Below are 72,089 nucleotides of genomic sequence, written 5' to 3'. Positions count from 1 at the left end.
GGGTTTGAACCCAACTTGGATGTCAGAAACGTATCCCTTGGGAAGTATTTCGCTTTGAAAATCCGAATGACAATCGCCTGAGGTTTATTGATAAACTTCCATCCTTGTTTGCCTAATAAAGAAATATTGAAATTTTGGAGATCTTTAAATCCCAGACCCCCATGCTGCTTCTTACTACACAAACGTTTCCAGCTGAACCAATGAATATTTTTTGCTCCATTTTCCTTCATACCCCACCAAAACGAGTTCATCATTTTTTGAAGCTCATCAGTAACCGAGCGAGGTAAAAGAAAGACACACATGCAAAAGGTTGGTAGAGCTTGTGCAACTGATCTAAGTAGAGTTTCCTTCCCTGTATTTGATAAAAACCGTACAGTCCAGCTACTGAATCTTTGCCTTAATCGCGATTTTAAGAACTCAAAAATTGCACATTTGGATTTTCCAACCAAAGAAGGTAATCCCAAATATTTACCCGTATCCAGGGCTTTATCAACATTAAGAAGGTTACAAATTACGGCCCAAACATCAGTTTTGACGTTTGAGCTGAAAAAAAATACCTGATTTGTTTAGGTTGATAGCCTGTCCAGATACATGTGCATACTCCTGTAGGATATTTCCCATCACTTGGCACTCCTTAATAGTTGCATCAAAGAATAGAAAGCTGTCATCAGCAAAAAGTAGATGAGTAATGCTAGGCGCTCCTCTACATATTCTGCAACCTGTGAGTTGACCCTCGACTTCCGCTTTCTGAATCAACTGTGAAAGGACCTCTGCACACAAAATGAAAAGGTAAGGTGAAAGAGGATCACCTTGTCTCAATCCCCTACCAGGTTGAAACGGACCCACAAGCGAGCCATTCACAGCCACTGAGTAAGAAACTGTAGATACACAGAGCATAATCCAGTCAATCCAACAATCATTGAAACCCATCCTACCCATCACAGCTTTTAGGAATCCCCAATCTACCCTGTCATAAGCTTTACTAATATCAATCTTCAGGGCGACATGACCCTTCTGGGCTCTATTTTTCCTTTTCATAAAATGTAATGTTTCAAAAGCAATGAGCACATTATCAATCAAAGATCGCCCAGGCACAAATGCAGATTGACTATCAGAGATCAAATTTGGGAGACAGACCTTTAATCGATTGGCTAAGACATTTGCAATAATTTTGTAGAGAACATTGCACAGGGCTATAGGTCGAAGCTCAGTCATACGGGTAGGATTCTCGCATTTTGGAATAAGAACAATGATTGTATCATTCAAGTTTGCTGGAAATTCCTTTCTGGTTAACCACCCTACACACGCCTCGAACACCTCCTCTCCAATATAGCACCAAAAATGTTGAAAAAATCCCGGGTTTAGTCCATCAGGTCCCGGCGATTTATTTGGATGCATCTGGAAAACAACAGATCTGAATTCTTCTAACGAAAACGGTGCAAGCAAATTCTCATTCATTTCAGAAGTGACCAGATTCGGAACACAGTTGACAAGGTCGTAGGAAGATACCTGAGCAAAACAAAAGAGGTCGTCAAAATAGGATTGTACAACCGAGCAAATCCCCTAGGAATCCACTATTTCTGCGTTGTTGCTGTTAAAAAGTTTCTCGATACGATTAGCCCTTTTCCTGCTGGTAACGCTGGCGTGAAAATATCTTGTGTTTCGATCACATTCCGAGAGCCAGAACTGTTTAGCCCGCTGTCGCCAATAAGTATCTTCCACTTCGAGCCAGTAATTCAATTGTTTTCTCGCCGCTTGATAGTGCTTTATTGATATGATGTCCTCCTTTTCTCGTAATTGTACCATTAGAGCCTTGCTTTGTCTAATTTTCCTTGCAAACCGATTTCTGAAGTTCCTACCCCATTGCTCCATAGACGCAGAGCAGGCAGCCAATTTTGATACAAGATTCAAATTTCTAACCCCTGCCCGGCTCTCTTTTACTCTTTCCACAAAATCAGCTTCCTTAAGCCAAGCCATTAATGAAATGGTTCATTAATTGTACTATCTTCCTAAAAACCCTTAAAAGAAAATTTCTTCTTCATTCCACTTTTTGCTATTCTTCTACTATGCGTGATTTTTTTTTGAAAATAAATCTATAATATTTTATGATAAAAATGTGAATATATTGGATACCCAGCTTCAGGGCATATAACTGGGTCCACCTCCTTTATATGGAGATTCATTCTATACTTTCAAAAACTTCTTTCTTCTTGAATTTGGAGACCTTATTCTTTCATATTTAGAAGTCGTTAGTACGCATAGATAGCACTACTTTGTTTGCATTTTTTAGAGTTCATTCCTTAATATTCAGAGTTAATTATTTCTAATTAGACTATGAGTCTCCACTCTTATATAAAGGGTGTAAACTCTCTTCGCATGGATACATAATCTTACACATTGTTACTCTGTTACTTTCTCTTTTCATATTTCATATAGACCAGAACTGACTTGAAAGTCAGAGAATCCCCCGTCGGAATCCGACCAAGCTTTGTTTTGCAGGTTTAGATGAGTCGTGTCACTCGCACTCGCAGATGTTCGTTCATCATTTACATCTCCTCCAATTATGTTGAGAAAACACTTGGCTTGCACATAAATGCTTTAATCTTTACAACACATTATTACATTGTGAAAAGGGCAGTGGTGGACACTGACAACTTTGTTAACCTAATCACTAGGGATGTGGTACACCGATTACAGTTAGGATCAACCCTGTGTAAGTAACCATGGTAAGTTTGAGCGAGCGCATTATTCTGGTGAGCGGATGTATCGTCATGAACTGTGAGTTCGAAGTCATAAAGCACAGATGGCGGGCGGATTGTGAATTCGTTATAACAAACATTAATTTTGTTGGGCTTTACCCATGATTAAAATGATGTAGAATTAAAACTTTAATCATCAAACTCGATCCCTAAGATCACATGCATCTAAGAAATGGATAGAAATCGATATTATCTTACACCTTAGATTGAGAGATGTTGTTCAAACGATTCCCTTCACATCATAACGAGATTAGGAATCACAACTACTGGTCCCCTCTATTATTACACACTCAAGAACAAGAGTCGGAATCCATGTGCTAGCACGAAGAATGAACTCAACTTCCTCGTCATATAGTCTAGGTCGAAATTCCATAGTAAGGGGAGGCTAGGGTTCTTGCTTTTGATTCACAATGTATTATGATTTGGGTTAGGAAAATAAATCTTATTCTTTTCCTTATATACTTAGGGTTAAATAAAATAAGTAAACATTGCTCTTTTGGAAGATGTGTTCAATCCATGCTCATCGCACTAATGATGTCGTGTAATATGTATGATCTTCTAGAACCTCATTCCTTTACCTGAAATGAGAACAATAGCTAGTGAGAAAGGGGGACGACGTTTGGTGAACCTGCTCCGATGCTTAAGTTATCAAAGGTTGAAGACAATAGAAATATTGTTAACTGTGTCATGTTTACATACCTCATGTGGCATACACACCTTATCTATTTATTGTGGCTACCAAGGGTAACTATCATAATATTGGGAATGTATCCTAATGACTCATCAGACATGTGCCAACCTTCAGTTGGTTCTGCAATCTTCATACTATAGTTGAAGGGAAATAGGCAAACACAGGCGCATCGGAAATATAAAATTTTTCACATATTTCCTTAAACCAAGATCCGTTAATCGTTATTTCATATAAAGAGGGATAAAACGAAATACCTTTATTGATGATCTATCTACAGTTGCAAACGAAGTGCCCACAACTCTTAGTCTCGGGTTCCATAAACACAAACAAAACAAACAATCAAACGATTAGAATCTCAACCAAAAGGACAGCAATCAATAAAGATTGCTTCTAATAAATCAATACAAGATCAAAGAGAAAAAGGAAGAGATAGAATTAATCGGATGGAAGCAAGCGGAGCAATTTCTTCCTCTACAGTAGGGTTCGAAATTCTCACTCTCTCCTGGATTAGAGTTGGCCGAATTTCACCTATGAGGGGGATATAAATAGCCTATTGTATCTAAACTCTAGTTAGATAGAATTAGGTTACTTCTTTAGAGTTTTATTCTAAATAAATACTCTATAAATATTATCTACAGTTATATCTAAATATAAAGATAACATTAAGTTGTTTGATAGAATAATATTTAGAAGCAATTTAACCACTTTAAACCTTCTAACTTAATTATCCCATAATTAATTTAACCACAATTATAATCTAATCATAATTGTCTAAAATAAATTAATTCCCACATGTATTTAATACATGTATTTCGCCCCCCTCATTATTTGGGCCTTAATGGACTATATTGGGCTTCCATCTATTAATTACTATCCATTCCTCTTTTTGGTTCTAAGTCTTATGTGTGACCCATTAGGTTCTTATTGCTACTAGCCGTATACAACCATTAAATTAATTTTCCAAAATTACATTTAATCTTTGTATAACGGAATGAGTGTGTGGACTGTGAATAGCAGAACCATAAACATTTCCCCAGAGCTATAAGAAGACAGATTGATTCCGTTGTTGACCTTTCCGTATTAGTTACAGTATAATTCGATCCTTTGTCAACTACATCCTTGAACTAAATCTTATGACTATGGATTATGTCAAGTCAGATATAGCGAGACGTTCGTTTTACTTATACAGGCCGAGTTAACTCCGAATAGATAGGTCCCCAATCCTAATGAACTCCTTCACTGGATTCATGTAACTGTCCAGATATCCACATATCTGAAGCTTGTGAGATCAGTTCTCTATCTCGACAGAAAACATTGTTACTTGCAAGTCTCTACAGTATTATGTCAATCCCTATTCAAAACATATTAATCGACTTGGGGTGGTTTTAAGTTTATTAGTTTATTATAATGTTTTGTCTCACTTCATGCTTGTATGAATACTTTATAATCACTTTAAATAAACTTAGGGATTTCCTTTTATTAGACTTATTTATTTCTTAAAAGTAATTGCCTTTATATAGTTGAAAACCATATCTTATTAAAACAAATGATATAAAAGAACAATTCATTTACAGCTGGTTTATATCCTAGAAAATTGACTATAGGAGACTAAACCCCAACAATAGTAACATTAGGTGGTGCATCCTATCACATAGCAAGCATGCTGCCAGGTGTCCTCATTTCATTGGGTCTAAGGCCTTCAGGCTGTTGTGGTGTTAGGTGACGTGCTTTGTCATGCACCTCACGTTCTTTGCGTAACCGTTTATCCTGATCCAAAGGTTTGCCTTTTCTAGACGTATGGCTACTAGGATGGACGGTAGATATTCATCCACATGGTCGGAGGGTAACATTTGTATCTTTAGGAAATATTCTTTTTTTCAGATCGGACAATTTTTATGAGTCTTCTTAATTTGACGAGTGACATTGATTCACGTGTAAAAAATGTTTCCATAAAATGTTCCTTAGAGTATCAGATACTAATGCAAATAAAAGAAAAATTAGTCTTGTGAATCGGGATGAGATATGGCAATCGCTTTCTTATGAAGGTTTTCTACTATTTGGTGTTGAAACACCTTTCCACATGATTTTGATTTGACAAAATTATTTAAAGTTGATCCATGATTAAGGGGCAATTAAATTTAAATGTTTTGATTTAATTGTACTAATGTGTTTGTTCAATGTTGAGTATAATTATAAGTGAACAGAAATAAAAAGTACGACAGAATGAAGTCAGCATAAGGCACAGAAGCTGAGTAGAAAAGAACTCAGCATTAAAGAAGAAACGTCATCTTCAGAACTAACGCTTGAAGATAAAGCTGACTAGAGAAGCTGAGTGGAACACAACTCAGCATCAAAGAAGAGAAGTCTTCCTCTAAAACTAAAGCTTACAGACGAAGCTGACCATGGAAGCTGAGTAGAATATGACTCAGCCTCTTTAGAGATAAAGAACAAAGGCAACGTCAATAAAGTCAAGCTAAGTGCTCGTCAGGACAACGCGAATGATCCGTTTGCAAAAAGACAAGATCCAACAACTGTCTGCACCAATAATAGAAGCTTTAGAATTACGCACGGAGACAGTTTCGAGATGCATGGGTCAACTGGTCGTTAGCTAAAAGACGAAACTGGTGCTAAAAGATGAACCTAGCGGAAGAAGACAGGCCTAACGCCTGCTAAGTTCAGAAGACAGGATTGGCCTGCTACATCTGTATGCTGACCAGTGAATGACGCAAGGAGCCGTTTGAATTCAACGGATACTTCCAGATTCAAATGATTGCCACACCAGCAATTCACTATAAAAAGGACAAGTGCTTCACTTGGATCCTTTGCCGAAATACAAAAAGGAAAGAGCATACATACAAAGCACATTCAAACAAGAAAAAGATCTTACACCAAATTTCTATCTCTGTGTAAAAGCTAGATTGAATTTGTATTCATCTAAAGTGTTCTTCATATAGAAAGAACAAGTTTGTATCAATTGTAAAAATTGAGAGAGTGGTGTTGAGTACTCGGTTTTAGTACTCAGCGGTAGAGAAAATTCTGAGTGTTTGGTTATAGCGCTCAGTAGGAGTTGAGTAGACGAATAGAGGAAGGTACTCTTGCATATTCAACTGCCTTGTAAATGGTTTGTGTTCTACCTTTAAAGAGCTCAATATTGGATTTAAAAAGCCCGGAAGGATTCTGGGGACTGGACGTAGGCGGTGAGGCCGAACCAGGATAAATCTGCTGAGTAATTTCTAACCCTTTCTCTCAATATATATATATGTATGTGTTGCTTGTTTAAATTACTCAGGATATAAATTATATAAGCTGACACTGAGTAATCAGAGTGCTGAGTTGGAAGCTGACCCAAGTGTTAATTCCCAACTCGCAAGTAAAACAGTTCTAGTCAGCGTCTGACTAAAGTTGTCTTACATCTCTCCCGGCCAGGCTGGCCAAAACTGAGTTAAGTAATTTAAAGAATTGATCAAGTCAGCATAATTAAACGAAAAAGTTACATTAGTTCCTAACCCCCCCCCCCTTGGAACTAATTACACGGGACCAACAAGTGGTATCAGAGCTCAGTAGCTCACTACTCAAAGGTAAAACTATCTTGAGCTGATCCCTATAAATGGCTGAGAACAGCACTCGCTTCCTTCCTGGAAACCAAACAACACAAATACTCCCTGAGGGATTGTCTATTAGTCGGCCTCCCTTGTTTTTCGGATCAAATTATACATTTTGGAAGAACATGATGAAAAACTTTATTCAAGCTACAAACATGAGTGCGTGGCTTGCAATAGTTCAAGGCCCATATGTGCCTTACAAAACAGTAGACAACGAGAAAGTTGTTAAGAATGAAACTGAGTGGTCAGAGGATGACCTTAGAAAACTCCAAAATAATGCTTCGGCTATCAATATGCTTCATTGTGCATTAGATGCTGCAGAGTACAATAAAATTTCAGGTTGTGAGTCAGCACAGGAAATATGGAAGAAGCTGGAAGTAACCTATGAATGCACCAGCAAGGTCAAAGAGTCAAAGGTGAACCAACATATGAGACTATACGAGTTGTTCGAGATGAATGACAATGAGGACATCTCTGAAATGAACGCTAGATTTACCAACATCATAAATGATCTGAAGAGACTCGGCAAGAACTTCACGGAAGAAGAGCAGGTGAAGAAAATCTTGAGAAGTCTACCCAAAAGCTGGCAAGCTAAGAAGACAGCTGTGGAAGAGGCTCAGGACTTGACCACATATAAATATGATGAGCTGATCGGATCTCTGCCGACCCATGAGATCTCAATGAAGAACTTTGAAGCTAAGGAGAAGTCAGAAGACAAGAAACAAAAATCGCTTGTCATGGAAGCTGACTCAACAGAAGCTGACTCATCAGATGATGAGGAGATGGCCATGTTCATAAGAAAGATGAAGAAGCTGTTCAGAAAGAACGACAAGAACAACAAGAGGTCTTTCGGAAGAAACGACAAATACAAAGCTGAGCCCAGCGATAGCAAATACAAGAAGGACAGCTCAAATCCTATCACATGCTTTGAATGTCATCAAACTGGGCATATTAAATCAAGCTGCCCAACACTAAAGAAAGATAAGAAAGGTAGCAGAAAAGCTATGGTGGCAACGTGGAGTGATAGTGATGAGTCAACCTTATCAGAAGCTGAGGCCACTGAGTCGGCGAACATCTGTTTCATGGCCGACGAAGCTGCTGACCTATGCCAATCTGAGCAAGCTGACCTCTCAGATGACACTGACCAAGAGGACCACTCCAATGAGGTAACATCTCTTTTTTTGCTCAGAAATGAAATGGTTAACGTCCTAAGTGATTTATATACACTGACCAAAAAGTGTAATAAGAAAATAAAGGCACTCAGCAGGCGATGTGATGAGATTGAGGAGGTCAAACTAAGTGATCTCCGACATCTACTTCAGGACAACACTAGACAGGATGAAAATTTGAAAATAATGCATAAATTTGTCTCTGAAGTCCAATCAGACTCTAAGAAGCTGAGAAAGAACATCACAACCATACAGAACCAGCTGAGTACATCGGCTAAGAAAAGGTTCTATCCCAATGCTGAGTATCAAGGTACTGGTCAGCATCGATAGTACACTCAACAGAACAGTCAGTGTGACTGTTGTGGAAAAGGGGACACACTATAAAGGTGTGTTGGTATGCCCAGCACAATTGTGCTGACCAAAAACAAAATCACCCTCAAAGGGTAGTCTATTGTGACTTCTGTGGTAAAGCTGGCCACACCATAAACATATGTCGTCACAAATTAAAATATGATGCCACACCTGTTCATGCTAACCAACGAGGACCCAAAAAGAATTGGGTACCTAAAGATGAATAGTCAGTCCAAGTATGCCAAAGAAATGTTAAAGAAATTCGATATGGAAGAATGTAAGCCCATATCTACCCCAATGGGTACTGACATTGTCCTTTGTGCTGACGAGAAAGGTAAGTCAGTAGACAGTAAGTTATATCGAGGTATGATTGGCTCTCTACTTTATCTTACTGCTAGTAGGCCTAACATTCAGTACTCAGTATGTTATTGTGCAAGATATCAAGCTGATCCCAAGGAATCTCACCTTATAGCTGTAAAAAGAATTTTTAAATATTTGTAAAGCTCAGTTAATGCAGGTTTATGGTATCCAAATACAAATGACTTCACACTCATTGGATACACTGACGCTGACTATGGACGAGATAAGCTAGAGCGTAAGAGTACTTCAGGAGGGTGTCAATTCCTTGGAAGCTGTCTAGTATCTTGGTTCGGAAAGAAGCAATCGACAGTGGCCCTGTCAACAACTAAAGCTGAGTACATTATTACTGGAAGCTGTGTGGCCCAGGTCCTATGGATTAAGCAATAGCTGGAGGATTACGGAGTACAAACTGATACAATTGAAGTCAAATGCGACAATAAGAGTGCCATTGACTTATCCAATAATCCAATCCAACACAGCAGGATGAAGCATGTCAGCATTCGGCATCACTTCATTAGAGATCATGTACTCAAATGGGAGATCAAGATGACATACGTACCAATAGATGAACAGCTTGCGGATATCTTTACGAAGCCTTTGGCTCGTGAGCAATTTAACATACTAAGGGAAGCTATCGGTATGTCCAATCCGCTTCAATAAAATTCTATGCTTAAATTGAATGTTGAGTGATTACCATGCTGAGTGAGTTGTGCTAAATTAGTAACTATTGCATGCTGAGCTAAATATGAATTATATCACCCTATGCTGAGTAGACATACATATTGAGTGATTATCTTAAGCTGAGTTACTAAGCACACAAATATTTCTTCTACGTAAAACTAAGCACTCAGAAAGACAAAAACGCTTGAGGTTCTAGACACTAAGTAAAACCAATAAATGCTAGCACGCGCATTGAATAAGCCACCTAGGATGACGTAAGTGCAATAATGAGAAAACACATGCGCCGAATGTGTCATAAATGCCAGGATTCCTATCGATTGATCATCTCGATGCCAAACCGCCATTCCGACCTATCAGATCAACTCGGCATTCCTATAAATAGTGGACGAATTCCCACCCATACCTCTTTACATTCGAAATTTCTGGCATTCAATCTCTCTCTCTTAAATCCCAAAACCTCTCAAAATTTCTCAAGGAATCATGTCTGACGATTCACAAAATATCTTCGGTGCCGATTACGATAACAATCGCTCCGATGAAAACCCTCATTCTCCTGCTCAGCAGGACTACGAAGAGACATCAATTGAGTCTCAAGGATATGGTCAGCATGACCAAACTAAGGGTTCCACTCCAAGCAAAAACCTTCATGCTGACTAAGCAACTCCATCAAAGAAACAGAAGAAGGAGAAGGTCTTCCTCCCCGTCTACAACAGCGTAAAAGGTTGCGAAGTACTCCGCTGTCGTTGGTTCTCAAAAGGGTTCGTAGAGGCTGAGAAACCCTTCTGTGAGTGGATCTCCAAAAACGGCTGGACCCAACTCTTCTCTATCCCCAGTAACACCTATCCACACCTGGTAAGGGAGTTTTACACAAACCTCAGAGTTAACAGGGACAATATTGACCACTTAGTGACCAGGGTCAAAGGCAAGAACATCACAATCACTCCATCCTATCTAGCAACCCTGTTAAAGCTGCCGGCCAAAGGTACAGAATTCAGGACCACGAACGACCACGCCAAACTTGACTACCCTGTTGAGTTCTGTAAGCCAAAGGGCCACAAAGGAGAAATAGCTAGCACGTGTATGGGTCAGCCTCAGAAAATGGCTCATTACATCCTAACCAACTGTTGGAAATTAGGCTAAGGTATAGCAGCGGAAATATAAAAATTTTAACATATTTTCGTAAACCACAAGATCTGTTAACCGTTATTTCATATAAAGAGGGATAAGAAGAATTACCTCTTGATGATCAATCTACTGTTGTTAATGAAGTGCCCACAACTTCAAAAGAGATAGAAAATGTCTACCAATCTGCCCCTATCCGAAACAGACATTCCAGACCTCCGAACGACAATCCCTTCGGTGGAAACGTGGAAGAATATGTCTAGAAGCTCAAGTCAGTTCTGAACTACCTCAACCTTTTGACAATACTTAGCCTCAGACTGATCCTGAGCAAGTAAACAATTCTGCTGATCCTCCTCTTCCAAATCCTTCAACGTAGAATGCTAAACTGTCAGCTCTTGTTGCTGACCTGAATAAAAGTCCAACTGCTGACCATGTTGGCACGTCTGTTTCTGGAGAGCACCAAACACCTCCTCCATCCGGTGCTACTCATATTCCGGCCTCTGAACCACAACATGATGAATCCTATGCTTACTTACATGCTACTGAGTCTGGACGAAGAATCATTGACTCAGCTCAAGCCTTACTTCAGGATATTCATCACACTAATGCCGATGCTGCTGGGTCTGTTAATGTTGAGCCAACTCAACTCTCTTCTGTCACTCAGCTTTTAACTGAGATCAAGGGTCTCAAGGACTTACTGAGTGTCATGACATCCTTTCAATCTCAACAACCCAAGCAAGAATCAATAGTGAAGCTGGCTGAACTCCAGCCGATGATGGTAAATCATATGAACGCCATCCAAGGTCAACTCAATGCCTTATCAGCTGCGAACTCAACTTATGCAACCTCTGCTGAGGTCAACCAATACTTCACCCAGCTGACCTCTGCGCTGACCGGAGCTCGTGAGCTTATCTCCTCCTCCTCCCAGTGTTCCATCGAACAGATTAGTGAAGCTGTTTGCCTCCTCAACCTGAATAAACAGGAAATGGACACTGACCTCGTGAAGACTAATGGGATTCTGCAGTGTACTCAATCTACCCTTAAGTAGGTTCGGCATACCAATGTTCAACGTCAAAATATGAGATTCTGCAGTGTACTCAATCTACCCTTAAGCAGGTTCGGCATACCAATGTTCAACATCAAAATTATGACACTGCCCTGCTCAGGATGTTTCATCAATCATATGCCAAACTGACAGAATCTATCACTTGGATCGTTAAATCTCAAAAGTATCTTTTAAGTATGCTTAGTGCCAACATTAAGATCCCCACTTCCACTATGGCCGATGGGATGGCAGTCTTCGACGGTCTTCGGGAAAGTACGAGTCATCTTCAAATGTACTCATCCAAATTGGCTCGTGCTGCTCAACAGGGAATCTTCTTTCCTCCTTCCAATCCCGATGCTGGCAAAACGGGGGAGAAAGAACGCGCTGATGGAACTCAGTAGAGACAAAGGGAGATAACTCAGTAGAAGCCTGGTCCATCTTCTGCTGACCCAAGAAATCCAAGTCAGCAATAAAGAACTGCCAAAGGCAAAGGCAAACTTCAAGTCAACATGAAAAGATAAATTAGGAATAGTCCTAGACTTGTAACTTTTGGCATGTTTATGCTGACTATCTATTATAAGCATCTTTTCTTTTTAAACTGACTTATCTATATACGATGCTTACCGATTATGATTCAATGTTGATCTGTCATACTTAAACTAAACATTGAACAAAGTAAAAATCTTTATGAACATAAGGAAAATACAAGTAAAATATACTCAGTATACATGAATCTTATACCCATAACTCTGATACTTATGAGCCACACTGAGTAATAACTATATGTTCCAAGTATTGACAATCTTTTGAAAGCTGACCTAGGCTCATCTGAATTAGATCTTGGAAGGTCTAGAATTGAACTAAGTCAGTATAAGAATGTCTTATTTTTACTCGATTAAATCTTAGAAGGTTTAGAGCTAATTTAAGTCAACAGATGCAACCCTTACGAGGGAGAAATTTCAAAAGTATAAAAGGTAAATCAATCATGAGGAATCTCGATGTTGAGTTCCGCAATTAAATATTTTTGCCAACATCAAAATGGGGGAGTTTGTTGAAACACCTTTCCACATGATTTTGATTTGACAAAATTATTTAAAGTTAATCCATGATTAAGGGGCAATTAAATTTAAGTGCTTTGATTTAATTGTACTAATGTGTTTGTTCAATGTTGAGTATAATTATAAGTGAACAGAAATAAAAAGTACAACAGAATGAAGTCAGCATAAGGCACAGAAGCTGAGTAGAAAAGAACTCAGCATTAAAGAAGAAACGTCATCTTCAGAACTAACGCTTGAAGATAAAGCTGACCAGAGAAGCTGAGTGGAACACAACTCAGCATCAAAGAAGAGAAGTCTTCCTCTAAAACTAAAGCTTGCAGACGAAGCTGACCATGGAAGCTGAGTAGAATATGACTCAGCCTCGCTAGAGATAAAGAACAAAGGCAACGTCAATAAAGTCAAGCTAAGTGCTCGTCAGGACAGCGCGAATGATCCGTTTGCAAAAAGACAAGATCCGACAACTGTCTGCACCAATAACAGAAGCTTTGGAATTACGCACGGAGACAGTTTCGATATGCATGGGTCAACTGGCCGTTAGCTAAAAGACGAAACTGGCGCTAGAAGACGAACCTGGCGGAAGAAGACAAGCCTGACGCCTACTAATTTCAGAAGACAGGATTGGCCTGCTACATCTGTATGCTGACCAGTGAATGACGCAAGGAGCCGTTTGAATTCAACGGATACTTCCAGATTCAAATGATTGCCACACCAGGAATTCACTATAAAAGGACAAGTGCTTCACTTGGATCCTTTGCCGAAATACAAAAAGAAAAGAGCATACATACAAAGCACATTCAAACAAGAAAAAGATCTTACACCAAATTTCTATCTCTGTGTAAAAGCTAGATTGAATTTGTATTCATCTAAAGTGTTCTTTATCTAGAAAGAACAAGTTTGTATCAATTGTAAAACTTGAGAGAGTGGTGCTGAGTACTCGGTTTTAGTACTCAGCGGTAGAGAAAATTCTGAGTGTTTGGTTATAGCGCTCAGTAGGAGTTGAGTAGACGAATAGAGGAAGGTACTCTTGCATATTCAACTGCCTTGTAAACGGTTTGTGCTCTACCTTTAAAGAGCTCAGTATTGGATTTAAAAAGCCCTGAAGGATTCTGGGGACTGGACATAGGCGGTGAGGCCGAACTAGGATAAATCTGCTGAGTAATTTCTAACCCTTTCTCTCAATATATATATGTATGTGTTGCTTGTTTAAATTGCTCAGGGTATAAATTATATAAGCTGACACTGAGTAATCAGAGTGCTGAGTTGGAAGCTGACCTAAGTGTTAATTCCCAACTCGCAAGTAAAATAGTTCTAGTCAGCGTCTGACTAAAGCTGTCTTATATCTCTCTCGGCCAGGTTGACCAAAACTGAGTTAAGTAATTTAAAGAATTGATCAAGTCAACATAATTAAACGAAAAAGTTACATTAGTTCCTAACCTCCCCTTGGAACTAATTACACAGGACCAATATTTGGTGTGTTCTAGTCAAGGTTATCTTGGAGTTAAACGGGTTGTAAGAGCAACTTTAGTGGTGTTTATAATTTTTTGGTGCCAAATAAGCACAAATAACACTCCAAAATAATACTCAATTAGAGTGTTTGTTACTTTCCGATTTTGAGGGAGTAAAAAAAATTAGTAATTAATAAAACTATAGTGAAATGAAATTTTCCATATAAAAATAGGTCTGAATGGAAAAAAAGATGTAACTGGGTCATGCTCTGTAAAGTTTTTTTTTTTTTTTTTTTTTTTTGTAACCTTGGGGATGGAGCTGGGCCACACGCGTGTGGCTTACACCAATGCCTCCGTGTGCCTCAATCTCCAATTGTTTTCCGATTTAACAAATCCAATAGATATAATTAATGTTTGTAATAACCAAAAGAAGTAAGAACCTATAATTAGTAACATACCTCATAGTGGTTGGTTATAAACAAATTTACTAAATATCAAAGAAGTTGGTTTCACTAGATGATGCCATTAACGTTAGATTGTGGAGCGACAATTGACTTAGAGATCTCGGTTCTTTAAATATTCATTTGCTCATTTTGACGAGTATAACCTTAATTTTAAGGTTGTGGATATGATCGATCTTAATGGCAATGTAGTTGGAACAAATTTCAAACATTTGCTTCCTACTTCAATTCTCCTCCAAATCACAATGACTCTTAATGAGCAATGTAGTTGAAACAAATTTCGAACTCTTCTTCCTAACTATAAGTGGAGATAACGGGATTCATAATGGTATAAAGTGCTCTGTTAATAAATATTGGAAATTGATCAATCTTTCAAACTTTAAAGATAAAATTGATCAAACTTATAAACGTTAGAAATATAATTGTGCCATTCATGATATTAGATATAATATTGATCTTGACAGTCAAAGTTCAGAATATTTTTATACCTTAACTTTCTAGCTTTTATTTAGTAACTTTTAACATATAAAAATTCATATTAACAAAAATAAAACAAATAATAATTTTTATTATAATATTATAAATAACTAAGGTTATACAAGATTTTAGGCGTTAGTCGGCCAGATATGGTCTTTAGGATTAATTGGAAATTAATTAAAAATTAATAATATTTATATTCTTTTATTTATGAATAACTAAATTATTATATAAATGTAATTAAAATACGTATAATATTATCTAAAAGATAATAATTTAAAATAATTTAATATAAAACATATGTATATTTGAAACAAGTAAAAAAATATTGTCTATAAATAATATAATTCATAAAAACTATAAATAATATCTTAAAGTCTTTTAACCATATAATACAAAGATATAAACCATGCAATTAAATAAAAATAATAAACATAATTCATCAGTAACTATATAATAATATTTAAAATTAAATTATAATAAAGTAAAAAAATTAAAATAACAATACTCAATTTTGAGCCAATAAATAAAGTGTTGGAGAGAATTTTTTCTTGGGTAAAGTTCAAATAAAACTCCTGTGGTTTCACTAATTTTCAGATAAAGGACTGTGGTTTACTTTTTGTCAAAACGAGGACTGAGGTTTTCAAATTTAGCAAAATAAGGATTTTTTCGATTGATACTATTAAAATCACCTTTGACGACTTCAAAAATGACATATTTTAAAAACTACTAATATTCTAAGCAACTTTAATTCTTCAACTTTTTTATTTCGAGATTATTTAGATGATATTTGGTAAAGAGAGAGAAAGTTAATGTTTAGAGAGAGAGTTCCAAAAAAGATGATTTTCTAAAATCGAAAATGTAGTTTCATAGAAAATATGGCATTGAACAACTTTAATTCTTGAAAATTTTCATTTTCAGGTCGTTAAAGATAATTTTAATAGCATTATTAAAAGTGTGAAACCTCAATCCTGGTCAGGGGCGGAGCCAGAGGGGGCGGGGAGGGTCGGTCGACCCTCCGGCTCCGCCGGAAAACCCCATAGAGGGGTTTTTCTATCTGGCTCTGCCAGGAGCCGCCATGGTTGGAGCCCCTCCGACCATGGCGTTGCTTCAATCGCAGAAGGTATCTTGTGTTTTTATTGTGATTAATTTTAATTTTTGGGTAAGGGAAATAAACAAAAAGAGAGAGTAAGTTTCAGAAGAAAAATGGTGGAGAAGAAAGATTAGGGAAGAAGAAGGAGGTTTTGATTTTCATTTAATTAATTTTGCCGTTCTACTTTAGTTGGAATTTGGAGCATATTTACTTTTTACCATATAAATACAATTTCCAAGAGTTAAAGGTTTACTGTTTTTTTTTATCTTTAACTTTTAATTTGTTTGAATATAAAAGTGTCCACTATCCTACTTATATATATAATTTATAAATCAATTACTTTGATGTTTAAATGAGTTATACACTATTTAGTTTTCAATACTAAAATAAAAATTATAGAGAAATTTATATAAAAATTAAGATTCAAAAAATTATTTACGTTAATTATAATTTAAATTATATCGAACTTAATAAATCATTCTTTTTAATATATTTTGGAATAAAATGTAAAAATACCATTAACGTTTACTGTCAGGAGCAATTTTACCTCTAACATCTAAAATGGTGTAATTTTACCCATAACTTTAGCAGTCAAGAGTAATTTTACCCATAATATTAACAAGTTGGGTCAATTTTAAACATTATTATAAAATAAAGATATTTTATTCCTTATTCTGCACCAATTGCATATCAGTTGGTTTAAAAAAAATTCATATTTTCTATGATTTAATAATTGAATTGAAGATTAATATTTATAAATTTGGCGATATATTTTGATTTTTTTGTCCAACTCGTACAATAAACAACATTTTCGGCCAATTTTTTTTCTTACATACATTAAAGCCCCTCTGAACATTCGGTGCTGGCTCCGCCACTGATCCTGATTTTGACAAAAAGTAAACCATAAATCACGTGGTTTTATTTCAACTTTACCCTTTTTTTTCTTTAACTAGACAAATAACACAAGTAACCAAAACGATTAACCTAGGATCACAAATAAATAAATAAATAAATACATAGAGAAAATTGCAAATTCAAGTTACAGGGCAGTGTAGTTTGTTCGTATGAATCCAAAACACAGAACTGCGCTGTCCATGGAATTTTATCCACCTGGTTCCAGGAAGTTGAAGCAATAGACAATGCGATCTTCCCCCTAAAAGAAAAACACAAGATAGAGAAGAAGAAACCAATGCAAAATCATGGGCAACAAGATCGCTCGTACAACTCAAGTCTCCGCTACAGAGTACTACCTCCACGATTTACCTTCCTCCTACAATTTGGTCCTCAAGGAGGTCCTCGGCCGTGGCCGCTTCTTTAAGTCTATTCTTTGCAAGCACGATGAAGGTTTGGTCCTCGTTAAGGTCTATTTCAAGCGAGGTGATCCTATCAATCTTAGAGAGTACGAACGACGCCTTGAGCTCATCAAGGATACCTTCCTTGCCCTTGACCATCCTCACGTCTGGCCCTTTCAGGTCTTAATTCCTTTCTTTTTTACTCATTTCAGATTGGGGGTTTTCAGTTTTTTCGTTTTCGCCACTGGGAAAAAGTAGACAATGAAGCGTAATTACCAATGTTTTGCAATTTAGATGAGTGTAGTGCGCTTGTATAATCTTTACTTGATGTCAATGTTCTTAATTGAGATTGAAGTAGCCGCGGCTTCTCTGGGGAAATCTTTGCTTTCTATGGAAGTTTTTCAAACCGTAATTTTAACTTTAACTTGCCATGCTTAATTTTTGAGAATTTGAGACTTGGATGTTGGGCAGGAAGTAATTTCTTCAATTGAATATAGATTAGTAGTCTTGGGAAGTTATAAAAAACGAAATTTGAGTGAAGTACAGGCTTTAGATTCAGATATCTGGTTTTGGGAAATTTTAGTAGGCTCAGTTAGATCAGTTGTAGTCTTGTAGTGTGTTTAGGAGCCAAGCAGTTTAAGATATTTTTATTGATCGTTTTTTTTTTTCTTGATCTGACTCTTCTTTTTATACTAATATGGAGTATTATAGGATAGACTTCTGATGGAAAAGATACTGCTTTAATTCCAGTTTTGGCAGGAAACAGATAAAGCAGCTTATCTTTTGAGGCAATATTTCTTCAATAATCTTCATGATCGATTAAGTACTCGGCCTTTCCTCAGTCTTGTGGAGAAAAAGTGGTTGGCTTTTCAGGTCTCTTTCTGTCAGTATATCTCCTCTTCATCGTTCTATTTGAATGCTAATTTTTCAGGTGTTTAATCTCTTACGCACTGTATTTTGATGTCTGTACAGTTACTTCTTGCCGTTAAGCAGTGTCATGAGAAGGGTATTTGTCATGGTGAGTGCAGTTTTACGGAAGAATACTACCTTTGAGCGTGTTATTCAAATGGCTGTCTTTTACTCATGTTCATGTGCCTTACCGTAGGTGATATTAAGTGTGAGAATGTGCTGGTAACTTCCTGGAATTGGCTTTATCTTGCTGACTTTGCATCTTTTAAACCAACTTACATTCCCTATGATGACCCCTCCGACTTCTCATTCTTCTTTGACACGGGAGGAAGAAGGCTTTGTTATCTTGCGCCTGAGGTAGGTTCTTATCACCTCAATTTTCCCTTTTCCCTCCATTTCTTCTGGTCGCAAAATTTGATTATAGTTCTTTATTTATCCATTAGAAAAAGTCTATTGATTCTTCAGTTAGAAGTTTGTATTTAAGTTAGTAATGCCTTCTTGCAGCTGAATGAATTATATAGATTGCAAATCTGTCATTAAACTTAATCACATGTCTCCATATATACAGTTCAGAGTTTTGATTGCTTTTGAAACACTAGTGCTTTTGGTTGAGGCTTTAAGTGTCAAAACTACTTATATATCCTTAGTAGTTTTAGCACGTTCAAGAACCATTTGCGATATTTTCTTTAAATGGTCGCCTGACCGGGGTTTACCTTGTTCGTCCAACGACAGATACATGCTTTATTAAATACTATATTCCTCTAGTTTTGTGCTTCTCTAGTATTCTATAGTTACATATCCTCAAATATTTTCAGAGATTCTATGAGCATGGTGGTGAGATGCAAGTTGCTCAAGATGCACCATTGAGGCCTTCCATGGACATCTTTGCTGTAGGGTGAGCATTTGTAGTTACTATAATTATATTGTGTTTGTTTGTGTGTGTGAAGGAGGAGTTGACACCTTTTTTTCTCAGTTTCTGCAATAAAGACATGGTGAGCAAAGCTCAATAAAATAGTGTTCTTTTAAAAAATATAAGCAGGTTTATTTTGATTTGTTCAAGTTTAATGTTTTTAATGAGAAACCTGAAGCAGAACTTACTGTTGTTTAATGAATCATGATTGCCAACTAGCCTGACTTGTAAAGTGTAATTGTGTTTGAGACTTTGGTTGAAACCTACCCTTGCTGAGAATGCTGGGATATTGGGTAATTGCAATTTCTCTCATTCACCTGAGTTTATTGAGCTGATTCTACTCCTTAACTTCATGCTTCATGATGGAGTTTTGTTCTGGGGTATCATATAGCATGAGGCTTTGAACAATGTTGGTTCGAGGGAGAGTAGGTTATGTGGTTTCCCATTATATGTTAAATTTGCTTTGGCGATTTGAACTCTTGGTCCCTAGGTCAGATCTGTTCAATCTTGCAATTGCGTGAGAGGTGTGTAATTTTAATGATGGTGAATTCTGTCTTGTAGAATCAAGAGAATTTAGAAGCTATTACTCAAGGGATCTTTTTAACATTGTCTAGAAAGTTCTAATATCAGTTAAATCATCTATTTTTGCATATGAAATGATAGTTAATTGTATACATATTGCTGTTATATAGGTGTGTAATTGCAGAGCTCTTCCTTGAGGGTCAGCAACTGTTTGAACTCTCCCAGCTTCTTGCCTATCGCAGAGGACAGTATGATCCTAGCCAACATCTTGAGAAGGTTCCGCGTTGGTCAATTTTTTTCACTTCTGTCTTAATTTATATGCTCTATTTTTTAGATCTTTGCTCAATTGAGATTCTTTTATAAGCAACCAAAGAAATATTAAAAGAAAAAAAAGGAGTGCTGGCTTGAGTTATTTGCATTCGGTTTTTATATGATTTGGGTGCTTTATTTTTTCTCTGCCAGTCCTGAAGACTTCAGCCTTCACTTTTCCTTATGTTGTCCTCCTCATGTATTGGTTCTTGCTCATGCTCGTTCTTTTGTCAATTTTTCTATCCTGTGGATGCAGATTCCAGATTGTGGAATCAGAAAGATGATTCTTCACATGATACAGTTAGAACCAGAGGCACGATTTTCTGCTGAAAGCTACCTACAGAACTATGCAGCTGTTGTGTTTCCAGCCTACTTCTCACCATTTCTACACAATTTCTACTGCTGCTGGAATCCCCTTCATTCTGATATGAGGGTGAGCTATTCATGTCTTATGGTACCTATAATTGGCTTAACCTGTAGTCTTTTTCATGTATTTTGCTGCTCTTTTAGGTTGCAATGTGCCAGAGTGTTTTCCATGAAATACTTAAGCAAATGATGAGCAATAGGACAAATGAGGAGACACTTATTGAACTGGGCCCATCCACACATGACATGAGCAGTAAACCTCTTGAAGAGATTGCTGAAGATCAAAACTTGGACGTGAGAAGAAATATGGAAAAGACAGATGAGGGTTTAGTCCGTGATCAGTACAAACTTCTTGGTGATATCAACACCCTTCTTGGGGATGTAAAACAAAGCAATGATTATTCTGGCATGAAGCTGATGCCTGAGAGTGCACCAAGTGCTGCATTTTCCCAGGAGATCCAGCCATCTGGCATGCAATCACCTGGCGAGCTTCTTCAGGCTATCTCCAATGCATTTAGGAAAAATGACCATCCCTTTATGAAAAAGATCACCCTGGATGATTTGAATTCCTTGATGTCCGAATATGATAGTCAATCAGACACCTTTGGGATACCTTTCTTGCCATTACCTGAAGATAGTATGAAGTGTGAAGGTATGGTCTTGATTGCATCTCTTGTATGTTCCTGCATACGAAGTGTCAAGTTGCCTCATTTGAGGAGGGGGGCTATATTTTTGCTAAAATCATCTTCACTATATATTGATGATGAAGATCGATTACAACGTGTACTACCATATGTTATTGCAATGCTTTCGGACCCTGCAGCAATAGTGCGTTCTGCTGCTCTAGAGACTTTGTGTGACATATTGCCTTTAGTTCGAGATTTTCCTCCAAGTGATGCAAAGATTTTCCCTGAATATATACTTCCGATGCTTTCTATGCTTCCTGATGATCCAGAAGAGAGTGTGAGAATATGCTATGCTAGCAATATAGCAAAGTTGGCATTAACTGCTTATGGTTTCTTGATTCACTCAATAAGCTTGCCTGAAGCTGGTGTTCTTGAAGCCTGTGAGACTTCTGGACGGCTGCAGACAGCAAAAAATAATTCACAGCTTGCACACTTGAGGAAATCTATTGCTGAGGTTGTTCAAGAACTTGTTATGGGCCCAAAACAAACTCCTAATATCAGGAGAGCGCTCCTTCAAGACATTGGAAACCTATGCTACTTCTTTGGTCAGAGACAGAGTAATGATTTTCTGTTGCCGATCCTTCCTGCTTTTCTCAATGATCGTGATGAACAGCTAAGGGCATTATTCTATGGCAAGATTGTATATGTCTGCTTCTTTGTGGGCCAAAGAAGTGTGGAGGAGTATCTTCTTCCTTACATTGAGCAGGCTTTGAGTGATCAAACGGAGGCTGCCATTGTTAATGCATTGGACTGTTTGGCAATCCTTTGTAAACGTGGCTTTTTAAGGAAACGAGTCCTGCTTGAAATGATTGAACATGCCTTTCCACTTGTGTGCTATCCAAGTCAATGGGTTAGAAGGTCGGCCGTTGCTTTCATTGCAGCAAGCAGTGAGAGCTTAGGTGCAGTGGATTCCTATGTTTTCCTTGCACCACTGATACGCCCTTTCCTTCGCAGACAACCAGCTTCCCTGGCTTCTGAAAAGTCTTTATTCTTGTGTTTGAAATCTCCTGTCTCGAGGCAGTTATTTTATCAAGTTCTAGAAAATGCTAGAAGTTCAGACATGTTGGAAAGACAGAGAAGGATATGGTACAATTCATCAGCACAGTCCAAACAATGGGAAGCTAGTTTTGAAAGAGAGGATGGAGAATTAAAATCAATAAAGAGTTGGTCTGACAAGAAATCAGGTCCTGAAACTCGAAAACATGAAGTTGATGCTTCGCAGCAGCCAGAGGATGGCGAGGCAAAGTTAAGAGCTATGGGATTTATAAGCAACTTTTCTAGTATGGTTGACATTCGCGATCCCCTAGGCTCAGAAAAGTTGCAATTCTCAGGCTACATGTCCCCACAAGTGGGTGGTGCGAATAGCTTCATGCATGATAAGTCATCAGAAGGCATACCTTTGTACTCATTTAGTATGGACAGGCGAGCAGTAAAAATTCCTCCCACGGCTTCTGATTCATCATTGAGAATGAATTCCCTTGGTATTGGCTCATCCTTCATGCCTTGGATGGATCCGTTAAATAAATCATTTAGCTTGGCCAGTTCTGTTCCTGCACCTAAGTTGGTTTCAGGTTCATTCAGCATCAGTAATGGTTCTAAACAGTTTCACAGAGTAGTGCATGAACCTGAAAGCAGGGACAATGAGCAAACAGCTTATGTTCATCATAAATTTCAAGAGATGGGATTATCTGGTGGAGCAAAGGGAGGTTCTTTTACTGTGGAAGATGCTTCTGCTCCGACTGATCTAACGGGATTGGCATCCTTTGCTCGGTCTGCATCGATTCCCGATTCAGGGTGGACGCCTCGTGGAGTCTTGGTTGCACATTTGCAGGAGCACCGTTCTGCTGTCAATGACATTGCAGTTTCAAATGATCATAGCCTTTTTGTGAGTGCATCTGATGATTCAACTGTGAAGGTCTGGGATTCAAGAAAATTGGAAAAGGATATCTCTTTTAGATCAAGGCTAACATATCACCTGGAAGGAAGCCGAGCACTTTGCACTGTGATGCTCCGTAACTCTCCTCAAGTTGTTGTTGGAGCATGCGATGGTCTGATGCATGTATTTTCTGTTGATCACATATCCAGGGGCCTTGGCAATGTCGTTGAGAAGTATTCAGGTATTGCTGATATAAAAAAGAAGGATATCAAGGAAGGTGCAATTCTTAGCCTTTTGAACTATACAACTGATAACAATGCTAGCCAGATTGTTATGTACAGTACTCAGAATTGTGGAATCCATCTCTGGGATATTAGAGCAAATGCAAATGCTTGGACATTAAATGCTCCTCCAGAGGAAGGCTATGTGTCCTCACTGGTGACAGGTCCATGTGGCAATTGGTTTGTTTCAGGGTCTTCTAGGGGTGTGCTTACAATTTGGGATCTAAGGTTCCTTATTCCAGTGCATTCATGGCAGTACTCTCTTGTATGCCCTATAGAGAAGATGTGCCTTTTTGTTCCACCTGCTAGTAGTGCGGTATGTAGTACCGCTCGACCCCTAGTCTATGTTGCTGCAGGCTGCAATGAAGTTTCTTTGTGGAATGCTGAGAATGGGAGCTGTCACCAGGTATATACATAATTTTGCTTTTATATAATACTGCATGTGTTACAAATTCAGCAGCAAAGATAATTAAATTTCAATGCTTAAAATTAAAGTCACATGGTTGGTTTGGGTTGGATTTGTTTCAATCTCACATGATCAAGTCTCAAAACCTTTTCTGTTTTTGCAGTTAATTTTGATAAGTCAATAAATTGTGACAGCTTATTCCTTAATTTGCAATCTCATCTTCTCTGTCTCTTTCTTGATTAATTGTTTCTTAACTAAGCAAACATAGTATCTTATTAGTTTATTGTATTGAGAGATAAAAGGATATATTGTTTGTTTTATGGTATATCTATAATGAACGAAAGACTTTCTGTTCTCTATTTTCTATTGTTTTGATTTTGTTTATCTTTGTTTAAGCAGATATTTTTGCATAACTCAATTTAACTTTTCCTTCCAGGTACTGAGGCTGCCAAATTATGAAAATGATGCTGAAATGTCTGATATGCCGTGGGCCTTGGGCAGGCCATCCAGCAAGGGAACTTTTAAACCAGATATGAGACGGAATGTGAATTCAAAGTATAGAGTTGATGAGCTGAAGGATTCTCCTCCTCGTCTTCCTGGTATCCGTTCATTGCTTCCCCTACCTGGGGGTGATCTGTTGACTGGTGGTACTGACTTGAGGATACGTCGATGGGACCATTCCAGGTTGGGGCTTGAGTTCCTTCTTTTTCATTATCTATTGTTTATCCTGTATTTGCTAATTGACAGTGGTCATTTGTTGTTGTAGCCCGGAACGAAGTTACTCTATTTGTGGGCCGACTTTGAACGGGGTTGGGAATGATGATTCATATGAAATAAAATCAAGTTTTGGAGTGCAAGTTGTGCAGGTATTTCAAATTTTTCTAGATTCATTTGAATTATTAATTCTTTGAACTTCAAGCTTCATTCTTTGTTTAGGAGTTGACTGTTAAGGCTACTTTCTTATTACTCCCTGTCCTACGAGTATAGGCACAAATTCACCTTTTTGACGAGGCGCAATTTCTCTTTTAACTACAAATAACTACTAATTTCCTACTATATCCATGTTTGTTTATGGTTGAAATTAATAATTTTAGAATAAATTAAATACTCTATTGACTAAATCACCTTCATTAGTTGAGGGTATATTAGGAACATATGGAGCACCGATACTTCTAAGAGGTTGACGTACGCCTATTGAATACTCCGGGGATACGGCAAAACAAGTATGCCCTTTTTTATTTTAATTATGGGGATACGTGGGGATACGTGGGGATACTTCTGGGATACGTTTCAGAGTTAATTAGTTAAAATATAGGGTTTTTTTATAAATAACTTTACAAAAAGAGGGGTTAATATATAACAAAATTAAATATAAATCCCTAATATAAATAATTAACTAAACCAGCCTGCACTCACCCTTTATTTGCAAAAAAATAAATAAAAAACTAAAAGCTAATCAATATTAAATGTTTGTAGATGAAGATCAGGAAAATGTCTTAGAATAGTCTTTAGACTTGGTAGTTTAAATAGTTTGAAGTATTAAATGTTTCTTTTTGATGAATTAATGACTTTTTAGTTATTATGAATGTTATTTGTGGTTTGTAATGACTTATGAATGTGATTTGTGGTTTTATATATTTATGTATATATATATATATAAATATAATTTGGCGTATCCCCGCGGTACCCGTATCTCATATTATTTTTAAAAATGCTGTTTGCGGTACCCGCACACATACCCGTATCGGTGCTTCATACCAATAATATTCAATGTTTTCTTGTTCTGTGTGAAATCATATTTGTGCTCATACTTTTGGGATTAAGGGAGTAGATCGTTTTTTTGCGCGTCTAGTTTCTGGATATTCATATTTCAAACAATTACATCATTGATGCAAATGATGTTGACTGACAACATCCTGAAGTTTTACATACGCGACACATAGATTTCTTCATATTTGTCATCATGTTAGGTGTGTAATGCTAAAATTACTTTTTATTTTTCATCAATAGGAGACAAAAAGACGGCATGTTCCTACCAAGCTAACAGCAAAGGCAGTTATTGCAGCAGCTGCTACTGATTCTGCTGGCTGTCACCGAGATTCAATCCTCTCTTTGGCTTCTGTCAAATTGAACCAGAGACTATTGATTTCAAGCAGTAGAGATGGGGCTATCAAGGTTTGGAAGTAAATAATGTAAGCCTACGTTGTACATAGATTGTAATTGTTAGTCATTGTGTATATATCAGATACTGAATTTTAGAGTCAACTAACCTAATACTAACACCCATTTCTTCTGAAAAAAGAGCCCCATTGGGATTTGTACATAGATTTATAAGTTATAAACTTTCAGATTTATTTAGTGAATGAGAAGTGTTTCAATATCTTAAACTTATTCCTCCCTTTGAATATTGTATACACTACATGCAGTCTCCAGGTTGTGCTTCGTAATTTGCTGTCTCTATGTTGTTCTTTTGAGGTATTATTGGCCACTGAGCCATTTGGGAAGGGTGGGCTTTTTGAGGCATTATTGGCCATTGGAGCCGTTTGGGAAGGGTAGGCTTGTAGGACATTCTCATAGCGCAGGCTCTTGTACGTCTCATGGATGGTAAAATTGAAGAAAATAACTCTTCTTATGAAGATATGCTTCGTAGTGCACAAATACTTTGGTTATTTGGAAATTTGTATATGAGAGGGGTTATGCTCATTGGTTGGATCACAAGTCACGAGTCTTGCTTTGGATTCGGCCTAAGTTTTACCAGACAACCCTTGATTCATGTGGGGCAAATAATTTCATTTCCTATCCCATGAAAACCCTCTCTGCTCTGCTATGTACTATCCCTCTTCAGAGGTTGTAGTACTTTTGATAGACTTCATGGATAAGAAGCCAAGGGTCTTTTTATTGATGATTATTAGCGAGATGATAAAGTTTTAGATTCATAGTTGATAGGGATTCCGTTGTTGGATCCAATTCTAGACCACACTAGAGCCTTTTTGCGTGAATTGAAGTGGACATGATCGCTGATCTGAAAAGAAATTTCGCTAGGTAGCTTGAAGTGGAATCTATAAAGTATTTCCAATGTTTCTCTTTTAATTCTCATATTTTGAATGACGTGTGTATGAACTACATATGAGATGATTGAGTTGTATGTATTCATGTTAGTTCACCATTGAGAACTCGTGAGACATGCCTCACAGCTCTAGAGACTCTCCAAACTTCGTGCTGTACATAGTGCCATGACTCTGAGGTGTTGAGACTCTTTGCTGTTTCAGTTGCATCATCTATTCCAGGAAAGGAATTGGATCCATAGTCATTATGCTTTGAGGGTGCATATATCTGCAGCACATAAAAATTGGTGAATTTCGATCTTCCTTACAAATTTGGCAGGCGACTCAACTACATACAAGGCTTAATCCATCAGGAGCTATCTGTACTTGGCCAAATAATCTGATTGCCCCTTGTACTTATTTAAAGTGATTTATTGGTCCCTGAACTTACTTAAAATGATATATTGATTTCCTAAACTTGCTTAAAGTGATCAATCGGCCCCACCTATTAGCTCCTTGAACTTGTTTTGAGTGACATATTGGCCTCTTGAACTTGCTTTAAGTGCTACACGCTTCAACTTGTCTAAATTTCCACTTTGCTCTGCCACGTAGGATTTAGGAGATTAATCATGTCACTTTAAGCAAATTCAGAGGCTAATGGGACATCTTCAAAGTTTTAGGGGCTAATGGAAAATAACTAATTAGGAATTCAGGAGTTATCATACCAAATGCTTATACCATGGCCTCCCAGAGAGCCCATCTTGGTCTGTGAATGCTCGTTCTGCCATCATTAGTCTGTCATTGAGTTCTCTCACTCTTACTTGGTCTTTCTTCCACATTGATGCCCAGCCCCAGCCTCTGTTTTTTCTTATTGCCTGCAGAATTATGCGTCTTAGAGTTGAGTCATTTCTGAACATTTTTTATTCAAATCTCGAGATGGAGACTGTTTAGCATACCCTTACTTCATTTTGTATTTTGGTAGCTGCTTTTGTTAGCTCCTCGATGGACTTGAATAGTGGTTCAAAATTTATTCCCTTATCTGATATCCCATCTTCCAAATTCTTTGCACATTTCTGTTATAATTAGTTTGGTTTTGAATCAAATTTCATAACCAGATGCACTTAGTAATCTGTACACAATATGTGTTGCTGTTTACCATTCAACAGACATACCTGGAGCTCATATGCATAGGATAGATAGTTAAAAGGCAATATTTCTTCATCAGCTAACCGAAGAGCTACCAAACCCCAAACACTAGCAGCTGTTCTTCAAAAACAAGAACATGGTTAAGAAAAACGAGAAATATATAGAAAACTTGATTAATGTGAATTTGATTGGAAGAGCCAAATCAATTTTAAACCTGCAATATGTCTTTGAAACATGGGGTCTCCGAAATTCTTCATCCAGACGAAATCGTCGTACATAGAGTGGTATACTGGGTATGCTGCAGTTGATCATTATCATTAGTCAAGCATGAGATGTCAAAGGCCATTCTTCCCTTTTCAAATGCTTAGTCATTACTATAATGGTAGACGCAAAAGCTTATTTATATAATTGATGATATAACTTTTAGTTACCTCCGCCATAGAAGAAATCAGCTGAAGCAACACCTATATGTTGCACAAAAGCTGCATAGTCTGATCCTGCGCCACCCAATCTCCCAATCTGTATGAAGTAAAATCGATGAGCTTGAAAGTTATTGATTTAGTTAACAGTCTTAAAATATATTTTATATGATATGATATAATATAATGTGTTCAAAATAGTTTGTATGAAAATGATATGATATGATGTGTTCAAAATAGTTTGCATAAAAGTTCATATTATCATGCTTACCTCCGGAGAGTTGCCGGAACCAGCCCATGATTCATAGATGGTCTGTGATGAGTTGTCTGGGTCTTGAACCTTTCAAAATGTGATAGAGCAGTGATGACTTGATAAAATGGTAACTTGTGAACGTTTATTGAGATACCTGTTGAGTAGCCTGTTTGAGTAATTCATCAAGTTGAGGAGTTGCAGAAGCATGAAATCCTGGTCCAGATACTGCACAGTCAACATTCAAGTAAGCTACAGCTCTTGAAGCTAGCAATTCTCTGTTGTCTTCTACCCACTCAGTTGATCCTATCTGCAAATTAAACCTGGCTTATGTTTCCTTCAACAAACACACACATAACGAAAGATAGGGGAAGTAGAAAGAGAGAGAGACCAGGCCATACTCCTCAGCATCCCAATTGCAGAAAACTATTGTTCGTCGAGGTTTCCACCCTTTTTTCTGTAGCTTTTCCATTCTTTGAGCAACCTAGAATGCATTTAAAATTTATATCACATATGTGCTTAATTTTCCTTTTCCTACTGCGAAGTTACTCGGAAAAAGTTTATTGTTGCAACCACTACCTCTAGCAGTGCAGCAGTGCCACTGTTTGGATCAACAGCTCCGAATGTCCATGCATCTCGATGATTACCGAGAATGACAAACCTACAACATTGGTAGAAGTGTGACTAGATTGTTAATATAGAGTTTTATCAGTTGTTAATTACCAATCTATGTTTTATTCTTTTCTTGCATCTGATGTATACTTGATTTGCTTAAATGCACATTTAGCTTGCAGGGTACAGATACAACAGTTCCAAATCTCACCGATCAGGTTCTTCTGATCCTTCTATTACAGCAATAACATTCTGAATTGTTGCTATAGTCTGCTTTCCCTGAAACACCCAAAACAAGTCAAGTTATATAGCTTGTTTAGCTTCAGCATTCAGGCTTGCTTGTTCTCCAATTTTCTGAAACTGAAACCATGTACTTACATTATAAGTGAGGTTTAGTACTCCTGGTCCTGGTCCAACCCTATAAATTGGACCATCTGTGCTTCCTTGCCAGTCTTCACTAGCCACTTGCCCGCCAATAGACTCAATGATTGTTTCACCATCAGTTGCAGACACTGGCAAGGACGGAATCATAGGAACGTAGCCGCCTTTTTCGACTTCATCATCCGAAAGTCTTTCACATCCTTCAACACTTGCCCATCCAGGGGTGGTAGGGTCACCCGTTCCATCATAAACAGACCCTACTTGAACCCCACTTGGCGGCATCCACTTAGAAGCCGGAAACCACCCTTCTCCGCCACTTCCACCACCGTAGTCTTTCCTATCGGTGTAAATAACAGCCCCTATAGCACCTGCCTCGAAAGCATTATGTGCAATATCACCTCTATAAATCTTCCCATACCTAGCCAATACAACAGTTCCTGATACATTCACCCCCATGTCTTCCAGTGTCTTGAAGTCTTCCACTCTTCCATAGTTCACATACACCACAGGTCCAGTTGCAGTTCCTGACTTTGCATATGCATGAAAGGTAGGTTGAACTTCATTTGCTACATCCGCATAAGGATCTCCATTGTAAATCTCCTGACGAAGATCGAACTTGATCAGTTCTTTTAGAGTTGTTAGAGTCAAAGAACGTGAGATAGGATAAGTGAGGGAGACATCATAGGAAACGATGTGAGATTTAATACTGTAGGAAGCAAGAGTAGATAGCACAAAGGCTGCAGCCTCCTCGTTGGCTTCTGTTCCGGCAACATGAGGGCGGCGGGTTAGCATGTAGAGGTTGTGTGATATTGAGGCATTGTTGGATAGGGAAGTGTATATGTAGAGTGAATGATAATAAGATTTTGGAGTTGGAAAGAATAAAGAGAAAGATGCTGCTACTGCTAGAAAAATAGCAGTTGCTGTGCTGATCATGATCATCATGGGATTCTATTTTTGGGTGTTTTTTCAGGCCATAACTATGTTCATTTTGAGGTTTTGTAGGATTTTTTCAGGCCATAAGTGCAGAGAAAACGAGATAACACGTCAGCAGTACTGTTGATGTGTCGTTTTTTGAGTGGTCTAGGATCGGCTAGTCCCGAACTACAGTAGAATTTTTGATAATTAGAGATGGAGAATGCTTGTCTTGTTATTGATCTTTTCATTTTCAAATGATTTTTGTTAAAAAATGTTTATATTCAGCTATCAAAAATGATTGTTATTTTGGTTTTTACGGGACATTAATTAGACGATGATGTGGTGTCACTAATCATTGCTTTTTGATTGATTTAATAGAGGGACCATTTTCCCACCATTAATACTTTATCCAACTGGAGAGCTTTCTAGTGGCAATGATCTGGATATTTTTCTATTAGTCATCTAATTATTAGTTTTCCTTTTCAATGAGTGGTATCTTATCTTCTGTTTTTATTTGATTCCATTAACTGTGATTATTTATACTACTATTAGTTAAGTTACCTAAAAAAACAAGATAATCTGCACTGATTACCATATGATTAGGGAAGGGCTAACCTTTTCACTAAGCAACAAAATTTTCATTCTAGTTTATTTATACACATCGTTGTTCTCTAGGAAAGGACCAACCTTTTACCAAGGGAAATTCTTGCAAAAACCCGGTGATTACAATACATTTATTGAGATTGTAACATGTGGTGTCACATGAAATTGTCCGCACAATAAAAGATTAATCCTAACATTTTAAGAGTAATGTAAATTTTAAACATTAAGATATGTGATAGTATAAATTTAAAGTAAAATCAATTTTAGCTATACGTTATCGAAAATTAGACTGAAGCTTAGTCGATCTCCTTTCTTTACTCTATTGAAGTAACCTTTCTTGACGATATTGAATATGATCCCCCATTCCAATTTTTTATTTTATTAGAATTAGAAAGAAAAGCTTTCGCATATATTTAATGTATTATTAACAAAATTACAAAAATTCTATTAAAATGTTAGAAATTAAATCTGTTACATATAAGTTAATCACAATTTTTTTTTATCAAATTGTCTAAAATATTTAGTGTGATATTAATATAGTTATAAAAAAATCAACAAAATTTTTACAAAAGTACTTCGATTTATTGACAAACCTATTTGGAAAGTGCGATGTGACGGTTAAATACATGTCAAACTATTATTTTCAAAATTTTAATGACGCTGGCTAAAATTGATCTTGCTTGAAAATGTTAGGATTAAATTTGCATAATTTCATGTTATGACTAAATCTACACTTTGTTTGAAACGTTAGGTTAAATTTGGCTCTTATCTGTATCAATACTACCGGCTTAGAAAAGTGGGTAAATAATTCATTAGTCCCCTCCTTTTTACCTAACACAATGTTTAGTCCTCATATTTTGAAAAACACATTATAAGATCACTATCTTTTGTCAATACTAACCCGTTGGTCCTTCTATCTATTTTTTTCTAGATTTTTAACCGTTATATTTGGCATAAACATAAGGACAGAAAATAGCAGAGTAACATGACCATTTTGTATTTACTATGACTGTCTTGAAAGCTAAGATCTAATCGATTAAAAATCTAAAAAAACTAGACAAAAGGACTAAATGGATAATATTGATAAAAGATAAGGACCTTATAATGTGTTCTTCAAAACAGGGGGACTAAACAATGTGTTAGATAAAAAGGAGAGGACTAATAAATTATTTACCTTAGAAAAGTCGAGAATCGGAAAAAGTTTATTTTATAGCTAGAAAATAAGGAAAAAAAATTCTAAAATTAGATTTTTTTATAACTACCACCATTCTAGGAGTTTTATAACATCGAGTGTTTTTGAAGTTTACGATCCGAAATCGTGGTGGTATGAGGTATTGGTAGTGCGCAGTCCGAAATTGTGAAAATTATTTGTGTGGGATCAAGCTTACGTAATTGATTTAAAGAGATAATCAAGTCATCATAACTCACATGTCTACATCAGTAAGCACTTTTGAAAAATTTAATGATAATGATTACAGTACTTGGAGTACTTGTATCAAGTTTTATCTGTTCGGTCAAGACTTATGAAGATTGTTGGAGACAATGACACAACACCTTCGATAAAACAAAATGACCTTAAAAAGTGAAAGGTTAAGTGTGGTTAAGCAATGTATGCTTTATCAATCTCGGTGGGGGGATGCTTTGGTGCAGTGTATCAAGGATACAAAACCCCCTAAAGAAGCATGAGACACTCTTACTGGATTATTTGCAAGAACAAACAATATCAAGCTCCAACAACTTGAGAGCGAGTTACTGTCAGTCTCGCAACAAGACATAACGAGGAGTGGATACTGTTGTAGCGTGAACTAAACAATTAATTTGTAAGATGGGAGATCAATCGTTGAACTTCTGAAGGAAGGCGGTCCTTCCAATCAGGATGATGACAGCCGATGTTCCTTGAGGATCGAACCTCCTGGATGAAGGTTGAGCGTCTGTGGACGAAGGTTGAACGTCCCCGGATGAAGGTTGAACGTCTGGATGAAGGTTGAACGTCCCTGACGAAGGTTGATCTTCCTTGAGGATTAAACCTGTTACAGTGTGGGAAGCGGTCTTCCCACAAACGCTCTGATGCTTAAGTTAGATACCATAAAATATAGTATCATTTTCTCTCTCTCAAAGCCAACCCCTTCCTCTTCAGCTTTCAACCTATTTATAGGAATAAAGGAGGAAGTTACATGTGAGCTATCGGTAAAAGATCGTGCTGAACATGGGTACAATTATCTAGGACGATAATGGAGTACATGGGTGTTGAATATACAATAGAGATATATTGTTTAATGAATAATTTCCCTCAATCAGGACTGATCATATAGCCTTGTATATATAGTAGATTACATGAGTTAGAGTTTAACTAGAATTGTCAATACGTAATATAGATAAAATAAACACTAGTTATTAGATAACTCTAAACAAACCTAATAGTTATCCGTTAGTATCTGATGATAGCTAAAGAGATAATTAACAATAATTATCTCCAACAGTGGGTAGTAGTTATATCAATTGCTCCCCACTGTTATTTTCGGATTATTTTCCAAAATAAGAGTGAGAAAGATAAATATCCATAACCGCTCGATAAATGATTTAAAAAGTGGCAGCACGAATCTCCCTGTTAGGATTACCAATCTTGTGAGATAAATTAGAATTATAACTAACATCAGAATCCTCTCCATCTGCGATTCTATAGGCTAATCTAAAGTATTAGTAGGAAGTAAAATCCCATTCTGTTTTGGATTAGGATACATAGTAATAAATATAAGAATCCTATTTTGTTTAGGATTAGGATAAATAATAATAATAATAAATATAAGAATCCTATTCTGTTTAGGATTAGGATAAATAATAATAATAAATATAAGAATCCTATTCCGTTTAGGATTTCATAAGACATCCCTAATATTTAAGGATGTTAGCATATGATTTCTTTTTTACCTCAAGTGCACCGATTTTCTCTCCTCTGTGCTTAGTCTTGGACTCCTTTAGCTTCGGAAAAAAACTCTATTTTCAGGTTAGCTTCTTCCTCGATTCCGAAGTTTTATATCTGTGGAATGCAAAATTATGTTATATCGGTTAAAGGAATAGGAGAAAAACGTTTAACCAATCTGTAACTTAGATAATTGACTGTGCGTTTTTTTCTTTTTTGCGACAAGACTCCGTTTTTGCGATTTTTCTATTTTGAATAAGTCTGAACCTATAACGTTTTTTCGACTTTTGTTTTTTCAAACAGTCGAATCTGCAAACGTTTTTTTGAAAAAAAAAAAAACGATTCTCAACGCTTTCGAATGAAAAATGAGCCTTTACCGCTTTTTCGTTTTGAATGAAAACGATCCTCAATGCTTCCAAACGAGACTCGGGCTTCTACCGCTTTTTCGTTTTGAAAAAAAATGATCCTTAATCGCTTTTTGCGATTTTAAACAGAACTCGAGCCTTCACCATTTTTTCGTTTTGGGATAAAAACGATCCTCAACCGCTTTTTCGTTTCAATTAAAAAACGATCCTCAACCGCTGTTTGCGATTTTAAACAGAACTCGAACCTCCACCGCTTTTTCGTTTCAATTAAAAAACGATTCTCAATTTTTTCAAACGACACTCGACTCTAACGTTTTCTCATTTTTTATAAAATTGATTCTCCACGTTTTTTGTGATTTAAAACAGAAACCGAACCTCTAATGGTTTTTCGTTTTTAACGAAATTGACCCTTCGCGATTTTAAACAGAAACCGAACCTCTAATGGTTTTTCGTTAAAATATAGTATCCTTTTCTCTCTCTCAAAGCCAACCCCTTCCTCTTCAGCTTTCAACCTATTTATAGGAATAAAGGAGGAAGTTACCTGTGAGTTATCGGTAAAAGATCGTGCTGAACGTGGTACAATTATCTAGGACGATAATGGAGTACGTGGATAGTGGTTATATCAGATACTTTATTAAGTTAAAACTTTATTTAATGAAATTTTAAAATTAGATCCTGAAAATGAAATTACCGAAATAAGAATGAGAAGAATCATATTCTTCCATGATTTGCCTTCCGAATTTAATGCACTTGTCACAGCAATCCGTGGATGGGCCAAAAAGTCAAATTTAAATGAGTTAGAAAATATCTTTGCTAATCAAAAGGTTCTAGACAAACAAACGTCTAAAGTCCCGAGCAATGATGAAGATGAAACTCTTTTTATTAAAAAGAGCAAGGGTCCAAATTTCTGCAAGATCGAGAAATGACGGAAGAAGGTTCAAACAAAAATGATGGCATAAAAGGCCATAATGAGTAGGACTGTAAATGAGCTGAGCCGCTCATGAGCGGCTCGGTGGTCGGCTCGATAAAAGCTCGGCTCGACTCAATTTGTAAATGAGCTGCTCGTGAGCACGATTTACTGGCTCGGTTCATAAATGAGCCGAGCTTGAGCAGGCCAAAACTCGGCTCGAAAGCTCGCGAGTAGGTAAGTTGGGCTAGGAGACGAGAGTTGTCAGAATTCTGTCATCCTATTATCCTAAATGCCATTTAGCCGCCTATTCCCATCCTATCCCTATCTTTCTCTTTGTTAATTGTAACCCTAGTTAGGGTGTTTAAGTCTTTTATGGCCCTGTTTGGTAAAGAGCGTTTTGGGATAAAAAGAGCGGTTTTGACCAATTTTAGAGGTTTGACCACTGAAACCGCTGATTGGAGTGTTTGGTGGAGAGAGGTTTGAGAGAGAGTTTTGGGATGAAAACGCCAATTTAGAAAAAGCTTTTAAAAGGAGCTTTTTCAATTAGCGTTTTGGAATATTAAAATTAATGGACTTCTTTAACCCTAATAGATAGACTCCCTCTTTTCCTGCGCCAAAATTAATGCCCTTATTCGCCTTTTTGCACAAACCGCTATTATCAATCAGCTAATTTTTACCAAACAGGTCTACACAAACAGCTAGTCAAATCAGCTAATGTAATCAGCTAACAGCTAACAGCTAATGTAATCAGCTAACAGCTAATTCCCAAACAGGGCCTATATTTATTTGGGGAGAGGTATTTAAACTTCTTTGTTTGTAAAAATGAATAACATTTAATGAATCAAATTAATATTCAAAACCTCCATTGGAGTAAGATTTCTTATCTTTTGGGATTAACTTCTTCAAGTTCAAGCTCGAGAATAAATTCTTCGTCGATTTACGATTAAAATCAATTTGTTCGTGATTAATTCGTATCAATTTTTTTTATTAATAATTTATTATTGAGGAGTCTATCTCCTCTCACTATTGGTAAATATAATAATAATTAATAATTTTAATGATAAAATAATAAATAAGGAGTGAATATGATAAACATTGTTGGAGATGATATGTATTTTTTTAATACTTTATTATTGATGAGTCTCTCCCTTCTTACTAGAGGTTGCAAGATAGCCAGAACAAAACAATCTAATTTCAAGCATCGTTAATGAAAGATGATTTTTTGTTTCATGTGCAATTTTATGTTTTGGCTATCCTGCAACCTCTAACATTCTGACTATCCAATAAGACTTTTCTGTTATCGAAAAAAACTCATCCTCCGTTAATGACATTGAAATAGTATTGTCTGACGAATCTTGATTTTAAAAGTATACTATTTTGTAAGTAGATACTGAATTTGCTTTCTCCTATAACCATATAGCTAAATTTGTAACGCATCCTTGTTAAAAGAAAAGTTGTAATATAAATTTTGAAGACCGTTGTTATATAATTGTTGTTAAGAGACAATGACTAACAAACAATGAGACAATTTGTATTATTGAAATTGATTTTGAATTTTATAAATAAAAAATTATTTTTTTTATCGGAGGCCCTATGCGGCCTCCAATGACATCAATATTCTCTAATATATTTCTTTCAATACATAAAATTGCTAAATCATTTAACTTTTCTTGAGACGTTGATGATCTCAAATATTTGGATAACAATTTACTACTTTAATAAACTAAAAAATTTCAAAATGCTGACATCGATGATTTTAACCAAAGCATTTGCAACACTTTCATTTCTAAAAAAAAAAAACATCATCTGCATCAACATATGAAAAATTATTATTACAAATTAGAGTCATAAATTTACATGTTGTGACTGTTTAGCTTATGAATTTTAAGATTTTAATTTATATAATTTTTTATAAAAAAATTATTTTCGGATCCTTCCTCTATTATTCTAGATGTGTGCTGGGAATTATTTGGATCTAAGATTATTTCTGTAACTATTGTATCTCTTAAGATTTAATTTCTGTATTATTATTTCTTTTGAAAAAATATTATTTTTGGACACTTCCATTTCCATTCCTTGGGCCTAGAACAGACGCCCTTTCTAGGCATTGCCGAGGACGGCCCTGCTCTTTATATATATTATATATAACACGGGAATGGAATGGATTCCTACTTTTAGCTACAAAACATTCAAAAGAAAATGAAGTTTGAGAACTAATTAATTCAGAAAGGTATCGGTAGAAAATTTGGTTACAGTAAAAAATATAGTGCAAACAATTTTAGGAAACCTAGTTAACTTTGGAACTGTAGACAAAGTCATATAAGCCCGTCTAGCTCAGTTGGTAGATCGCAAGACTCTTAACTTTGTGGTCGTGGGTTCGAGCCCCACGGTGGGCGCTTTTTTTATTAGGAAAAACCTGAATACTGACGGAAATATTTGTCAGTAATCGCCCAGTTTTTGTTGTAAATCTTTTTTCCAGACGAAATGGGAGAGTGGGAAAATGCAATAATAGACAACCACCTATTGAAAGTTTCACTTTCTTAGCTGCTGTCCCCTGGAAATTAGAAGAATTTTCTGCAAAAAAATCAATGAGTTGTTAATTCCAAAAACTAGATTCCAAAACAAATAAAACAAGTGATAACTAAATACAAATAAAACAAGCTAATTTTTACACTTCAATCCACCCATGAAACAGATCTGCGTATTTATATTAAAAAATCAGAAAATTGAACCGCAATGAATGGATACCGGCGGTGATGTAGCATAGTGGCGATGGAGATTGGTGGGGATGACGTTTTTGGTTTCTGCTCTATAGATCGTTTCTTTGATGAAAAAAACTCAAAATTATAACGGTAAAGCCATTTGTATAGAAATATTTTGGTTAGAATGACTAGAATGCGGATAAATTTCATTAATAGTGTACAATATTTGCCACTCAAAATTAATTAAATGATTTATTTAACGGTAAAACCATTTGTATAGAAATATTTTGGCTAGAATGCGGATAAATTTCATCAATGGTGTATAAACCTTTGGCTCCTTTCACATTTTGGAGTACAACATTCAATTTGTCTCACTAATATGTACGAATTTGTAGGTGACCTTCCACTTTGGTGTACAACAGGTAAAAAAGACCGGTGTACGTGAAGTCAACGCGCCACGTCAGCTTTGACCGGTCAAAAAGTAAAAAATTAATACATCACATGTGTTATTACTAAAATACCCTTATTGGGATCTTCTTCCTAAAACCATCATTAAAGTACCTTGTCTTTCTCTCTCTTACTTTTCTCTCTCTTAAACTCTTTTCATAAATCCACCATTGTGATCTCTTCAACCCTCCGATCAATATTATCATAAAAAGCTTTCAATATGGTTATTATAATTTCCATCATTAACCATTGGGTGATGACTTGAAAAGCTTTCGAGCAAACTTCACTCTACAAACATCACCTTAGCCAAATTAATGTCTCTTCATCTAGCTTCATACCTTAGATCAAATTAATTTTTGTCCTTCCGATCCATCACACCATTACCATCTTCTTTCTCCTCCCTGTTGTTGGTTCTTTATATTATTTTTATCCAAAACTAAACCCTCTAAATCTAAACTGAAAAAAGAGCTCCAAGGAAAAGATCAAAACCGATTATATCAGAAGAAACGGTTGTAAATCCAATTGTTTATGTGGGAATAAAAAAATGGATTATCAATTAAGGAAAAAAAAAGATGAATCCAATTAGAAGTTGATATGGCTCAACCTTTTCGAGGGATTGTCCTGAAATGATCTCAAACTAAAATGTCTGATTCAAGTATCATATTCCAATTTGAAAAATCATCTATTCATAAGAAAATGAAGACTATAAAGGCAATGGATTGTCTTAATACCAGATTAGTTTGAAGAGCACCCAACCTACAACAGCAAACAATCAACGGTCTTCTGCATTATGCTATAGAATGTAAGTATATACGAATTTCTTAGTTGACAAAATTGAAAAACTCAAAAAGGGAAATTGAAAAATGAAAACAATATCAATGTATTGGATATGAGAAACGTTGGAGCAATAAATCTCTTGTGAAAACTGACGAACCCTTACAGAAATTAGTAGAGATATAAGTTCATCCTTCTTTCTCTTGCTAGCATAATTTTAATTGAAAGCTTTTGAGAGAGAGAGAGAGAGAGAGAGAGAGAGAGAGAGAGAGAGAGAGAGAGAGAGAGAGAGAAGAATTGTAAAGAAGAAAAGGATGTGAGTCGGTGGAAAATGCTGAAGAAAAGGAGTGGAGTGCAGAGGATGTAGAGATATTGAAGAAACAAATGGTGAAAAATCATGTAGGGAAACCAAAGAGGTATTTTAATGATTGAACATATGGTGAGTCAATTTTTGACTTTTTGATCGGTCAAATCTGACATGTCGCATTAACCGGCTATTTTTATCTGTTGTACACCAAAGTGGGAGACCACTTATAAGTCCATATATATTAATGAGACAAATTAAAGATTGTACACCAAAGTGTGAAATAAGGTAAAAGTTGTACACCATTGATGAAATTTACCCACTAGAATGCAAAGGAAAAAACTAATTGCCCACCACATTATTGAGTAAATTACACCAATGGTACCTGAACTTTACCCTAATTCACACTTTGGTACCTAGATTACATTTTGTCTCAAAAATATACATAAAGTAACGATGACCGGACAATTAAGTATATTTTACCGGTTAATGGCCGGTCAATGCAATTTTGATGAGTAAATTACACTGATGGTATCTGAACTTTATCCGAATTCACATTTTAGTACCTAGATTTCATTTTGTCCAAAAAATACACTTCAAGTAAAGATGACTCAATATTTTAGTATATTTGACCGATCAGTGATTGATCAACCCGAGTTTGACCATTTTAAATTAAAAATTGAGACCAATCATACACTCAATTAACATAAAATTATAATACTGTCATTTAGCGGGTAAATTTCATCAATGGTGTACAACCTTTGCCTCATTTCACACTTTGGTGTACAACCTTCAATTTGTCTCATTAATATGTACGAACTTATAGGTGACCTCCCACTTTGGTATATAGCCGGTTAAAATGACCGGTCAACCCAAAGTCAACATGACACCTCATCATTTTTTATCTTATCCATTTAAAAAAGGGACCCACACATATTATAATTACAAAAACACCTCATTCATAAATAAAAAAAACACTATCTCTTCTCCATCTTTCCTTTTCTCTCCATCTCTCATTTTGTTTTTCTGCACATCTTTCTCTCTCTAACTCCTCTCTCTCTCTTCAAAATCCCACGTACTTGACTTTTACTTCCACCTTAACCTTTGTGTTCATCGTAATCAGAATGCATCCTTGGATTTGAGAGCTAAAATTAATCCTTCATTCCTTTAATTGCAGCATTTTAATTACTTGGATTTGAGTTTCAATAATATTATCACAACCAACATTATAATTATTGTTGAGGCTGATTATAATTATTCACAATATGGCTACATCATCACATACTTTGCAAACATTATCTTCCTGCCCCTCCATTTTTCCAAGAAATACAATCCATTAAACCAGATTAATTTAATTTAATTCATTAGAATAATAAACAACTAATTACTTAAATTAATCAAAACTAAAGCAGTTCATCATTTTCTGGGTAAATTGCAAGAGCAGAGATTGAAATCAAGTGGAATAAAAAAGCATAAACTGATAGCAAGTACCTGAGATATTTATGTCAGTGAAATCGGTGAAGATGAGAAGAGAGTTTCGCAACCGTGAAAAGGAACCGAAGCAAGCAGGGCAAGGAAGAATGAGAATCCGAACAATAAAATCTGAGTGAAGAAAGCTGAAGCTAAATTCAAAAGATTGGAATTTTCTTTTCGTCTTTTTAGAAAGCTGATTGGCTAAAGAAACTTTAATTATTGAATAAAGGGTCATATTAATTTGCTTTAGAATTTTGTATTCTTGTTAATTAGTCTAGAAGTTACAGTATTTTCTGTCGAATCAGTTTAAATTGCAAGAAAATGGCTGCCATCTGTATTTAAATACAGTTCATCCTCTTTCTAATTGTCTTTAACTAACATTTATCCATTTATCCATGTATATGAACTTCACATTTTCAGAGTGTTAAAGATATATTTTCTTTTTCTTTTCAAGGATGAATTTGCAGGTTTTCCATTTTTGTGGAAATCAGTGGAAATTTACCGCTCGAATCCCTTGCAATTCCCGTGCCAATTCCAAGCCATATTCGTCGATTCCAGTTATAAATCTCCTTCCTTTTCTAATCCCTGTCCACATATTCGTCAATTCCCATGTCTGTCAGTTTAGACTCATAGTTTTCTACGTCCATACAGTGTGATTTTTCCAGTCCATAGCTTTGCAATTTTATTATCTTAGAGAGAGAAAGAAAGAGAGGAGAGAGAGTGTAAGAAAGAGAAAGGAAAAGGCAAAGAGAGAGAAAGAAAATTAATAAAGAAAATAAATCTTAAATAAGGGTATATAAGTAATTTATGATTTTTTTTGACTTTTTGACCGGTCAAAGCTGAGGTTGCGCGTTGACTAAGCGTTGACCGGTCATTTTTACCTATTGTACACCATAGTGGGAGGTCACCTATAAGATCGTACATATTAGTGAGACAAATTGAAGGTTGTACACCAAAGTGTGAAATGGAACAAAGGTTGTACACCATTGATGAAATTTACCCGTCATTTAGCTCATAAATGACAATATTATAATTTTATATTAATTGAGTGTATGGTGAGTCACAATGTTTAGTTCATGTTACCCGGTCACTAACCGATCAAATGAACTAAACCTTTCAGTCACCTTTACTTGTGTTATGTTTTTAGGATAAAATAAAATTCAGGTACCGAAGTGTGAATTATGGTAAATTTTGGGTACCATTAATGTAATTAACTCATGAAACTCGCGTTGACCGGTCATAACCGGTAAAAATATACTAAATTGTCCGGTCATCATTACTTCAGGTATATTTTTGGGACAAAATGTAATCTAGGTACCAAAGTGTAAACTATGTAAAGTTCAGGTATCATTGTTGTAGTTTACCCCCACATTATTATTAAGAATTTTATTAATGGCTTCTCCTTTTTTTTCTATGCACTTCTTCATTAATTATTATTAATTGTTTCTATTTTTTACCATTTACCAGTACTATTTGTTTGTTAATTTTTTCTAGGCCTAATACACATATAACCCCTGAACTTGTCCAAATGTTGCAACTGTCCCCCCCCTCCACTTTCAACTGTAACAACTTACCCCTCAAACTTGTCCAATTGTAAAACATAACCCCAAATTGCTGACATGACTGTAATTGAAGAAATACATGAAATACAAGAGCAACAACGCGCGTGGAGTATGATAATCAGATCTTTGGACAAAAAAAATCAGTATTTAAGTAACCAAATCCCTAATTCTTCAAAAAAATTCCTAAATCATAAATCCTCCATTCTCCTCAATCTTATTCCGCTGGTCCCTTCTCCTAAATCATTCTTCTTCTTCTTCTTCTTCCTTTTGTTCTTCCTGTTCGTTTTTAGTGATTTCTGGATTCAAAGTTTTGGGACATTATGGCGGTGAAAAGGTGTTTATATGGAGAAATAGCTCCATTGAAGATTTCATAGCGTGATACGAATCCGGTGAGATGTTTTTACGGTTGCTTCAAATACAGGGTAAAAAAATCCCAAATCTTAAATATGTTGCATTTACATGATGATTGTTGTTTTTGTGGAATAAATCAAAGTAAATGCATTCATGATGAATTCTATTTATTTTTTCAGTGGAAAGAGCCAAGTTGTGGATATTTTAAGTGGTATAATAGAGAGCTAGAACCCCATTATAAGTCAGTGATGATTGGTTTATTGAGGAAGATAATGGACAAAGATGAGGAAAAAAAGAAGCTAGATGCATTCGGGGTGTTTGGTTGAAGTTCCTTGTGGTGTTTGTGATTGGGATATTTTGTGGGATGTTGTTGTAATTTGGGTGTGCTTTCTTTTGTGTATTTTGGCTTCTGTTATGATATCTGTTGGTGTACTATGAAACACAATGTATTTATGGCACAATGAATAAGAATGCTTTGATTTGGCAAAAAAAAAAACAGAATGTGTGACACCTATAGAAATTGCAGTTGAAACAATATAAGTCACAAACTTAACATCTGAACATAAATAGCATTAAAGAAGCATAAAATCAACACAACAATGAACTGAAACAAATGGTTATTGACATTAAAAATGGCCTAAAAGATAATGTCATTCACTATCCAAAAGCAACAAGCTTCATTGTAGCATATTGACTACAACTAATTTGCTTTTCCAAAAAAAACATATTCTGCTGATACAAATTGTATAACATTATACTAGTTCATGACAATGAGGAGAATACAAATTGCATCAAAAAACCAAAAATTACATGTCCTTCAGATTACAATTTAAACTACTTCACAATATTTGGTTGAGACTCCTTAGAGGAGCTTTGAACTTGTCTTACAGTAGTTGATGTTGTTTGAGATGCATATCTTGGTGTTCGTGCATTTCTGTCCATATTTGGTGCAGACTGAGGGGCTTGTTGACCACTTGATGTCCCAGCCATTTGAGATGCATGAGATTCTTGGGAGTTATGCATCCTCCTGCTTTCATACATAGCCCTTCTCAACACCCTCCTTTTTTGGAGCTCATTAGGTAACATATGGCCTTTTCCTTTGGATTTAACCTTAGTAGGTTCAAATCCAATATCCCCTGTAATATGTGTAGAAGTTTTGGTACCAGCTGTACCTGAAGAAATTACAATACCTCCTGGCCTACCACACTGCAGTAAACAACATAAAACATGAATACTATAAAAACTAGTGAACACAATGTAATAATGAATATGCACTTTTCATTTGTATACATGTTGAACTGTATATCCAGTTTTCTCTGATATGAAAACTCCATATCCATATTTTGCATTCTTTTTCTTGGAAGTTCTTCATACCTAGTAATAATTTAATATTCACTTGTTACTAAATCAATTCAGCATGTGACAATAGTATAAAAATCTCTCCAAATGTACAACTTAAACTTAAAATTACCTTTTGTGGTTGTGATGCATTTTTCTTTCTCCCATGCACTGATTTGCTGCTACTGGCCTGTGATGTACTGTACTTTCTTTTCCTAACTAGCTCTTCTTGATGTTGAGATTTGGTTTCAGGTATTCTTTCCCTTGAAATACCCTGCACAGAAAATACAAATCCCATTTACATAACATCCCTAAATAATATTTAAACCAGCAACAATAAAAAATACAAAATGAGTACAAAACACCTGTCTTAAATCATTCTTCCTTGCTAAGTAGCCTTTCTTATTGTGATTTGGACCTTTACAGTATGAACATGTCATTTTCACACCTCTTTTTGTCAACTTTCCAAATTTTTTTACTTCATCTCTAGACTTCCTCCTGTTCTTCTTTGGCATTCCTAGCAATGGTTTTATTTCTGGTGGCCGGATTGGAGGATGTGAACTAGGAGGTCACATCTTCATATTGAGTACATGCTATATGAAGCTTCCATATGCTTGTAGGTAAGTCTGCTTGTGATACCAATGGCTCACATAATTGATATGCTCGTAGGTAACTTTAGTCATATTTTGCCTTGCCCCTAATATCCACCCATTAAATGTTTCTGAGATATTATTGTCAACAGAATCACACTTGGTGCTTGTGGGAAAGTATGTCCTCATCCATCTTTCCTTCTTATAGTTAATAAGATAATTTACAATCCATGTTCCTAATTGGCTCATCTCTTGCAATCTGTCTTTAAGCTCTGCTTCAAATGTAGCCTTACTCACTTTCCAAAATGCATTCCTACCTTCTACCCCTCTTTATTTCTTTGCCCAATTGGCAAGAATATGCCTTGCACATATTCTATGCTCAGCTTGTGGCAATAATTCCTTTATTGCTGCCTCTAAACCCTACATTAATACCATAACATACCAATCATAAACAACTAATACGTTAATAACATACTACAATCATGCAATCATTTTAACATATCACAGTAATTTCTATAACATACTACTAAGCATCCTAAATGCTAACAAACAGCATAATAACAAACAACATCATAACATACCTTCTACATGTCTGAAATGATAGTGTACTCTGCACCATCTTGAAGGTCCAAGTCTGATATCAACTGTTCCAAAAACCAACGCCATATATGTTTCCTTTCAGCATCATCTATAACAGCCCATGCCACAGGATACATATGGTGATTACCATCCGTTGCCACAACTACCAACAACTGCCCCTTGCAAATTCCCTTCAAGAAACATCCATCCAATCCAATACATCTTCTGCATCCCCTTTTGAACCCTTCCCTAACAGAACTAAAACATACATAAACCTCCTGAAAATTAGTTCCAATCTCCTAACAACATTAATAACCACAGTGCTGCCTGGATTGGATCTCAACAGTTTATCTTTGTAGTCATACAACCTAGCATATTCTTCTCTGTAATCACCAATGAATTGGTTAAGTACTATCATCTTTGCTCTTCTACAAATGTGTCTACTAATATGAACCTTCAATTTGGTTCTGACCAAATCTTGCAACTTCTACAACTTGGTAGTTTGCTGATCCAGAATTCTCTCCTTAAAATAATTAGCTATAAACTGAGAATTATAGTGCCTATTTCTGTTTGTCTTCATGCATTTGTGGACTAGATAATGTCTTCACAAGAAAATTCTTTGTCTTCTTCTCCAAACTCCCATACAGATGTCATGGGCATTTCTCACAACAAATCACCCTTACTTTATGGAAATCTTTCTTTTCATAATCCAATTGTAGACACCGAGTCGGAGGACCTGTGACGAAAACCTGTAAACAAGACGGTTGAAACGGTTGATTCTGGAAGTTTTAAAAACAAAAAATATATAATATATAATAAGGAAGGAGAAGTTGCAATGGGTCGCGGTCGTCGATTGGGCGGCTCACGAGTGCTCAGCGGCGCGGTGCGAGCGCCTAGCGGCAGCCGACGTGCGTCCAACAACGGTCGGACGCCCGCCCGGCAGCACGCTCGACGTCTGCTGGACGCACACGTCCGACTACGAGTGGCGCGCGCTCGACGTCCGTTGGACGCACGAGCCCGGCGGCACAGAGCGCGCGCTCGACAGCCACGGTGCGTGTGCGCCCGACGGCGCGAGACGCGCCCCGGCAGGCGTCGGGCGAGCGCGCCCGGCAGCCGTTGGGCGCGCGCCCAACAATTGTTGGGCGATCGCCCAACAAATGTTGGGCGGCCGCCCAACAATGTTGGGCGATAGCCTAACAGAGGTTGGGCGGCCGCCCAACATGGCTTGGGCGGCCGCCCAACCCTTTTGGGCGACGCCCGATCTTGCTCGGGCGTCGCCCATTCCTTCCGGGGATCCAATGCCTATAAAAGGCACGGATCCCCATGCATTTTGGAGGGAGGATTTTTGGAGAGGAATTTCTCACTCTAACATTTTAGGGAGAAGTGACTTTTTTTGGGAAAAAACATTTTTTTTCCTAAAAATTCCGAATTTCCTAAAAGTTAAGATTTTACTAAAAACACAAAAAATACCGGGAAAGCACGATTCGTGGAATCAACCGACTTCAATCGTCAATACCGAACTTAAGGTATTATCCGAGGACTAGACTCGTTTTATTTTATTTAATTTATTTCTTTTCCTTTATTTATTTTTATGTTATAATTTTATTTATTTAGCTATTTATTTATTTACCACGTTTTATTTAATTTTGTGTATTTATTTAATTTTCGTCTCGTGTTGAATAAAATTTGGTTTTGTTTTAAAATAAAAACCTCGTTTTGATATCCCAATACGAACCGTGATCCGATAAAAAGGTAGTTCGGGTATTAAAAGACGTTGTAATTATAAGATTCTTAAAAAAGAAATTTCCAAATAACGTTTTAAAATAAAAACGTCGTTTTAGGAACTTCCGTTATTGACTATGATCCATTTTTGGTAGTTCGGAAATCCAAAACGATTGAATTAGACTTAATTTAAAGCTTTTGAATAAATCTGGAAATAATTGGAGTGCTGCTGTAATTTGCGTTTTCTGTCACTAATTGCTGATTACCGACGGATTTTCCGTCGGTAAATCTGCTGGAATGTAAAAAAATGCTGTTTTGGTCCCTCTTTCTCAACTTTTAAGCTTTTAATCCTTTGTACATATATGTATATTTATGTAATAAATGTTTTCAAACTATTTTTGGATAGTTGGTACATATAGTTATTTAGGATATTTATATATCATTTTTTGATTTAATCTAATATAGGTATACGTATATATATATTTTCTTTTTCCTTCATTTAAATGATAATTGATTTTATTTTAGAATGTTATTTACTTGGGTGTTTTGGAAGTAATTAATTAGTAGATATTTTGTGGATAATGGGTTTTATTTTGATATTTAAACTACATTATGTATATATATATATATATATATATATATATATATATATATATATATATATATATATAGTTTTTAGGCTATTCGGGTTATACTAGTTATTATTAGGTGAAACTATTTTGGGGATAAATGTTATTTTCTTATTTAGGAGCTTTATCTATTATTTTCACATGTTTAAAGTAAAAATGTATTATATTTAGTATTTTTATTATCATTTCTTATATGTTTATTACATAGTATCTTTTCACTTATCCTTATTTTCTCTATAAATATTTCATGGGTTTTTTTTTGGCTAAAATGTATATAATATGTCTATATTATTTTCTTTATTCTTTGGACATTTATGGGTCCATATTTCAAATGGGCTTTATTTCAAATGTATATAATATGTCTAGATCATTTCCAAAACATCACGTTTTAAAACCTTAGTCCGTTCCAACGACGGATTAAGCGAACCTTGTAATTAAAATCGTTTTCATTGTAAATAATGAAGTTTTGAATCGTTTTCTTAAAGGATTGTACAAAATAAAATTGATTTGTATGTTTAACCACGTTTTCTTATCAAAGGCTTTTATCCCAACATTTTCAACGTCCGAGTCGTTCCAACGGCGATTCGAGTGAACATCATTAAACGAGGTTTTGAAACGTGCCTAAATCGTTCCAACGACGATTAAGGTACGAACCATGTAAATAAACTCGTTTTGGGGAAGTGAATTAGTATAGAATTAGTATGTGACACGAAGCATAAATCACGTTACAAATAAATCAATTCTTCCTTCTCCCTCTCTCTTTCCTGTGTATATTGAACTGATGTAAATGGGTGATTCTTTACTAAAATGGCTTTTCAATAATGTATGCTCAAAACGGTTTTCAAAACGAGAAAGAAAAGGTTTCAAATGAATTTTAAACTTAAAGAAATATACGATTAGTCCGTTATCGCCTAACATGCTGAGTAGGAGGCCGGTGGTTCATAACCGGGCGATGTCGGGGTGCCTAGTAGCCTTTCTCCGGAAAGGAGCTAGCCTTCTCGGCTCGTACCTAAGTTTTCCGAACCCACACCGGTCTCCCGCAAGGGATCGGTGTTCATTTTCCCATTCGTGGGTGGCGACTCTTCCATATCTCCGAGCTCCGGTCCTGCCGAGCAGCTTGATTCCACGATTGGTTGCTTTCGGCGCCAATCACCGCTTACGTCGCCATGAGGTGTCCACCCCCCGGTCCGCCCGGGAGATTAGGCCGCGGCACCTCGTCTAACAAGTGGCGACTCTGCTGGGGAAGCGAGAAATTTGATTCCAGAAGGCGTGTATTAAGCCCTTAACGGGGACGGATCGTATTATTTCTTTTCGTATGCATTCATGTGCATTATTGCAAACCTTTTGGGTAATTTCCGCGAAACCTCTAGTGAGAGTCCATTCGTCGCTCGAAAGAGGCTAGTGTAAGTTCCCCCTTACAGTAAGGCGCCAAAGGGTCCCCATCCATTCGTTAGGGGCGAATTTGTGCGGTCCTATGAGGTCCCGCGATCAGCCGTGTCAGCATATAGTAGCCTTAAAAGTTGCCATAGGATTACCCATTACTATTTTTGGTGTGATAAATGAATCAGTTCGTGTTTTCAAATCGCCATGATACGTGTCTAAATCCTAAAGTATGTAAAGAAAATGAAATGATGCGTTAATATATACTCTTGAGTCGACATACTAATTACCCTAAAACATCGAAACGATTTAAACTAAAGACGACTTAGTCATCTCGTATGAATGAACATGTGCGGCCCGCCTTGTCCCTTTCTGTGTCCCGACGAAGGCACATGTTCAGGAAATGCGTTATGACGTAAGCACGTATTAGTATGCGTCGGTTTGGTGTTAAGGATAGTTACATTTCGATACAAAAGACTATATTGACAGTAGCCGTTATTCACATTCTTTAAATAAATTGGGATAAAATGAGATCATAACGAAACGAAAACGAAGAACATTTCGGTTTCGAACGACCCTGTCATAACGTGAAAAGTTTCACGCACGTAGCCCGTCCCTTCCGAATAAAAGACAAGCTTTTACGTTATGCCCCGTGTCGTTCTTAAGAGAAATGGACGTGTCCGCAGAAGTGACTAAGAAAAGAAAAGCAAAAAATGAACTAAACGACCAAAATCATTCCGAATCTACGATATGTCAATACCGAGAGTAGTTAAAGAAAATAAACCAATTCCGTTGAATACGTGCCTCGAACGAGTGTATACTCCGTTTAAAATCACGAAGCCGAATTAAGCCAAACCATATAATTGCGCCATATGGACGAGACTGCGGGTTTTGACTAACGACTCGATCATTTTGACCGTTACCAAAACTGCAAGAAATATGGCCCGATGTACGTGTTTGCTTAATTCGTGCCTAAAGGAAAGAGAACGGTGATATCCTCGCTTTGAATAAGCATGCGATTCAACGAAATGTTGATTTTCTATAACCACACTAAGATGATATATCCTGTGGATTGGGAAGAACAACGAACTGTTGCTAGCCGAAAGGTTACCGTGCGCTCAAAATAAGACTCGCCGTCTTTTCACGTAGCTAAAATGAGCAAACGGATCCTCGACGCTAAGAACAAACGCGTTACGCGATGAGTCCGTTCCCTAAAATAAAATCCAAAAGTGATTTCATCACTAAATAAACACGTGGCTGCGTCTCTCGATAGATCCAAAAGATCCCGTTGTAATCCAAAAATCGAGACACGAACCCACGCAAATAAAAGGGAACGGGTCATTGTCAATAACGAATGATTGGACTAGAAGAATAACTCGTACCACGTCTAAAAACTGAGATGCGCTCAAAGGGAGTCAAAACCCGAACTAATGCGTCTCGCGAAAAGAAAAAAGACGAGTTATTCCGAAAGGACAATCCATTTGGTCAATATCTTAGTCACTGAACGCTGATGCGTCAAAAACGAACTGTGTTGTATGGTGAATGATTTATTTTTCCGCAATAATCGACGGCATCACGCGTCCCCTGGACCGCAATGTGAGCCCCAAACCAAAATCCTAGGAAAGAGACTTGGACCATCGAGTGTGTGGAGGAATAAGGGTGGAAGAGAGATGTTGTGATACGTGTAATTAGACTAACGTTTGTTCTTCTTATCTTATATATCCGTAAATAAATAAATGCACACACCACGAATCATGCATATAAAATCATGCATACATACTAATGGATACCGTTCGCGCAGACGTCATCATTAAGCGATTTTGGTACCGAGAGAGCAGTCGGCTAGTTAGGCAGTTTGACCAGTTACAGATTGACAGTTCTGAATCGGCAGTTGTGGCTTCGGAATCATCTTCGTCCGAGTATACTCAGTCTTCAGCCAGTATGTCTGCGACCGACGAAAAAGTGGCCGGATTGGAAAACTCTGTGAACAACATTAATGAGCAGTTAGCGGTGATAGCGGCCCAGTTAGCTAAGCTGGCCATGAGAGATGACAAAAGTGGCAGTAAACACGCTGATAATGAGGTGAACGATGGACCTCGCTTTGGGAATGAGGATGACTATCAAGATTATATCCGGAAGCAGCTTGAGAAAGAGAAAGCTAAGGAAGAGGAGTGGAAGCAACACGTCACTCAGGAGGTGCAGGATCTACGTGGGGGAAGTTCCGGGAGTCAGGACTTTTATAACTTGAAGAATTGTTTATCGGCAACGGCTTTGCCTTTGAAATTCCGGCTCCCTGACATGAAAAAGTTCGATGGAACTGGGGATCCCACTGCCCACATGAATCAGTATGTCGCTGTAATGAAGCACACGATCCTGACTGAGGATCAAGTCCTGGGGCTGTTTAACACCTATCTTGAGGGGGCTGCCCTCACATGGTTTCATGCATTGCCGATGGTGACGAAGAGGGATTGGAAAGAGTTAGCGAAGTCATTCATCGCTCAGTATAGCTTCAACACCATGCTTGAGGTCACTTTGAAGGAGCTTGAGAGCACTAAGCAGCAGACTGGGGAATCCTTCTCCGATTTTGTGAAAAGATGGAGGGCCAAGGCCGCGGTTATGAAGCAGAAGCCGCTTGAGCAGGATCAGATCCGAATGGTAGTCGGTAACACCTTGCCGTATATTAAGAATGAGCTGCGGTATATGCCTTTTACCGATTTCAATCAGATGTATAGTTGTGCCTTAACTGTTGAGGGGGATGGAGAACCAAAAAAGGCGTACACTAAATGGACGAAGTCTGGGTATAGTGCCGGAGGGCCAAGTGCGAGTGCGGAATCTGCAGCAGTGAAAGTGCTTGATCTTAATGCTATCGAAAAGAGGCAGTTCGCCAAATTTGATCAGACCTACGCAAAAGTTTTCGAACGATTGCAGAAAAAGGGGCTGCTGAAAGCTCTTACTCATTATAACAAGACACCGCTGTTAGACGAGGTGCCGCGGCCTAATCTCCCGGGCGGACCGGGGGGTGGACAACCTCATGGCGACGTAAGCGGTGATTGGCGCCGAAAGCAACCAATCGTGGAATCAAGCTGCTCGACAGGACCAGAGCTCGGAGATATGGAAGAGTCGCCACCCACGAATGGGAAAATGAACACCGATCCCTTGCGGGAGACCGGTGTGGGTTCGAGAAACTTAGGTACGAGCCGAGAAGGCTAGCTCCTTTCCGGAGAAAGGCTACTAGGCACCCCGACATCGCCCGGTTATGAACCACCGGCCTCCTACTCAGCATGTTAGGCGATAACGGACTAATCGTATACTTCTTTAAGTTTAAAATTCATTTGAAACCCTTTTCTTTCTCTTCTTAGAAACCGTTTTGAGCATATGATATTGAAAAGCCACATCAGTAAAGAATCACCCATTTATGTTTATACATACACAGAGAGGGGGAAGAAAGAAGTGATTTATTTACAACCGTATTAAATATTATATCGTGTGTTTATTCTACACTAACTTATTTCCCAAAAACGGATTTATTTACATGGTTCGCACCTTAATCGCCGTTGGAACGATTCAGGTGCGTTTTAAAACCCCGTTTGATGAAGTTTACCCGAATCGCCGTTGGAACGACTCGAGTATTCGAAAACGTTTGAGATAAAAAACCTTTTAATGAGAAAACATGGTTAAGCATACAAGTCAATTTTATTTTGTACAAATTCTTTAAGAAAATGGTTCAAAACTCTATTATTCGCAAAGAAAACGATTTTAATTACAATGATCCTTTAATCCGCCTTTGGAACGGATTAGGGTTTTAAAACTTGGTATTTTGAAGACGATTTGAAATATTAACAAGAATGACTCCATTTATTTACATTACAAATCTAAAAAAAACATTAGTTTAACTAATTCAATTGAAAACTCTCTTTTTGGTGATTTATTTTTCCCACTTACTTTAATGGACTCTTTAACTATTATAATTACAATAAACTAACATTTACACTCAAATGAAGTCCTTTTGAAACATGGACCCATGAATGGGCCAAAAGAATAAAGAAAATGGTTTTAGACCATATATATATATGTATACATTTAAATAAAAAAGGAAGATAAGAAAATAAGATTTAACCAAAAATCACTATATGTATATGAAGATAATAAACACAATATATCTTATACTTTGAAATGTGAAAATAATAAGTAAATCTTATAACTAAGAAAGTAATACTTATCTAAAAATAATTTAACTCAATAATCACTAAAATAACCCAAATATTCTAAAAAAACTATACATATATATACATAATTAATATAGTTTAAATATCAAAAATACCATATGCTAATGTCTATTCATTATTTCTCAAAATATCAAGTAACTAATATTTAAATATAACCTAAGTTAATAAAAAAATGAAATACATATATATATATTTATACTTATATTACAAAATAGAATAAAAAGAGATATACAAATATTCTAAAATAGATATATATACTAAAGTTCTAAAAAGTTGAAAAACATGTATTACATAATCATATATATATATACTAAGGATTAAAAGTCTAAAAGTTAAGAAAAAGGCACTGAAATGGCATTTTTACATTTTGGCAGATTTACCGACGGAAAATCCGTCGGTAAACAGCATTTAGTGACAGAATTGGCAAATTACAGCAGCACTCTAATATTTTCCAGATTTATTCAAAAGCTTTAAATTAAATCTAATTCAATCGTTTTGGACTTCCGAACTACCAAAGATGGATCATAGTCGAAAACGGAAGTTCCTAAAACGATGTTTTTATTTTAAAACGTTATTTGGAAACCTCTTTTAAATAAAAAAAACTTATAATTACAACATTTTCGATACCCGAACTACCTTTTTATCGGATCACGGTTCGTATTGGGATATCCAAAACGAGGTTTTTTATTTTAAAACAAAACCGAATTTTATTTGACACGAAACGAAAATTAAATAAATACGCTAACTAAATAAAACGTGACAAAATAAATAAATGACTAAAGGAATAAAAACTATAGCATAAAAAAAATAGAAGGAGAGAAATAAATTAAATAAAATAAAGAGTCTAGTCCTCGGATAATACCTTTGATGCGGTATCTGACAGTCGAAGCTGATTGATTCCACGAACCGCGAGCTCCCGATTTTAATAAAAATTTAGTAAAAATTGAACTTAGGAAATTTGGGAGTTTTTGAGAGAAAAAAAAAATATTTTTCTCAAAAAAATCCACTCTCTCTCTCTAAAAATGTTTAGAGTGGGAAAGTTTTCCCCCTTTCAAAGGCCCTCCCTTTTTCACCTTGGGATCCGTGCCCTTATATAGGGAAATGGATCCCGGAACAATGGGCGACGCCCAAAAAAAATTGGACATCGCCCATTGTGGTTGGGCGGCCGCCCGACCTAGTGTTGGGCTACCGCCCAACCTTGTTGGGCGGCCGCCCAACAATGTTGGGCGATCGCCCAACTTTCGTTGGGCGATCGCCCAACACGAGGTTGGGCGCCCGCGCCCAACCCTCGTCGGGCGTCCGCCCGACGCGTTGGGCGTTCATCCGACGTGGTTGGGTGCCCGCCCGGCGACCCCCGGGGCGTGCCCCGCGCCGTCGGACGCGTGCACTCCGTGGCCACCGAGCGCGCGTTCCGCACAGCTAGACGCTCGCACGTCGCGGCCGCCGAACGCGCGCCTCGCGCTGCCAGGCACGTGTGCTCAACGGCCTACGAGGGCGCGCACCGCCAGCGGTCCCAGGCACTGCCCCGGGCGTCGAGAGCGTGCCACTCGCGGTGCGTCCGACGGACGCCACGCGCACGTCTCGAGCCGTCAAGCGGGCGTTCGACCATCGTCGTCCGCGTGCGGGATGCCGTTACGTGCCCGCGTCGTGCCGTTAATTTTCCTCAGCTTATTATTCTTTATATATTTTTCAAAACTTCCGGAATCAATCGCTTCGACCGTCTTGTTTCAGGTTTTCGTCACAGGTCGTCTGACTCTGTGTCTACAGTTGCCCCTACTTTTCTATTTTTACAGTGATGTGTGTGGTTCGAAAACGTTTTTTGCTAACGTAACACATGCAATGTAAAACATATAAAAGTAAAAGACACGTAACGAGTAGGAGAAAACATACCTGACCTTTGCGCTGCGCGCTCTGGCGTTGCTCTCTGACTGCATCAGACTCTGCTTCGGGCTGCACCCTAGTTCACGATCGCGGGGATAATGGCTAAATAGCTACCCTAGTTTATGACCGCGGGGATAATGGCTAAAAAGCTACCCTATTTCAAGATTGCGGGGATAATGGCTAAACAGCTACCCTATTTCAAGATCACGGGGATAATGGCTAAACAGCTACCCTGATTTACGACTGTAGGGATAATGGCTAAACAGCTACCCTATTTCAAGATCGCGGGATAATGGCTAAACAGCTACCCTATTTCAAGATCACGGGGATAATGGCTAAACAGCTACCCTATTTCAAGATTGCGGGGATAATGGCTAAACAGCTACCCTATTTCAAGATCGCGGGGATAATGGCTAAATAGCTACCCTGATTTACGACTGTGGGGATAATGGCTAAACAGCTACCTTATTTCAAGATTGCGGGGATAATGGCTAAACAGCTACCCTATTTTAAGATCACGGGGATAATGGCTAAACAGCTACCCTGATTTACGACTGTGGGGATAATGGCTAAACCGCTACCCTAGTCTACGATCTTAGGTAAATATGGCTCAAAAGCAACTCCGGTCTGCGACCATGAGTCAGATGGCTCAAAAGCAACTCCGATCTGCGACCGTGAGTCAGATGGCTCAAAAGCAACTCCGGTCTGCGACCGTGAGTCAGATGGCTCAAAAGCAACTCCGGTCTGCGACCGTGAGTCAGATGGCTCAAAAGCAACTCCGGTCTGCGACCGTGAGTCAGATGGCTCAAAAGCAACTCCGGTCTGCGACCGTGAGTCAAATGGCTCAAAAGCAACTCCGGTCTGCGACCGAGAGTCAAATGGCTCAAAAGCAACTTCGGCCTGCGACCGAGAGTCAAATGGCTCAAAAGCAACTTCGGTCTGCGACCGAGAGTCAAATGGCTCAAAAGCGACTCCGGTCTGCGACCGTGAGTCAAATGGCTCAAAAGCGGGGTCTGTTTCTGGATTTTCTTACCACACTGTTGTCTGTATTTTCTCACTGGAGTTATCATCTCGACGATTCAATGGGCACACGTCTTAGTCCGAAATGACATAGACTACTGATTGTTTTTCTGTTGACTGTCGTCTGTATTTTGACTGGTGTCACTGTTCTGTAAAAATTAGCTGTTGTCTGGAATTAATATTTTGACAATGTTAATCACTGTCTGGGAGAAATGCAGGCTGAAACGGACTGCAAATCGGAGGTCTGTGCATCTGGTAATTAATTATTTACTTTTTACCTTTATGTCAAATCGTACTTTTTTCACTATTTACGGGAATGCCATTCCCTTTTCTTATATAAGGTGGTGGGGTTTCATTTCAACCCCACACCTTCTCTCTCCTCTTTCTCTCACTAGACTTCAATTTGGATTATTCTCGGGATGGATTTAGACGAATGGGATGGCACCAGAGGCATGGACGAGGTTTACGTAAACCTGGATAGAGTGGATACCTTCCACGACCCTACAACACACTTGAGCAGGACACGCTGCAACGAGGTAAGTGGTTTCTCACTCTTATTTGATTTGAACTCTAGGCTTTAGCATTCCTATACGAACATGATTTGCATGCTAACTCTTAGACTTCCTTAGAGGACTTTAGCTAGAAAACGTGAATTCCTTTATTTACACGTAACACCTGTTTGTTTTTGTAAGAATGCGCGCTATATGCATGTGAATAGTACACTACGAATTTATGCATGTTGACAGTAAAAACGATGTGAATAGTAAAAACGTGAATAGTGCATGTGAATAGTAAAAACGTGAATAGTAAAACGTGAATAGTAAAAACTTAGCTAATGCACGTGAATAGTGACAACGTGAATAGTAAAAACTTAGCTAATGCACGTGAATGGTAAAACGTGAATAGTGCACGTGAATAGTAAAAACATGAATAGTAAAAACTTAGCTAATGCACGTGAATAGTAAAAACGTGAATAGTGACAATGTGAATAGTAAAAACTTAGCTAATGCACGTGAATAGTGAAAATGACGTGAATAGTAAAAACTTACCTAATGCCGTTAACGTATGTGAATAGTAAAACCTAATCTACGCTCCTCGTCGCCGCAGACGAGAGTGGATCAAAGAATTGACTCAACCTTACGTGAAGGACCCTACATGAGAGATTTTTTACAGAAAATTGGTCCTAACTGACCGGATGTCTCTAGGTTAGATAATGAAAGAATACCTGTTCTTGACGCGTTCTTATCAAATGCATGCTTTAGGAGCAGTATTTAAATTTTCTTGTCTTGTTCTTTTTAGTTCATTGAGATTTCGGGGACCACCACCGAGATTCACTCATGGTATGATAGGCTGGGTGCCGCGGCGAGAGCCCGTGTGCAGGAGTTGGGCTTCGAGCCCTTTATTGCAGCGGTGCCCCGCACTAACGGGGTATGCGATCCTTTTGGCCTACGGGCCTTATGCGAGCGGTGGGTTGACTCGAGCCACACCTTCCACCTTTCCTTTGGGGAGATGACCATCTCGCCTCGAGATTTTTCGCTGTTGACAGGATTGCGAGGGAGCAACACTCCCGTCCCTTTCCACTTTGGTATGATGCGACCACGGGTCGACCCTGCTAGGCTTGCTACCTTGATTGGACCGGGAGTTCGTCTATGCGCCAAGTCTACTCCGGCGAAGTTTGTCTCTACCGCGAGCCTCTTGAGTAGACGTGATTTCTGCGAGACTGACGCTACCGACCTGGCGGTTCGTAGTTTCTTAGTATATGCTCTGAGTGAGACGATTTTCCGCACGAAGGGCGGGAAGGTACACGCAGGTCTCATTCAGGCACTTAGCGATCTGGATGCAGCGGCTTCTTATGATTGGACAGGGGCAGGCTTAGCCTTTCTTTACAAGTTCTTGGATCTGACTTGCCGGAAGCGCAAGGACTTCGGCGGTTATACCTTTGCCCTGCTGGTACGTGACGCCTTCTTGACTTATCTGTCTTATCTTTTTCGCATTTTTCACACTCCTAGTCCTTGTTTTTACCGCAGGTGTGGGCATACGAGAGACACATCCTTCCTAGCCGGTCTCGACCTTGACCGAGAGTGCCGAGGCCGCCATTTATGACTCGATGGAGGGACTTCGACTTGAGCGCTGAGAGGAGTCGGACAGTGTCGCGGCTTCTGGATCGGATCGACTCGCTGACCCTGAGTCAGGTAGATTTTGCCCCATCGTGCCAGATTTTGGTTTGAGCCTTTCTGACTTTCTCTTTGTGTATTTTGCTTTAGATTCAGTTCAGGTGGGATGACCTCGACTTCGGCCCTGAGTATGCATACGTGTCGATGATCCAGGAGCAGCAGTGTGTGCTCACCGGCCCCTGCGTGCGGGCGTGGTATATAGGGGATCGAGGCATTACCGGGGTTAGAGACGCCCATTGGACGCCGGGTGAGATCCCCATCTCTATGTTTGCGGTACGGACTCTGCCCTTATCGACCATTCGTCGAGATCTGACCCGTCGTTTTGTTGGTAGAGTGGTCTGGATTCATGCCGGGGGCCGCGAGCCTTATTTGTCTACTTTACTGAGCGCGAGGGATGCCCCGGCGGCAGCGATGGAGGTAGATCCGGTGGCGGACGTGTTTTCGAGAGAGGCGGTCGAGGCCGTCTTTGGTCAGGCGGAGGTTCTGGTAAGTGATTCCGCCCCCTTTTCATTTTATTCATGATATGCTCGGAGGTTTTATTGTGTGTTTTTTTTTTTTGCAGGAGGGATCTTGGAGGAGTGCCCACTTATCTGATTTTTTTGATGGCACTCAGACTCAGACACCAGCGCGCGAGCAGCCCTACTTCGTCGGCGAGTCCTCCAGCGCAGCCCGACCGGAGAGATCGTCCATAGGCGTGCCTATACCAGGCTACGGGAGGGATTATGCTACGATCCGCTATGACGAGTCTGGGACACCTTATGCGGGATTCGAGGCGGCCCCTCCTATCTTCTCCTCGAGGGTCCCGTTTGATCCCTCGGACGCTTCACTGACCACTAGGGAGACCTGTACAGACTACGTGGATCTATCCGGCTTCCTACGAGATCGCCTCAGCTTGCGCTGCACCGACCACCTGGTATGTATCATTACTGTACTTTAGTGTAGTGAAATGTATGCATGTATGTATGATTTATGTTTTTGCCTAGGATGCCTCTTATCTTTTTTTTTTCTTTTTTTTTTGTAGAGTGATCTTCATGCCCATGAGCGGAGACAGAGTGAGCTAGTGCGGGAAGCTGATGCCCGAGTTGGTCGTGTGTATCAAGAGAGCAACGACCACTGGTCGGGAGTGATGCGACGGGAGACTGAGGGTCGCCTTGCCGTCGAGAAGAGGGCGCGTGATGAGTCGATCAGATGCCTTGCTGCAGAGGAGAGAGCACGAGCTGCTGATGAGAGAGCACGAGTTTTTGATGAGAGAGCGCGAGCTTCTGATGAGAGAGCGCGTGCTGCCGAGGAGACACTATCTGCGGAGTGGGCATCTCACCTGAGAGATTTTGAGAACTATTGGGACTTCCCTCCGTATTAGGCTCGTTATGTATTGCTTTGTAGCTTTTATTAGAGTTTCCCCGATGTATAGCTGATGTATAGGGAGTGGGGTGGATAGTAGGTAGGCCTTTTGTGAAAAGTAGGATAGGAAATGTATAACTCATGATTCATACTACCATGCATTCAGTAGATTATGATGATTCCAATCATTCTCGTCAAATATATTCATGCCTTTATTTATTTACAAACAACAGAAATACTTAGTCTCTTATACATTGTTTTTGTAATTGCTCAAGTTATAACTATTGTTACCAGGACCCGCCTTTCGGTTTTCGGATCCCGGCGATTTTTCTCCTCTCCTTTTACTATCCCGGAATTTTTAAATGAGTGCCCTTTCGGGTTTTCACCCATTGGGATTTCCCTTATTGTTGCATAGGTCGCCCTTTGCAGGTTTTCAACCTATCGGGAATTTTTCTTTATTTTTTTTTTTTTTTTTTACGAAAAGTATTTCTTAAGCCTATCCAGATTGGTAGGTTCGGAGAATTCCATGCCGTCCATTGTGGTTAACTTCACCGCTCCTTTGCTTAGTATCTTCTTCACGACGAATGGTCCTTCCCAGTTAGGCCTGAACTTCCCCCTCGGGTCGGTGTGTTTCACACGGATCTGTTTCAGCACCAAATCTCCTTCTTTGATAGGGCTGGTCTTGACTTTTTTATTGAAAGCCCGAGCCATCCTTCTTTGATACAACTGTACATGGTAAAGAGCTTCCATCCTTTTCTCATCAACTAAAGCCAACTGCTCGCATCGCCTCTTTACCCATTCCGCCTCGGGAATTTCTGCTTCCACTGCGATTCTCAACGATCGCTTTTCAATCTCAATCGGCAAAATTGCTTCTGTTCCGTATACCAAGGAGAACGGTGTTGCCCCAGTCGAGGTTCTGACTGTCGTGCGATAAGCCCACAACGCGAGTGGGAGGTGCTCATGCCAGTTCCGATGTGATTCTACCGTCTTTACGAGGATCCTTTTAAGGTTCTTATTAGCTGCTTCTACTGCCCCATTAGCCTGTGGACGGTACGGAGAAGACCTATGATGTTCAATGCCATATTCTCGGAAAATATTCCTTACTTCCTCCTGAAACTGGACTCCGTTATCCGTGATCATGTGATGAGGCACTCCGAACCTGGTGATCAAGTGTTTTTCAATGAACTTTCTCATCTGCCTGGATCCCAGTTTGCTAAACGACTCTGCTTCTACCCATTTGGTGAAATAATCGATGGCGACTGCAATAAACTTATGTCCATTTGAAGCATTAGGCCTTACTTCGCCAATGACGTCAATGCCCCAAGCAGCGAATGGCCAAATAGGTGCTAGCACATGTAGTTCCATGGCCAGAAGATGACTGCAATCGCTGTGGATTTGACAATCGTGACATTTCTTCGCATACTCGTTACAATCTCTTTCCATGGTGAGCCAATAAAAGCCTTGCCTAATAATTTTCTTAGCTAGTACTGCTCCTCCCATATGGGCTCCACAAATTCCCGAATGTACTGATTCCATCGCCTCGCGGGCTTCCCCCGCATCCAAGCATCTGAGTTGTAATCCATCAACGTGCCTTTTGTAAAGCAAGTCGTTGTGGATGACGAACTGACGGGCTAGCCTTCTAATCACAGCTTGATCCCTAGGTTCTGACTCTGCCGGATATGTTCCATCTTTCATGAAGTTCACGATATCGAAATACCACGGTTTTTCATCGGCCCCTAACAGCATTACGTCTTTGTAGCACGGTTTGTGAGATCTTCTCAATACCAACGGCTTCGAAGCAAGGTTCCGGGGGTTGTCCCAAACTGACACCAAAGTAGCCAAGGCATCCGCCGCCTGGTTCTGTGCTCGAGGAATATGATAGAAACGACATTCCTTGAATCTTCGTGCCAACCCTTCTAGCTGATCTAGATATGGACGTAGCCTTTCTTCTCTCACTTCCCAGTTTCCTTGTGCCTGTTCGATGATCAACTTGGAGTCACCCCAAATTTCGACATATGACGCTCCCAGTGCTGCTAATGACTCCAAACCATAAATGCATGCTTCGTATTCGGCCCTATTGTTGGTAAGGGGGAAGGATAACTTCTTCGCCATCGGGATTCTTTCTCCTTCCGGGGAGATAAGTAGTACTCCTACTCCGGCTCTATTCGAATTAACTGCTCCATCGAAGAACATTTTCCACGGTATAACTTCGATTGCATTCAAATGTTCATCGGGGAAATCATAGCTTATCTCTTCTTCTTCTGTATTCAGGGGTTGATTAGCCAAAAATTCTGCCACGGCTCTTCCTTTGATAACCTTCTTCATCACATATTCAATGTCAAACTCGGACAAAAGCAACAACCATCTGGCTAACTTCCCCGTCAAGGATGGAGTTCGGTATAGATACTTCACGGGGTCCATCCGAGAAATAATGATCACTTTATACGATTGGAAATAGTGCCGCAGTTTCTTCGTCAACCACACCACTGCCACACATGTCTTTTCGATCATGTTGTATTTGAGCTCATACTCTAGGAACTTCTTACTCAAATAATACACCGCGTGCTCCACACCGGTGTCTCCCTCTTGGGCTAACATTGCTCCAATAGATCGCTCTTCCATCGCTACATAGAGGAGAAGCGGCTTTCCCAGTTTAGGCGGTCTCAACACTGGCGGATTAGACAAGTAACTTCGGACACTCTCCAACGCTTGTTGACACTTATCATTCCAAACGATGGTTGGTCTTTCCTTAACAATTTAAAGATTGGCTCACAGATTGTGGTGAGTCTTGCTATGAACCGACTGATATACTGAACTTGCCCCAGAAACCCCCTCACTTCCTTCTCATTTCTCGGCACCGGCATCTCTTGTATAGCCTTTACTTTATCAAGATCCACCTCAATTCCCTTATTTCCGATTACATAGCCTAAGATTTTCCCCGACGAAACATCGAAAAAGCACTTCTTCGGGTTTAACCTTAGCTTGAATTCTGCAATTCGGGCCAAAAACTTCTCGAGTGCTGCAAAATGCCCTTCTCTTGTCTCTGACTTGACCATCATGTCATCCACGTAGACTTCTACCTCCTTGTGTATCATGTCATGGAACAGGGCTGTGGCCATTCGCTGGTAGGTTGCCCCGGCATTTTTCAAACCAAATGGCATCACTCTGTAACAATATGTTCCCCACTCTGTTGTGAATGAGGTTTTCGCTTTGTGCTTTTCGGCCATCTGAACTTGCATGTAGCCCATGAAACCATCCACATTTGTGTGTAAGACGCTTGACGCTGCACTGTCGATCAATACATCGATATGAGGCAAGGCGAACTCGTCCTTGGGGCATGCCTTGTTAAGATCTCTGTAATCCACGCACATCCTCACTTTGCCATCCTTTTTCGCAATGGGCACTACATTTGCGACCCAAGGGGGATAGTCGATCACTTCGATGAATCCTGCTTCTAACTGCTTCTTTACCTCCTCTCTGATCTTATCTGCCCATTCGGGTCTCATACGTCGGAGCTTCTGCTTTACGGGCCTCGCCTCGGGATATGTTGGAATACGGTGAGTTACGATTGATTGATCGATTCCAGGCATGTCTTCGTATGTCCACGCGAATACAATTTCGTATTTTTTAATTAATCTCTCAAATTCTTTTCTCTCTTCAATAGTTAATTCTTGAGCAATTTGTATAAGTTTAGGATTTTCACCCGTACCACGATTGAAAGTTGACATTTCTATTGTATTGATTTCAAATGTAGGCATGTTATATGAATGAGAATGCATGGAATGATCATGATCAACATCAAGCAAGTAAGCAAAATCAGAATTCATTTCATTGATAGCGTGGGTGATTACATCATCGGACTCAAACAAAGCAGTAATACAATTTTCATCCTCAATATCTTCGGACTTCTCATATACTCTCGAGGTACTAGGCTCAATTTCAGCTCCTGTAGCCGCTTCAATGGTAATGACCTGCTCCTCGGCATTTGAATCCAGCATCATGATCTCCTCGACAAAGCAGCTTGCCTTTCCTTTGCCCCAGTCGGCGACATCATTGAAGATTTCAAACCCTGGCAGAATCTTTCCTTCCATGCTAGTCCACGACTCGGAGGTTCCCGAATATGGCTTTCCATGCCCCTCGCTTACAAAATGCTTCCTCAAGCCTATTTTCCTTCTGCACTCATGTTGGATGGACTCCCCTGCTCATATCCCAAACCCCTTCGGGTTTTCTGACTCTTAAAATCCGGAAACTCCGACAACCCTTGATGGTGTGCTCCTAAGCCCATTCCCGGGATGAAACCTCCTTTCATCATCTTCACCACATCGGTGGTCATGCTCGACTCGTAAATCCCAGAGACTTGGAATCTGGAGAAGAGTTGAGGCTCAATTCCCAATGCTGCCACCGAGCTCAATTTCTCAGCTCTAATTGTTACTATCTCCTGCCCGAAGGGGAACTTAATCATTTGGTGGAGCGTGGAGGGCACACCTCCCAGCTTGTGGAACCAAAGGCGTCCCAACAACACAGCAAAAGTTACTGGGATGTCCAACACTGTGAACTCAGTCTCTTCCTCATGCGGCCCTACTTTCAACTTGGCCTTGAAAACTCCTTCAATATGCCTACGGCTGTCATCGTATGCTCTGATCACTATTTCAGAAGCTGTCAAATCTCCTCTCTCCACTCCTAACTTGGACAAGAGCTTCAAAGGACAAACATTAATGGCCGATCCATCATCGACCATCACACAGCTAGTCTTCTTCCCGTTAATTTCTGCTCGGATATACAATGGCTTATTGTGAGCCTTCCCCTCTTCTGGGAGATCCTCGTCGGTAAACGTGATCTCAGTCTTCTTTCGGGCCATTATTGCCCCTACTAGCGCTGCCGGCTCAGTGTCGGTGGAGATCACCAAATTCTGCAACTCCTTCATCAGGTTCTCACGATGGTACTTAGAATGGCATAAAACTTCCCAGACCGTAGACTTAGCTTGCGTCTTCTTCAACTGTTCAAGAACTTGGTCATCGGGCTTAGGAGCCGACGCTTCTCTAATCTCAGTCTCTACCATTGGTGCCTTTCCTTCGGCCACACGACCTGATCTCGTCATCACCGTAACTTCCGGCTCGTCATCCGACTCGTCCCAGATGTTAATAGGAACCCTTCGATTAGCATCCTCCTCGTCCGAGGAACTCGCCCAAATGTCTACGACCATTAAATCCATGACGTGAGGAACACTCGGATTCAGGAAAAAGGGATCCGCTGATCCGTACAAAGCCCAACCTATCAACTCATCATAGTCAAAGAGGGACACCCGGCTCATCCTCCTTGCGGCCAACAGAATAGCGCCTCGTTGTATGCACATAAGCTGTACCTTATCGCTCATTGTCTCATTACACTGCTCATAACGGTGCCTCCACCTTCTAGCATAATCCACAAAATGTTCCTCGGGGAATTGCCTAATCCTGTCCAGATCATCCAGGGATCCCGTCCATGGAATGTACATTTCATATCTCGCCACAAAGGCATTTCGGAGCGGTATCCAATGGCACATCTCTTCCTCTGACAGACCCTGATGCCACAATAAGGCTTCTCCCATCAAGGTTTCCGGAAAATGTTCATGCAACTCACACTGTGGGAATCCAGCGTTATACATATGATCGCGGAATATCCTCGCATGCTCTACAGGATCCTGGTATCCACCATACCTAGGCATCGCTAACACCGCATCAGGTGTTTGGTAAGACGGGGAATCAGGAGTTTGCTCTGCTAGCATCCATACCGTATATTCCTTGATAAATCTCTTCGTCATAGCTGCCCAATCGGTCTTAACATACATCGGCGGCGACATGTACCACATCAGCGGTTCACCCATCAGTGAATTACAAAACAAGCTAGTGATCTCTTCCTCTTTGAAACTCAAGGCTGTCATAGCCGACAAATAGAAGTGAAGGTGCTCCATAGGGTCCTTATTGCCGTTATACTTGCTCACCCTTGGCAATGGGCGCTTGATGGGTCCAATCTGCATTGCAAAGTGCTCCGCGGTTCTATCCTCAGCTCTCTGATACTTTTCAAGAAACAAATCCGACAACCGATCCCAATCGTGCTTGCAAGAGTCGGGCAATGAATGGAACCATTACAAAGGCTCGCCTACCAGCGAATGGTGGAACCACTGAGCAATTTCATCTACCCCGAAGGATTCAATAAATATGTCGTGCATATACTCACGCAAATGCACTTCGGGATCCCTTCCTCCACTGAACAAACCCAAATTTGGCACGATAGTCCGAGACGCCCCTTCTCCGGTCTCTTCGGCACTATCCTCGTCATATGGTGCTCCACCATCTGATCCCTCCTCCATTGGTTCTTCCTCTTGTTCCTCACCCAAGAAGGACACATACAAACCATTTCCCATATTGCTTCTTTCGACGGAGTCCAACAACTCCTCTACATCTTCCTCAAAAGATTCCATCACTACAGTTTCCGTCAAACCAACTCCGATCACGCTCACCCTATGATTAGGCAATGGATTGTGCCTAACGGAAGGGTTTGCTGATGAAGGATCAGCTATCTTCTTCTCCTCAATCAAGTCTTGGATTTCGTGTTTCAGCCTCTCGCAATTCTCAATCGTATGTCCATAACTGCTGTGGAATTCACAATACCCTCTAGTCTGAATCTGCGGAGTAGGTTGAGCTTTGTTATAATGAGTGAGGGCTTTCAACAACCCCTTTTTCTGCAATCGTTCGAAAACTTTTGCGTATGTCAGATCAAATTGGGCGAACTGCCTTTTCCCGATAGCGTTGAGTTCAATCACCTTTACTGCGGCAGGTTCTACATTAGAACTTGGCCCTCCGGCACTATACCCCGACTTCGTCCGTTTAGCATAGGCTCTTTTCGGCTCTCCATCCCCTTCAACTGTCAAAGCGTAGCTATATATCTGATTGAAATCGGTGAAAGGCATGCACCGCAACTCATTCTTAACGTGCGGCAAATTGTTGCTGATTACCACCCGGATCTGATCCTGCTCTGACGGCTTTTGTTTTATAACTGCTGCCTTAGCTCTCCACCTACTCATAAAGTCGGACAAAGACTCCCCAGCCTGCTGCTTGGTGCTTTCTAGCTCACTCAAGGTGACCTCAAACATAGTGTTGAAGCTATATTGGGCGATGAATGACTTCACTAACTCCTTCCAATCCCTCTTTGTCACCAGCGGCAACACATGAAACCACACGAGGGCACCCCCCTCCAGATAAGCACTGAACAGCCCCAAGATCTGTTCCTCAGTCAGAATTGTGTGCTCCATTGCTGCCACATATTGGTTCACATGGGCGGTAGGATCCCCAGTTCCATCAAACTTCTTCATGTCAGGAAGCCGGAACTTCAAAGGCAAAGCCGTTGCCGACGAATAGTTTTTCAGATTATAAAAGTCTTGACCTCCAGAGCTTACCCCACGTAGATCGTGCACTTCCTGAGTGATGTGCTGTTTCCATTCCTCTTCCCTTTGCTTTCTCTTCCCCAAAATGCTTGTTACGCAATCCTGATAGTTATCTCCAAAACGGGGACCCGCGCTCATAATGTTCTCAGCTGGTTTACTGCTACTCTTGTTACTCTTAATTGCAAGCTCGTCCAGCTGGACTAAAATTGCGGTTAACTGATCGTTGAGGTTGTTTACCACTCTTTCTAACCTTGATATTCTCTCATCCGGTGTAGACATATTGACTGAATATTAAGCTGCCTTGAACGAAGATGATTCAGAAGCCACTACTCTCGATTCGGAACCGTCAATCTGTAGCTGATCAAACTGCCCGACTAGCCAGTTATTCTCACGAAACACAACCGCTTAATGATGACGTCTGCGCGAACGGTATCCATTAGTATGTATGCATGGTTTTATATGCATGATTCGTGGTGTGTGCGTTTATTTATTTACGATTATAAGATAAGAAGAACAAACGTTAGTTCTATTTACATGTATCACAACATCTCTCTTCCACCCTTATTCCTCCACACACTCGTTGGTCCAGGTCTCTTTCTTAGGATTTTGGTTTGGGGCTCACATTGCGGTCCAGGGGACGCGTGATGCCGTCGATTATTGCGGAAAAATAAATCATTCATCAGACAATACAGTTCGTTTTGACGTATCAACGTTCAGTGACTAAGAAATCGACCAAGTTGGATTGTCCTTTCGGAATAACTCGTCTTTCGTCCTTTCGTGAGACGCATTAATTCGGGTTTTGACTCCCTTTGAGCGCATCTCAGTTTTTAGACGTGATTAGAGTTATTCTTCTAGTCCAATCGTTCGTTATTATTAATGACTCGTTCCCTTTTGTTCGCGTGGGTTCGTGTCTCGATTTTTGGATTACAACGGGACCTTTTGGATCTATCGAGAGACGTAACCACGTGTTTATTTAGTGATGGAATCACTTTTGGATTTTATTTTAGGGAACGGACTCATCGCGTAACGCGTTTGTTCTTAGCGTCGAGGATCCGTTTGCTCATTTTGCTACGTGAAAAGACGGCGAGTCTTATTTTGAGCGCACGATAATCTTTCGGCTAATTACAACTCTTTGTTCCTCCCACTCCACGGGATATATCATCTCAGTATGGTTATAGAAAATCAACGTTTCGTTGAATCGCGTGTTTATTCGAAGCGAGGATATTACCGTTTTCCTTCCTTTAGGCACGATTTCAGCAAACACGTATATCGGGCCATATTTCTTGCAGTTTTGGTAACGGTCGAAATGATCGAGTCGTTAGTCAAAACCCGCAGTCTCGTCCATATGGCGCAATTATATGGTTTGGCTTAATTCGGCTTCGAGATTTTAAACGGGGTATACACTCGTTCGAGGCACGTATTTAACGGTATTGGTTTATTTTCTTTAACCACTCTCGGGATTGACATATATCGTAGATTCGGAATGATTTTGGTCGTTTAGTTCATTTTTCGCTTTTCTTTTCTTAGTCACCTTTTGCGGACACGTCCATTTCTCTTAAGAATGACACAAGGCATAACGTAAAAGCTCGTCTTTTATTCGGAAGGGACGGGCTACTTGTGCGAAACTTTTCACGTTACAACAAGGTCGTTCGAAACAGAAATGTTCTTCGTTTTCGTTTCGTCGTGATCTCGTTTTATCCCAATTTATTTAAAGAATGTGAATAACGGCTACCGTTAATATAGTCTTTTGTATCGAAATATAACTATCATTAATACCGAACTGATTCATACTAATACGTGCTTACGTCATAACGTATTTCCTGAACACGTGCCTTCATCGGGACACCGAAAGGGACAAGGCGGGTCGCACATGTTCATTCATATGAGATGACTAAGTCGTCTTTAGTTCAAATCGTTTCGATGTTTTAGGGTAATTAGTATGTCGATTCATGAGTATATATTAACGCATCGTCTCATTTTCTTTACATAATTTAGGATTAGACACGTATCATGGCGGTTTGAAAACACGAACTGACTCATTTATCACATCAAAAATAGTAACAGGTAATCCTATGGAAACTTCTAAGGCTACTATATGCTGACACGGCTGACCACGGGACCTCACAGGACCGCACAGATTCGCCCCTAACGAATGGATGGGGACCCTCTGGCGCCTTACTGTAAGGGGGAACTTACGCTATCCTCTTTCGAGTGACGAATGGACTCTCGCTAGAGGTTTCGCGGAAATTACCCAAAGGGTTTGCAATAATGCTCGTGAATGCATACGAAAAGAAGTAAAACGATCCGTCCCCGTTAAGGGCTTAGTGCATGCCTTTCGGAATCAAATTTCTCGCTTCCCCAGCAGAGTCGCCACTTGTTAGACGAGGTTCCGCGGCCTAATCTCCCGGGCGGACCGGGGGGTGGACAACCTCATGGCGACGTAAGCGGTGATTGGCGCCGAAAGCAACCAATCATGGAATCAAGCTGCTCGGCAGGACCGGAGCTCGGAGATATTGAAGAGTCGCCACCCACGAATGGGAAAATGAACACCGATCCCTTGCGGGAGACCGGTGTGGGTTCGGGAAACTTAGGTACGAGCCGAGAAGGCTAGCTCCTTTCCGGAGAAAGGCTACTAGGCACCCCGACATCGCCCGGTTATGAACCACCGGCCTCCTACTCAGCATGTTAGGCGATAACGGACTAATCGTATACTTCTTTAAGTTTAAAATTCATTTGAAACCCTTTTCTTTCTCTTCTTAGAAACCGTTTTGAGCATATGATATTGAAAAGCCACATCAGTAAAGAATCACCCATTTATGTTTATACATACACAGAGAGGGGGAAGAAAGAAGTGATTTATTTACAACCGTATTAAATATTATATCGTATGTTTATTCTACACTAACTTATTTCCCAAAAACGGATTTATTTACATGGTTCGCACCTTAATCGCCGTTGGAACGATTCAGGTGCGTTTTAAAACCCCGTTTGATGAAGTTTACCCGAATCGCCGTTGGAACGACTCGAGTATTCGAAAACGTTTGAGATAAAAAACCTTTTAATGAGAAAACATGGTTAAGCATACAAGTCAATTTTATTTTGTACAAATTCTTTAAGAAAATGGTTCAAAACTCTATTATTCGCAAAGAAAACGATTTTAATTACAATGATCCTTTAATCCGCCTTTGGAACGGATTAGGGTTTTAAAACTTGGTATTTTGAAGACGATTTGAAATATTAACAAGAATGACTCCATTTATTTACATTACAAATCTAAAAAAAACATTAGTTTAACTAATTCAATTGAAAACTCTCTTTTTGGTGATTTATTTTTCCCACCTACTTTAATGGACTCTTTAACTATTATAATTACAATAAACTAACATTTACACTCAAATGAAGCCCTTTTGAAACATGGACCCATGAATGGGCCAAAAGAATAAAGAAAATGGTTTTAGACCATATATATATATATGTATACATTTAAATCAAAAAGGAAGATAAGAAAATAAGATTTAACCAAAAATCACTATATGTATATGAAGATAATAAACACAATATATCTTATACTTTGAAATGTGAAAATAATAAGTAAATCTTATAACTAAGAAAGTAATACTTATCTAAAAATAATTTAACTCAATAATCACTAAAATAACCCAAATATTCTAAAAAAACTATACATATATATACATAATTAATATAGTTTAAATATCAAAAATACCATATGCTAATGTCTATTCATTATTTCTCAAAATATCAAGTAACTAATATTTAAATATAACCTAAGTTAATAAAAAAGGGAAATACATATATATATATATATATATTTATACTTATATTACAAAATAGAATAAAAAGAGATATACAAATATTCTAAATAGATATATATACTAAAGTTCTAAAATAAGTTGAAAAACATGTATTACATAATCATATATATATATACTCAGGATTAAAAGTCTAAAAGTTAAGAAAAAGGGACTGAAATGGCATTTTTTACATTTTGGCAGATTTACCGACGAAAAATCCGTCGGTAAACAACATTTAGTGACAGAATTGGCAAATTACAGCAGCACTCCAATATTTTTCAGATTTATTCAAAAGCTTTAAATTAAATCTAATTCAATCGTTTTGGACTTCCGAACTACCAAAGATGGATCATAGTCGAAAACGGAAGTTCCTAAAACGATGTTTTTATTTTAAAACGTTATTTGGAAACCTCTTTTAAATAAAAAAAAACTTATAATTACAACATTTTCGATACCCGAACTACCTTTTTATCGGATCACGGTTCGTATTGGGATATCCAAAACGAGGTTTTTTTATTTTAAAACAAAATCGAATTTTATTTGACACGAAACGAAAATTAAATAAATACGCTAACTAAATAAAACGTGACAAAATAAATAAATGACTAAAGGAATAAAAACTATAGCATAAAAACAAATAAATAGAAGGAGAGAAATAAATTAAATAAAATAAAGAGTCTAGTCCTCGGATAATACCTTTGATGCGGTATCTGACAGTCGAAGCCGATTGATTCCACGAACCGCGAGCTCCCGATTTTAATAAAAATTTAGTAAAAATTGAACTTAGGAAATTTGGGAGTTTTTGAGAGAAAAAAAAATATTTTTCTCAAAAAAATCCACTCTCTCTCTCTAAAAATGTTTAGAGTGAGAAAGTTTTCCCCCTTTCAAAGGCCCTCCCTTTTTCACCTTGGGATCCGTGCCCTTA

General features: G+C 38.6%; 2 protein-coding genes and 1 non-coding gene across 6 annotated transcripts; 2 read left to right on the top strand and 1 right to left on the bottom strand.

Moving 5' to 3' along the window:
• Positions 1-17,347: 17,347 nt before the first annotated feature.
• LOC136201961 (serine/threonine-protein kinase VPS15) lies at positions 17,348-26,262 on the top strand. The gene is made up of 11 exons (XM_065992360.1): positions 17,348-17,786; positions 18,357-18,479; positions 18,579-18,624; positions 18,712-18,872; positions 19,331-19,410; positions 20,118-20,223; positions 20,513-20,689; positions 20,767-23,871; positions 24,308-24,555; positions 24,638-24,737; positions 25,882-26,262. Exons 1-11 carry the CDS (start codon positions 17,514-17,516, stop codon positions 26,056-26,058), a joined length of 4,596 nt encoding a protein of 1,531 aa, XP_065848432.1. The 5' UTR covers positions 17,348-17,513; the 3' UTR covers positions 26,059-26,262.
• A 632-nt stretch (positions 26,263-26,894) lies between these two features.
• Positions 26,895-30,859, bottom strand: LOC136201996 (probable glutamate carboxypeptidase LAMP1). 4 transcript variants are annotated; one of them, XR_010674248.1, is made up of 13 exons: positions 29,721-30,859; positions 29,554-29,621; positions 29,310-29,391; positions 29,122-29,214; positions 28,888-29,040; positions 28,752-28,820; positions 28,493-28,580; positions 28,276-28,359; positions 28,088-28,176; positions 27,872-27,988; positions 27,641-27,790; positions 27,367-27,516; positions 27,073-27,204 (listed from the first exon to the last, which is right to left on the bottom strand). XR_010674248.1 is itself a non-coding variant. In XM_065992401.1 (12 exons), the coding sequence occupies exons 1-12, from the start codon at positions 30,663-30,665 to the stop codon at positions 27,022-27,024; spliced, it is 2,121 nt and encodes a 706-aa protein (XP_065848473.1). In that variant the 5' UTR covers positions 30,666-30,859; the 3' UTR covers positions 26,895-27,021. The 4 variants fall into 4 exon arrangements, 2 of the variants coding, with proteins under 2 accessions (XP_065848473.1, XP_065848474.1); XR_010674247.1 differs by having other exon boundaries at positions 27,077-27,204; positions 27,421-27,516; XM_065992401.1 differs by lacking the exon at positions 27,367-27,516 and having other exon boundaries at positions 26,895-27,204.
• A 6,900-nt stretch (positions 30,860-37,759) lies between these two features.
• TRNAK-CUU (transfer RNA lysine (anticodon CUU)) lies at positions 37,760-37,832 on the top strand. The gene has a single exon. It is a non-coding gene; the product is annotated as a tRNA-Lys (tRNA).
• Positions 37,833-72,089: the final 34,257 nt, after the last annotated feature.

Source organism: Euphorbia lathyris, chromosome 8 (genome assembly GCF_963576675.1).
Source record: "Euphorbia lathyris chromosome 8, ddEupLath1.1, whole genome shotgun sequence".
Taxonomy (NCBI): Eukaryota; Viridiplantae; Streptophyta; class Magnoliopsida; order Malpighiales; family Euphorbiaceae; genus Euphorbia; species Euphorbia lathyris.
The sequence above is the reverse complement of the archived record's forward strand: the minus strand, read 5'-3'. Positions and strand labels throughout refer to the sequence as shown.

What these genes read in the sequence shown, in the direction of transcription:
- LOC136201961 (XM_065992360.1), top strand. Translation starts at nt 17,514, where the DNA reads ATGGGCAACAAGATCGCTCGTACAACTCAAGTCTCCGCTACAGAGTAC. An exon ending in CTAGCCAACATCTTGAGAAG is followed by an intron (nt 20,224 to 20,512) that starts GTTCCGCGTTGG and finishes CTGTGGATGCAG; the next exon opens with ATTCCAGATTGTGGAATCAG. An exon ending in CCCTTCATTCTGATATGAGG is followed by an intron (nt 20,690 to 20,766) that starts GTGAGCTATTCA and finishes CTGCTCTTTTAG; the next exon opens with GTTGCAATGTGCCAGAGTGT.
- LOC136201996 (XM_065992401.1), bottom strand. Translation starts at nt 30,665, where the DNA reads ATGATGATCATGATCAGCACAGCAACTGCTATTTTTCTAGCAGTAGCA. An exon ending in ATGCTGAGGAGTATGGCCTG is followed by an intron (nt 29,041 to 29,121) that starts GTCTCTCTCTCT and finishes TTTAATTTGCAG; the next exon opens with ATAGGATCAACTGAGTGGGT. An exon ending in GTTTCAAAGACATATTGCAG is followed by an intron (nt 28,177 to 28,275) that starts GTTTAAAATTGA and finishes TTTGAAGAACAG; the next exon opens with CTGCTAGTGTTTGGGGTTTG.